Genomic DNA, 72,089 nt, shown 5'->3' with positions numbered 1-72,089 from the left:
ACACCCTGGCTGGCCCCACATCTGTTTCTGGAAAGTCGTTCCTTTCCTGTGCCCATGCTCTAAGTAGCCTGGACTGGCAAAAGACTGGTGTCAAGTTACTTTGTGTAAGTTCTGGAGTAAGCACTTGGAAATGTAAGTGGGACAGTGAATAGCTCCGTCCCACCCTTCCTGCGAACAGCTAGTGCCCCTTTGCCTCACTGTCAGGGAGAAATACACAAAAGTCAACTGCCAAGCAAGTCATGTGACTCAGGTCACAGGCGGCAGTCACCACATGGTTAGGACAAGAAAATGACTTTGAGTGGCTTAACGCTGCCTTGTAAATAAGGCGAAGCATATATCGCCACAGGACTGTCAGTAAAAGTGACTTTCCTGTGGCAATAGGGTCTTGTAAATATGCCTCATAATGTTCACATACATCCTAAAGTCATGATTAGACGTCATCATAGCATAAACCAGTACCTTGTGCAATTAGTAGTGACAGGTTTTGAGCATTTGTAAAATGATTATGAATGTTTTTCTACCTAGTCTTCCATTAACCCACCTCATTCTCGTTACGTCAGAAACAAGTAAAGGTGTTGGTCATAGTGTGGCAATAAAATGAATGTATGAAATACTAAACCAATTTATAATGTCCATAACTTATGAGGGGCTATTCACATATAGCCTTCAACTTTCCCATTTGGTTATCAGGTTCCTTTTGTGGGATCCAAATGGAACATATAATATGTGGGAGACGGAAAATTAAATCATTCAGACGAAGCTCAGTGTAGCTCTTCTAAAACCTGCAATGCTGGAAATGTATCTTTTCTGAAATGTTTAATATTTGGACCATGCACAATGGATATTTTAACCTCTGGGCTGAGGGGACATATTCAATTGTTCTTACCTGTATGTGTCTTTCGGTAAACTTGGCAAACTTTTTTTTGTAAATATATTGGTATATTTTACTTTTTGAAAGTCAGCTATAATGAGTGCACAGCCAGTGCAGGCTGTCTAACAGCCATAAATCCCAATATGACTATATTGGAAATGGCCCTTTTTGCAGGGTTATCTCCAAACGTTTTGCTTCTTCCTTCCTTGTTTACCCTGACCTGTGGTTGTCATTTTGTAAGTCAGATGTAGAAAAGAGTTTAGAATTTATTCTGAACTGCTTATTGTTAAATGATGTACCTTGTTGGTGGTTCTGCTTGCAAACAAACTGCTGATATGCATACAATACGTATTTGTGTGAGTAGCAGCTTACATTTTTTTTTGCTGAACTCTGTTAGAAAATAGGATCTATATTTCGGACGCATATAAGTAATTAAGGAAAACAACAATTAGTGGACGTGTTTTGTCTTCACTGCAAAAATGCCTTATGTAAAGTAGTTACTTTTCTGCTTTGATACATTTGAACTGGAGCTTAACTTGATTATTTCTTGTTGGCACCTCATTTCTTAACAGGAGACATGACCACTTGAACATATTCAAAATAAATTACATTGGAATGTCAATGCATTTTTTCACACAGCTTCATTTCACAGAACCGGCCTTGGAGGAACATCAGTTGTTGTGCTCCTATGTCTTCTTCAACCGTACGTAAAGCGCTCTGATACCTACTTGGGTCATGTTTGCGCTACATCAAACTTATAAATAAATAAGTCTAGAAATATCATTATTATCCTAATGATAACTGAATATGTAGCTGTTGTGCTACTGACTGTTAGTGGGGAGAGGTATTTTACTTGAACACATGGTCTGCTGCCGAAGGAGACGTTTGTGAACGTTTTGAAGCCTTGTCAACATCAGGGAAAAGGGAATAGGTCCTACCCTGGAGGATGTACATGTTCAATTTTCCATCTCTGAAGGACTAGGCTAATGTGCTCCCAATAGCTTACCCTAAAAGATACCCAGCTACATATTACAGGTCCATCTCGCCCAGAGCCTTTGAGTGCCAAAGTTACAGGCTACCATAGACTTTTTAATTAAAGTGGGCAGAGAATTTTAACATGCTTGCCTCCTAAAGTTAGTGCTGTTTTGGTGTTGCTATTTATGCATAACACATAATTTCCACTAGACTGAAGCCTTCCTGCTTGTGCCAAGCTACTAAAAGTAATCATTGAAATCCTGACACAGACCTGTTTATTTCTTGGAAAATAGTCGGATTTGAAATTAATGGGATTTGAGCCACATATATTATTAAGATAGAGACCTCCCTCTCCCAAAGTTTAACCAGCCTGTTTCTTAGAAGAATGTTTAGGGTTTTCTAGACATGTGAAGACAGATTCCACATTTGACATAACTATCAAAGTGTCTGACCCCATTCTGGCAGGGACACAAGGGAGATAACGACCACTAGGCCCCTACTGTATTAGTCAAGGCTGTTTGACATGCCCTGGGGTCTATCCTACTATAGCTCTGCAAACGGAGGCAAGCTCATTTCTTTCCACACTTGGCTCTCAGAGTAGTTGGGCTGAGCAGTCCCAGACTTTTCAGGGATGTACTGTGTGGAGGGAATGGGGGGAAGCAGGAATTCAGAACTCGGCAATCAACCAACAGACACAATAACTTGAATGTCTGGTCCAGGGCTTTTCTTTTTGTAGAAGCAGGTAATACTATACAATCCAATAGCGAAAATAGGGTTCAATCACTAGTAATGTTTTTCAGAAGGTATTACATCTTCCCACTCTAATGTCTACTCCCACAAATGGTATGGTAGGTGTTACAGTCCCAATTACTGATTGCATAGTCACAAATAACAATACCGAGAAGGGGGTGGTGATGAACAGAGTGTCTGAATTAAGCAGACCACTCTTACCCAGTCAAGAGATCAGGGCTGAATCCATCACCGTTATTTAGCTCACTGCATCGCCCCAGTTCAGAACCTGGCTATATGCAAATTAGTCTGACCCAGTGCCTCATGGGAACAGGGCAGACCAAACTACCAAGCCAATTCTTCACCGGAAAGGAGACAAGCTTCCGGGGACCGGTTTCTGGCATTTCAGCCGTCGTCGGACCGGCTTGCTTGAATCCTGGTGGTGCAGTGAGCAAGGGACTCATGTCTGAGTATACCCTGCCACACCTGTAGTGGCCAAAAACGATACAGAAAATGGGGTGGTGATGAACAGAGTGTCTGAATTAAGCAGACCACTCTTACCCAGTCAAGAGATCAGGGCTGAATCCATCACCGTTATTTAGCTCACTGCATCACTCCAGTTCAGAACCTGGCGATATGCAAATTAGTCTGACCCAGCGCCTCATGGGAACAGGGCAGACCAAACTACCAAGCCAATTCTCACCGGAAAGAAGACAAGCTTCCGGGGACCGGTTTCTGGCATTTCAGCCATCGTCGGCCCGGCTTGCTTGAATCCTGGTGGTGCAGTGAGCAAGGGACTCATGTCTGAGTATACCCTGCCACACCTGTAGTGGCCAAAAACGATACAGAAAAGGGGGTGGTGATGAACAGAGTGTCTGAATTAAGCAGACCACTCTTACCCAGCCAAGAGATCAGGGCTGAATCCATCACCGTTATTTAGCTCACTGCATCACCCCAGTTCAGAACCTGTCTATATGCAAATTAGTCTGACCCAGCGCCTCATGGGAACAGGGCAGACCAAACTACCAAGCCAATTCTTCACCGGAAAGGAGACAAGCTTCCAGGGACCGGTTTCTGGCATTTCAGCCGTCGTCGGCCCGGCTTGCTTGAATCCTGGTGGTGCAGTGAGCAAGGGACTCATGTCTGAGTATACCCTGCCACACCTGTAGTGGCCAAAAACAATACAGAAAAGGGGGTGGTGATGAACAGAGTGTCTGAATTAAGCAGACCACTCTTACCCAGTCAAGAGATCAGGGCTGAATCCATCACCGTTATTTAGCTAACTGCATCACCCCAGTTCAGAACCTGGCTATATGCAAATTAGTCTGACCCAGTGCCTCATGGGAACAGGGCAGACCAAACTACCAAGCCAATTCTTCACCAGAAAGGAGACAAGCTTCCGGGGACCGGTTTCTGGCATTTCAGCCGTCGTCGGCCCGGCTTGCTTGAATCCTGGTGGTGCAGTGAGCAAGGGACTCATGTCTGAGTATACCCTGCCACACCTGTAGTGGCCAAAAACGATACAGAAAAGGGGGTGGTGATGAACAGAGTGTCTGAATTAAGCAGACCATTCTTACCCAGTCAAGAGATCAGGGCTGAATCCATCACCGTTATTTAGCTCACTGCATCACCCCAGTTCAGAACCTGGCTATATGCAAATTAGTCTGACCCAGTGCCTCATGGGAACAGGGCAGACCAAACTACCAAGCCAATTCTTCACCGGAAAGGAGACAAGCTTCCGGGGACCGGTTTCTGGCATTTCAGCCGTCGTCAGCCCGGCTTGCTTGAATCCTGGTGGTGCAGTGAGCTGTAATGCCAGAAACTGGTCCCCGGAACCTTGTTTCCTTCCCAGTATAAGAATTGGCTTGGTAGTTTGGTCTGCCCTGTTCCCATGATGCACTGGGCCAGGGACAGACTAATTTGCATGTAGCCAGGTTCTGAGCTGGGATGGTGCAGTGAGATAAAAAAGGGTGATGGATCAAGCCCTGACCTGTTGACTGGGTATGAGTGTTCTGTTTAATTCAGATACTCTGTCCATCACCACCCCCTTTTCTGAATCGTTTTGTCCACCATAAGCGTGGAAGGGTATACTCAGATGTGAGTCCCTTGCTCATTGCACCATCAGGATTCAAGCAAGCCGGGCCGAAGACGGCTGTAATGCCAGAAACCGGTCCCCGGGAGCTTGTTTCCTTCCCAGTATAAGAATTGGCTTGGTAGTTTGGTCTGCCCTGTTCCCATGATGCACTGGGCCAGGAACAGACTAATTTGCATGTAGCCAGGTTCTGAGCTGGGATGGTGCAGTGAGCTAAAAAACGGTGATGGATCAAGCCCTGATCTGTTGACTGGGTATGAGTGTTCTGTTTAATTCAGATACTCTGTCCATCACCACCTCCTTTTCTGAATCGTTTTGTCCACCATAAGCGTGGAAGGGTATACTCAGATGTGAGTCCCTTGCTCATTGCACCATCAGGATTCAAGCAAGCCGGGCCGAAGACGGCTGTAATGCCAGAAACCGGTCCCCGGAAGCTTGTTTCCTTCCCAGTATAAGAATTGGCTTGGTAGTTTGGTCTGCCCTGTTCCCATGATGCACTGGGCCAGGGACAGAATAATTTGCATGTAGCCAGGTTCTGAGCTGGGATGGTGCAGTGAGCTAAAAAACGGTGATGGATCAAGCCCTGATCTGTTGACTGGATATGAGTGTTCTGTTTAATTCAGATACTCTGTCCATCATCACCTCCTTTTCTGAATCATAGTCACAAATAAAGCACAGGTGCAGATTAACACAGTCACTCAATGTTATGCTTGGCCTCCCTCAGGTAGCGAATTTTTAATCTTGTGACTCTTGATTCCTGATGCTCATCTTTCTCAAGTGCACCTTACATCTTAAGATCTAGCTGCAGGTGCCTCCTGATACTTGCACGCCCCCTCTCACAGCCTGGGCGGCAGGCTTGGAGCAGTCAGTATTTGCATAGTTGTTCTCTGGGGCAAGTGGGGCAGGCAGAAGGCAGCACATGTTTGGATATCACAGTAGGACCTCTCTAGCCTCTCAGGTCCTCAAGGATTTTGTGACAGTAAAGACTTCCTTGCTCATCAGGTTCACAGAGGCAAGGTGCAGTTGTAATTTCCTAGGTTGATCAGACTTACAGTGGTGAGGGGCATTGGTGGCCTCCTAGGCTTATAGTGGCATGGTATACTTACAGTCTTCCAGGAAGAGGATGGTGACAGTGGCAAGATATGGTTGCTGCTGCACAGTTTATGGGTGCAGTGGGAAGGAAATATGTCCAAACTTGGCTGGATCCAATCTTTGGAGCAGTTATTGAGCAAGAGTCACAGGTAGAAATGGGGCCCCTTCACAATATGGTTACTTTTAACTTTGCTCTGTACTGTTGTCTGCTTCTTCTGAGAGCCTCACACACCGGAGACATACTGAGCGTCTCCTTCAAAGTTTCTTCCACTGCATAGCCAGGTAGATTGCATCAGTTTTTCAGCAGCCAGGCAGATCTTCAGTCCCCTATCAGAAAAGGCACTCTTTAGATGATGTTCCCACATCTTTGGGAAATTTGAAGTCAGGCAGATGCCAACCTGGGTTACTCAACAACTATTTGAGTACTCTGTGGACCGCTCCCTACCTTGGACAAAAAGAGCTTGGGACCAGAACAAAATTGGGTGAGTTGTATAGTAATTTTATACACTTTTTTTTACTGGGGATGTGACCCAAGCTTCAGTACCGGTTGGGCGTGGTTGTCTTTCAAGTTTTTTTCTTAGGCTGCTCAGCGGACAATGTCTTTTTGAAAAGTGATGGGTACTGTGTGGTGTGGCTCTTTTTCACCTGACTGTCATCAGCTTCCTAAAAACTAACCAAGGACAGAAAAAAGCAGTCCTGAACTAGGACCTCCTTCATCTTGAACCGCACAAAATGCAGTCCCACCCTCACACATACAATCAACTAAATGACAGTTCTCAGGAAGAATTACTCAGCAGCTCCATGCCTTAAACAACTTTATGGAATTTCTAAACGCAACCCAGTTTCTATCATTCGCACTTTAGTGCAATGCTGAAAAACAGGCATCAATAAGGATCCCATTGTCTCATTCACACACAGAGTCCTACTACCACACAGTATCACAGGCTACTAACATGTATAGTCACTTAATATAAACATGTGATGCCCTGCAAGTTTTGAGGTAACACTTAACAGAGGAACAAAACACAAGAGTGTCAGGAGAACACACTCTTACTAATGCAGATTAAAAGTCTATCATAATATACAAACACTGTATGCTGCCATCAACACTTGATGACTCCACTCAGAACAAGGCCAGTAAACCTCTTTCCTAATACCAGTTGTTACCATCATGTTCTTTAACTTTGCAGTCATTCAATCACAGTAGTCACGTCAATATTATCTTCCCACTGCAGTATGTTTCATTATGAATTCTTTACTTTGCAGGTTAGAAATACTTCTGATTTCTAAAGATACTTACTAACCCATATTCTATGCATCTCCGAGACATTAAAACTGCTCTACGTTTTACCCAGTCCTGAAAATCTCTTTACTACTCTCATACATTACCCATCCCTGAACACTAAAAACTAATTACTACTCATATACACTACCGTTCCCCAAATTCGAAAAAATCTCTACTACCCCTTTACACAACCTATCCCCGAACGCTTAAATCTCCGTACTATGCCTAACAAATTCCTTTCTCCTAAATCCTAAAAATCAATTCAGATGAAAATACAACTCAACTCTAATCCCTTAAATATCAAAATTTAAATTAGGTATAAACGTATTTACAAATTATTTCATAACAGTTTATATAAATTATTTTAGTACTTGAATTAACTGAAAACGTCATGATACTTTAGCTAAATATAAAACAATAACATATATACTTTATAAAATGACTTTTAATTATTAAATATTATTTACTTACTATTAAAAATGTAGGTTAATGTTAAACCTCTATATCATTTATATTTGTATATATACATGTATTTTTCTAGATTGGCATGGATGGCACTGTGTCATTAGTAATGAAATGTGAAAATTACTGAGCACAGATTTTGAACATATGTGGCAAGGGGTTGACCACAGTGCACAACCTGTACTCCGACCCTGCACTAAACCTCCACAGATGGACAACCATCAGCTGCACACAACCTTCAGTCATGTGCAGTGGGGGCTGGCCAGACTTTGTGCCCAATCCACTGAAACCAGCAAACCCCTTGTCGTGCACAGCCTTCAACCATGCACAGCGAGTAAACTTGCTGCACTGCTTTGCGTGAACAGGAGAGACCAACACAGTGCCACATCAACTAAGCTGCCTCATTGTTCTGCTCTTTCCCATGTGCTGTCACATTTAAGAGAGCCATTCATCTATGCAGATGCTTTTGCATCATAGTGCAAAGGTGTCTCAGTTGTGTACAGCATAGTTTTTGTACTGTAAGTGATCCCTTCCAGTACAAAAACTATCCTGTAAGGCTTTCCCTACTTTGTATGTGCGCTGTACATTGCAACACAAGATTAAGGGACAATTGAGAAGAAACAAAATAACTTCTGCTTGTTAACCTGGTTTGGTCACCTAAGGGGGGGGGGTCACCTAAGGGGAGGTTTGGGTGTCTGGAAGGAGTAGTCTGTTTATAAGGGGCTTTGCACAGAGCGAAGAGCATGTTCAGCAGGGGCTTGCCCATCCAATGTTGATGGTTTCACACAGAGGCTTTGCTATCAGTGAAGGGTTTAGCACAATGCAAAGGCCAAACCCATTGGAGGCTTTGCCACCTAAGGGGTTAAGGTGTCTGGAGAGAGTGGTCTGTACAATATATGAAGGAATACATATCAGGGGCTTGCCCAGATATATGTGGTTAGTTGCCCATGGGAGGTTGGCTGTCCATGAAGGGTTCAGCACATTGAAAATGCCATATGCATAGAGTGTTTGCCCTCGTAAGAGGTGCTTGCGTTTCTGGAGGGAGTGTGCTGTCTGTCAGGGATTGTGCACAGGACAAAGACTATGCGCTACCGTGGCTTTCCACCCGTTGTCAGTTGGTTACCCATGGAGGGTTGCTGGTGCGCAAAGGGTTCAGTACAGGGTGAAAGCTGTGCACAATAGGGTTGGCCACTTAAAGGTATTTGGATGCCTGGAGGGAGTGTGCTGTCTGTGAAGGCTTGTGCACTGTGCGAAGACTTTGCGTAACAGTACCTTGCCCACGAGGAGGTTCCATGGCAAAAGATCGATTACAAAAATATAGTTGAAAAATATATTAATGTAAAAATATCGAATTCCTATACTTAAACAGGTAAGTACAATAATATCAACTCAAAAATATCGATGTAAAAAATATCAACTTTAAAAAATAACATAAATTAAAATAAATTAATTTAACAATATTAATATTATTAACAAAATAAACTAATTTTAATATAGATTTAAACTAATTATAACAAATATACTTAATTTATTCAATATAAACACAATCAAATATTTACATATACATATATTTTATTAACTATTACCTTTATTTAATTTATAAACTTTTTAAATTATATAAAAATAAAATAAATACATATATAAATAATTTAAAATAAAATATTATATATTTAATTAACATGTTAAACTATTAAAAAAATAATACATACATTTAATTACAAAATAAAAACATTAGTAGTTAAAACGTTGGATAGGGAAGGGGTAACAATTACTATTCCCACTCCAGTGATTGCAACAGTAGAAAAAGCACTGGATAGCATTTGTGTAAATTTACTATTCCCACTCCAGTGAGTGCAACAGTAGGTAAAGCGCTGGATAGCATAGGGGCAAAATGTACTATTCCCACTCCAGTGAGTGCACCAGTAGTGAAAGTGCACTATAGCGTAAGGGTAACAATTACTATTCCCACTCCAGTTAGTGCATAAGTAGGGAAAGCGCTGGATAGCAGAGGGGTAACGTGTACTATTCCCACACCAGTGAGTGCAACAGTAGGGGAAGCGCTGGATAGCAGAGGGATAAAATGTACTAGTCCCACTCCAGTGAGTGCAACAGTAGAGAAAGCACTGGATATCATAGGGGTCAAAATTACTATTCCCACTCCAGTGAGTGCAACAGTAGGTTAAGCGCTGGATAGTGGAGGGGTAAAAATTACTATTCCCCCAATGAGTGCAACAGTAGGGAAAGCGATGGATAGCGGAAGGGTAAAATGTACTATTCCCACTCCAGTGAGTGCAACAGTAGGGAAATATATCCATTTAAATATATTATTATTAACAAAGATAAAAAAACATAATTACCCAGTGTTTAACACTATAAAATCCACAACTCCGACCCACAATTAATTACACAGTTAAATGTAATAATTACTAATTAATTAATGAAAAGTAATTTATTAATATTTATAATTAATCAATAAAAAATTAATTAACTACCACCTTTCACACCATTTACACAAACTAACACCAAAACACACACCTAAAATTAATTACACAATTACAATTCGTAATTACTAATTAATTGATTGTAATTAACTTAAAAGTATTTAATAATTAATCAATAAATTAAAATGTATTAACTACCACCCTTCACAAAATTTAAACATATAAACATCACAAAACACACCTAAAATTAATTAAGCAAGTGACCTAAAATTTTAATAATTGACTAATTGAAATTAATTAACAAATAATTATTAAACTATTATTAATTAATCAATTAACACATTAATTATTCAATGCATTTTATTAAATGAAATTACTTCACACCCTATTCCCCTATAAACCCACAACCCACTACGGAACTAAAAACGCAGAATGAAACTTGAAATAAACTAATAACTAGTAAAACTCTAAAACATATAATAAAATAATAAACAATTCACATTAAAAACACTACAATACATAACATTATTAATAAATTAATATTTTTGTAAACTATATTTTTATACATTTTATTACAAAGATATTGATGTAATCGATATTACTTACCTGTCAGTCAATATTCTCGTCAACTAAATTTTTGTTCTCGATATTTCTTCTCCACAATATTTTTGCGGCGATATTTCTGTCCCACGATATTTTTGTGGCGATATTTCTACTCTGCACCCCACGAGGAGCAGTGGTACCTGTCCCCACACATGTAGTTGGTTGCCCATGGGGTGTTCACAGTCTGTGTGTCGATCAGCACAGGGTAAAGGTAGTGCACATTTGTGGTTTGGCCACCTGACAGGGGACATGATGTCCTTATATACGATTTCTAGCCTTCTTCTGCAGGATAACCCAGCCATAAAAGTTTTTGCATGTGACACCCCTGGGTGCCCACCCCTGCCATGCAAGTTTGCAGGGTTGGTGGGAGACCCAGGCCTGCATCCAAAGCATTTACCCCTCCCCCAATGAATCACCCATCTCCTGCCGTGCATGGCCTTTTGGCTGTGTATTGAAAAGGGTTAGATGTAGGGCACACCTTTGGCCACACCTTGCAGTCACCTCTCTGTGGGCATCCATCCCCACAATTACCCCCAACCTACATCTTCCACATTTTCTATCACTTTTATTGTTACTGTGGTACTCCTGCAGTACCATTGCCGTATGTCAAACCACAGATACCACTAGATTAGGCATGCTTCAGTTTGTGACACCTACATTTGTTTTGCACTGCCATTAGCCCATGGGAATCTAGCAGTGCTACACAGAGAACCATGCTGAGTCCTACGGAAATACTGCGGTACCCACGGCATATTAAAAAAAACTAGCCTTGTGGCCTTTGGGGGGGTCCCTTGGGTCACCCCTCCCCCCACAAAAATATGTGGAGGTCAGTTTAAGCCTTCACTACCAGCTTATGTGTGATTTTACTTTTAGTTCTGGATACAGGGATCAACTCACTGGGGCCTGTAATGCTGTTCATGTTGCACCCAGCCAGTCAGATTGCTCATTCCCTAAAGGGAGAAAGAGAAAAAAAGATCTCCTGATCAATCAGAATGCTTTATTTTTTAAATTTACAATACCAACCTATTATTTATTAATATATTTTGGACTTTAATTTCTCAAAAACATTTAAACTGATTTGTGCCAAAACACAAAAAGCATACAGATCACAAAAATCATAAAAAAGCACAAATCATAAAAGTAAAGATCTACTTTTCTACCCAATTTAGTGTAATTCTGTTAAGCCATTATTTTGCGTATAGCTTCCAAAAATTCTGATCGTTATTTGCATGGGAAAAACAAGTGGCAGTTGTCACTGGGGAGTTATAGTTAGGATGGCATTCCCATAGGAAATGCATTTTTTTGGTTTGCTTATATCTTTGGTGCTGTTTGACAAATCCTCACTAAACCTTCACCTGAGCTCCTTCCTGGAAAAATTCAGGGTGATCCTTTAAGCGGGGGCTGTGAAAAAGGGGGTCCAAAAACACTTTCCCCACCCATTTTTCCATAGGAACCTTAGAGACCACTATTTTCCAAACCATTGAGCAGATTTACACTACAATAGACAGAACACTAGATATTGGTCCACAAAGAGTGCTTTTGTGATTTAGTGTGAATCCGTTCAGGAGCTGACAGATCTCATGGAGAGATATGATTGGCTGCCATCACATGAACAAGGATGCAGTGGCAGCCATCTTATGACTTAGGGTGTAGAGTAGGGATATCGTGTTACCTATTACGCCTGCTGCTGGGGTTCAAGAAGGACTCCACCTGGGGCTTAAAATGTTTTTTTCAAAATATTGCCCTGAATTCTTGAAGGGTCCGCTAGTCCAAGGTAACATTTCTTTTTTAAAGTGTGGACTCCTGGGTAGGCCATGGGCAGGGAGGGTGGTACTTTATATTTAGAGAGGAGGGGGTCATGTGGCCCCACTCCCCAAGCCTCAATGATACCTCAGGATGTTATGCCCAAAGGCGTTCTGTAAAATAAGGAAAGGAGTGCACTGCCCCCTCCTGAACATTTATAGGTCACAGGGATTCCATACCCTGGGACTGAATGTTTTGCAAAAGGTGAGGGCAGCCATGCTGGGTGGGAGCAGACTTCTGTTCCTCAGCCCGTGCCCCTGCGGGCAGGGAAATACACATTGCTTCCACCCAGGGGGGCAAGCAGAAACAGTGGCACTCTCCAAGCAGGAGCAATGCCTGCTCCAGCAGAATATTAGTGGCCCTGGAGGTCCCAGTGTGGCCCCAACTAGTGAATTTTAAAATAGGCTCCAATGGATAGGCCCTGGGGCCACAAAGGCTCAAGGAGTGGGGCTGCCCAGCCCCCTTCCCATTCCTTATTGAAAAAATGGTGTCCCAGGTGGGTATGGGACACTAAACTGAATAATAAACTATAACTTGTGCCCTCACCATGCACAGTTTTTTCATCAGTAATTTCTTTGCAAATGTTGCTGTGATAATATCAGTAGTGTAATAGAAGATGTCATTAGTTATGTAATATGTGGGGTAATTAGGAGTGCATGCGAGGGAGCGAGTTATAGTTAGCTTCCTTAGGGCAAAAGTTATAGTTGCTTGAGATAACTAGAACTGATGAATTTCATTGGTTTTGTACGATAATGCAGCATCTTTCATCTGGCATTTTTACTTAACTATAAGGTCACTTTAGCCTTTGTTTGTATCAGGTAATTTTTAGTTTGATTTCAAAAATAAAGTAATATTTTAATAAGATATGCATAATCATATATACCTACATAATAGTTATAGAGCTCATTTTAACTGGTGGTGCTCTATACGTTGCTTATCACCTACATATTACATTACTCAGGACATGGGAAATAACATAATTGATGACATCAATGATGACAATTCACATGACACTGCAAACAACATCATTGGTGACATTATATAGTCATATAGTCACATACAGCATGGAGCTGCTGTGTGAACGGATCACTGAAATAATATCGACTACCAAAATATCGACTACCCAAAATATCGAGGAAAAAATATCTACAACCAAAATATCGAGTTTGTATGTACAAACAGGTAAGTACAAAAATATCGAGTACAAAATATCGTTGTAAAAAATATCGTTGTAAAAAATATAGACTTTACTAAAAACAATGTTTAATTACATTAATATAAAAAATTAATTACTAAAATATAATTAACAATACTTAAAATAACTTTTAATAATTAAATAATTAATGAAAGAAAAAAAAAATATTTTTGAATCATATTTCTTAAAACATATATATATATATAGTAACAAAATTTAATTAAATAATAGGCAATATTGTATATGTACCCCAAAAACCCAAAAATGACCCTGAACCCTAAAAATACCCCTTTACCCAGAAACTAAAAACTGACCCTGAACCCTAAAAATACCCCTTTACCCAAAAACTGAAAACTGACCCTGAACCCTAAAAATACCCCTTTACCCAAAAACTAAAAACTGACCCTGAACCCTAAAAATACCCCTTTACCCAAAAACTAAAAACTGACCCTGAACCCTAAAAATACCCCTTTACCCAAAAACTAAAAACTGACCCTGAACCCAAAAAATACCCCTTTACCCAAAAACTAAAAACTGACCCTGAACCCTAAAAATACCCCTTTACCCAAAAACTAAAAACTGACCCTGAACCCTAAAAATACCCCTTTACCCAAAAACTAAAAACTGACCCTGAACCCTAAAAATACCCCTTTACCCAAAAACTGAAAACTGACCCTAAACCCTATAAATACCCCTTCACCCAAAAACTAAAAACTGACCCTGAACCCTAAAAATACCCCTTCACCCAAAAACTAAAAACTGACCCTGAACCCTAAAAATACCCCTTTAATTTAACATAATTAGCAATTAATCAATTAAATTAAATTAATTACCAATTAAATTTTAAATGATTAACATATATTATTTAATTACCAATTAATTAATTATTACTACCAATTAATACATTTACATATTTAATTAATTATAATTAAATTACTTCCCACCCTATTCCCCTATAAACCCACAACCCGCTACAGAATAAAATTACACAATAATTAAAAAAATCATTAATTAAAAATAATTATAAAATAAAATGACACTTTTCACACATATTATAACATAAAAGCACTATAAATAATTAAATAATATTTTAAAAACTATATTTTTTACTATCTAGATTATATACTTGGATATTTTCACTGTCTATATTATTTACAGTCGATATTACTTCACTTACCTTACAAACGATATTTTGGCTGTCGATATTCTGTCTAGTCGATATTTTGTCCAAACGATATTTAAAACTCGATATTCTGTCCAAACGATATTTTGGAGTCGATATTATGTCTGTGCACCGTGTGAACATCTGTGGGTGTATTTCATGGAAATACCATAAGTTCTGGTTGGGAGGAAATGTGGACTAATGGCCAGAAGTGTCAACTTTGAAACTAGGGATTCTGATTTGTGTCCTGATGTTGTCTCACATCCTGTGATTCTAGATGAATCAAGTATACTCTCCATGCCTAAACACAAAAACAATAGAAACTGTGGTTATGCATGGTGAAAGTGCCATATGGTGCACTGTTTAGAAATAATTAAAGTTTAAGCTGCAAGTAGTACTCCAGGGAAAGGTTGAGTGCACCTGATGTGTGTTGCAGAAGTATGTTTCAAGGTCGGTTGTAGCTTAAAGCCAGAGCCTGTTCCCAAAAATGTGTGAGAATGGCAAAAGCTTCTGTTGAAAGTAGATTAGACACCATAAGTTGTCTCTTTTACTATAGGATTTACCCTCTTTTTAATAATAATAATAATAATGTAGCATTTAAAGAACACCTGGTTACTCCTACTGGTGTGTCCCCACACTAGGAAGCAATTTTGCGCTGGAGCAGAGGGAGGAATCTGACGAGGTATCGTAGAGCCAGGTTTTCAGACCTCTTTGAAAGGTGGATTCTGATTTCTCTGCTCTTAGCAGAGGTGGGGGTGTGTTCCAACTTTTGGCCTCCAGGTAGCCAAAAGAGCGTGCTCCCATCCAAGCCCTCGTTATCTTCGGTATTTTGAGCAGGTGAGCTTCTGTTGATCTTAGCTGTCGGCTAGGATTGTAGGGGTTAGACGATCGCACAGATAGCTGGGGCCTTTTCTTCGTAAACTGCGGTGGCAGAAACACATGGCCTGAAAAGGAATTATTTTGTCCACTGGCAGCCAGTGCATGGAGTCAAGGACTTTTGTCATTGAGGCACGCCCCGGTAGATTAAATACTAGGCGCGCCACTGTGTTTTGGATTTGTTGAAGGCGTTGCACGCAGCATTTTGATGCAACCAGGTACAAAACGCTCGCATGGACTATAGGTTTCCTTGCTGACACAGGGAGGATGTCTAAGGTTTTCCTTAGCATTTTGAGTGTGCCAAAGCATTTCCCTGCTACCTTTCTGGAGTGGGCTACGAAGGATAGTTTTGGACCGAGCCACACTCCAAGATTCTTTACCTCTGATTTAGGCATGGGGACCAGCCCCAGATAGGAGATTTACCAATGATCATGACCTCCGTCTTACTTCCATTCAATTTTAAGCAGTTGTTTGACATCCATGAGGCCAGATCATTAAGACAAGAAGAGAATTGTGTTGCTGTCTCACCAAATGCTTGTGCAAGGGTTACCACAAGCTGGGTGTCATTCACATATGACACCATAGGTATCTTATATTTGTCCATAATATCTGCAAACGGGCCGATGTACAGGTTAAAAAGTTTGGGGCTCAATATGGAACCTTATGGAACCCCTTGGAGAAGTGGCAGGGTTTTGGATCTGTAAGGCTTGTGTGCCACCGGGAAACTCAGGTCCTCAAGAAAGGACCGCATCCACTTAACTGCTACCCCATCTAGTCCACAGACCTAGAGACGCTGAAGGAGAAGTTTGTGGGAAACTGTATCAAAGGCGGTGTTTAGGTCCAGCAGGACCAAATATAACTAAGTATTTTGTTAGAAAGCCAGTGACCTTTGAAGGGGCAAAATGGAAAAGTAAGCTTTCTCTCTATCTCATTTCTGTCTATTTTCTTTCTCTTCCTGCGTCGACTACCCCTATCTCAGACTATGTCTCTCTCCAACCCGTGTCATTTTAAGGATTTTGAGGCAAGATAAGGCAGGATACATTTTGACAGGTTTATTTTGATATATTTTCTAAAGTTTTAACAATAATTCAATATTGTTTGCCATCATTGGGGCATGAATAATGATAGATAATGAGTAATATAATTCAAAGTTCCCAAAACATATCTTTCTCAGTGCCCTGCAAAAAATGACACTCTGTTAAGCACCCATATTTTGACATGCATACATCATCAGTCTATTTATCCATGAGGCAATTAGCCTCCGAAGAATCATGTTTTGGAATTTGGGTTTGAGAACAATATTGGGGCCAGTTCCCTAACTGCAATTTTTAGTATGTTTAGTAGTACTTGAATAGTACTACAAAAATGCTAGTCACAAGTAAGCCTGTGCAGAGTTTGCGAAGTTCCACATAAAGTGACCAAAACACTTGGCTAAGCTACATGGAGTTCTGCAAGTGGCGCAGTCCGCTTGGTCAAGCCTGGTTGCATTGATTTTCCTGAGCTGGAAAAGCAATGTGAACAGCTCACAGAATAAAAGGTGACCCACACCGAGAGAGCAATCAAACCGTGCCATTACCATCCCCTGATGGGATTCATTCCCATCAATAGCCGGAATCCAACCTACTGTGGATCAATCTTTGAAGACATCCTTCGGTATCCATTACCCTCACTCTGGCTGTCCCTGTGTTCCCTGTGTCTTGAGGAAGACCTGCCGTGACTACATATCCAATCTCACACTCTTCTGGGTCAAAACGTCAACTTGCTTGTCCAAATCCAGACCCTATGCTCTCCACTCCACATGAAAGGCAAACTAAGTCCCAGTCGGATTGGAGATTCATGTACTTAGGGGCGGATTACTTTTAAATGAGCATTTTCATAAATATTATTAATATAGCACTGTATATATGTCACTCACGTCCATCACTTTATTGCACTTTTGTCACTTATTCACCCTTGCGCCGTTTCTCAAAAAGCTTTGTTGATTTCCTGTGACAGCCTTACTGTGTCTTTACTACACCACAAAAAATGTAAAAAAGAAAAAAAGTGATTAAGCTTTCAATACATTCTTTTGATTTATTCATAATTGGTGTGTTCTTCTTTTCTTCATTGAATTCTTCATTGATTAAGCGTTTGAGTTATCGAATTTTTCTCACTAATGTTCATTATTTATTACAACTGTGTACCCAACAGAACCAACATTACTTCACACGCTCCCATGCAATCAACATGCAGGCTGTTTGCAGTGCCAGTGGCTGCTTCTCTGAAACAATAGCAGCATTTTCATCATTGACCTCTGGCAGAGATTTGGGATGTTGGTGACATATTGCTCTTTGGCAAGCAACAACAGCTCACACGGATGTATGACGTTACAACGCATACTTTTACCATGCATGCCTTTACAACGCAGTTTTTACAACGCTTACCTTTACAATGCATAGCGCATTAGGGTGCTGGATAGTGAAACGTTTAATTTACTATTCTAACTCCAGTCCCCGTGGACACTAGGGAAGGTGTTGGATAGTAAATTAAACGTATTCCCTATCCTAGAGCTCCCCCCAGCGCAATGCGTTGTAATGGTTTGCGTTGTAATGGTAGTGCGTTGTAAAAGTTTTGATGTAAAGGTTGTATACCGCTCACACCTTCAAGCTCCTCACACATGCCTACAAAGTTCTCCATGACGCAGGACAGCATATATCTGAACCACTGTCTCTCATTCAATATACCCACCAGACACCTTTGCTCCCCTATCTGGCCCTAGCCGGCATCCCACAGATCCACAAGACCAGGAACAGAGGAATGTACTTCTACCCCCTCGCTGCCAAGACCTGGAGCACCCTGCCTCTCCACCTCAGGCCCTCCCTGTCACTGACCCAATTCAGGGAGGATCTCAAGACCTGGCTCTGCGACTGAACCCCTGCTCCCAGGCGGATCAGCAACCCACTGCCCCCTCAGCATTTTTAGACCCTTATGGGTGAGTGTCCACGCTATATAGCCACCTGATTGATTGACACGTTGGCTCAACTTGCATCTGGGAAGTGGCATCTCAAAGATACTCATTAACCTAAATACAATACACCTACATTACCCTGACACTCATTGCATGTATGTGAACATATTACATTCAGAATTGAGCCCCCATTTAAGAAATGTAATATCTTTGTTGCTGGGATGCTGGGTATGCTTTTGTGTGCAGAACTGACCCTCGGATCTTTGTCCTATTCCAGCTAAATCCCTGCATTTAAGGAAGCCGCGGAGGAAAGCGATTACAACCTCGCCGGACCCGCTTCGCGGGTCCCGCAGCGCTTTGCCTGGCAGAGGCGGCTGGTCGTGTGGGAGTGTTCCTGAAGAGGCGCAGGCAGGTGAGAGCGTCGGCGGGGCTGCGAGCACACAGGCAGGGACTCCAGTGTCCAGGAGCCCCTGCGCGCCCAATTCACCACACCTGGGCTGCTCTCCCCGCTGGCCACGCCCCCGCCAAACGGATAGAAAACCAGCCTCTCTCTTCAGCTCTTGGGACCTTTTGTGTGCAGAACTGACCCTCGGATCTTTGTCCTATTCCAGCTAAATCCCTGCATTTAAGGAAGCCGCGGAGGAAAGCAATTACAACCTCGCCGGACCCGCTTCGCGGGTCCCGCAGCGCTTTGCCTGGCAGAGGCGGCTGGTCGTGTGGGAGTGTTCCTGAAGAGGGGCGGGCAGGTGAGAGCGTCGGCGGGGCTGCGAGCACACAGGCAGGGACTCCAGTGTCCAGGAGCCCCTGTGCGGCCAATTCACCACACCTGGGCTGCTCTCCCCGCTGGCCACACCCCCCTGTCCATCAGCCTATTAGCCAGCAGCGTTTGTGTTTAAAGGCGACCATTGCCACCGCTTCGCGGGAGCGCGCCGGGAGAAGCCCGGGACAAGGGCGGGACCATCTGTGGCCGTCAGGAGCCGAAGGAGGCCGGGCTGGGCCACCCCACTGACATTTACCAGACTGGTATTTAATTTTGTTGGTTGTGTTTGTAACCTAACTTGCTTCTTTTTCTTGAGGGGGTAGGAGGTTCTATAGCATGGCTTTTTCTACAAACACTCCTACTTTGTTGCCCTCTTTGAACGAGACAGGGGCTGCTATCATGGGCCACCTGGACACCTATTTTAAACGACTGCCCCAAGACATTGATAGGGAAATTGCCCTGGCAGAAAGACGTGCGGGGCGCAGGTTGTCCATTGAGCTTCTAAAAACCTCTGTTGACAAACGTCCCTCCCAAAGTTTTCCATCACTGGTAACGCCTTTATCATCTATCACACTGCCTGTTGCACAGGAAATCCCACACCTTTCTCCCCCAATTACTGAGCCATCGGTTATTTTACCCTTGGAAATAGAAACCTCTACTTTGCCTGTAACCCCTCCTAGTGTTCTTACAAATCCATTCACTGAGCAGCAACCCACAGTCCAACCCAGTGCTTTAATACATGTTGCAAAACCTAAACCTTGTTCTAAAAGGAAAAGGAGTGTAGTTCCAAAGAAATGTTATGCTCCAAAACCTCCCAAAAAATATAGGAAAGTAGGAATATGTACACGACCTCGTGATACTACTGGGAGTAATCCTAGTGGGCCACCAATGGACGAGGGAGAAGTTGTTCCATCAGGCTTAGATCCCATAGTAATAGCATCCCCCACCATCTAACTCGCCACTGTTCTCGGAGTTGGAAAAATTAATACGGTCCCTCCTGAACCCCTTTGAAGACAGACTTAAAAAGCTAGCTGACCAGCTAGACCATCTAGAGCAGGCCAGTCTAGATAATTTCTTTTCAACAAAATCATTAATTAAGTCCTATCTTAAGACGGGTGAGAGTAGGAATCCTCAGCAACTTGCTGGGCGAGATGGAAGTGCCCCCACGGTTGAATTCCATCCTCCCGTGGCTAGTATTGTAACTGGCCCACAGGGGAAGGGACAAAGCCGCAAGACTACCACCGAATCGCCAGCTATCCCAAGTAAAAACAATGGTGGGAAAACTAAGCCCCCCGATACAGTGGTTAAAGGTAGCAAGGAATGCCCAAAAAATGTCACCTCTGCAGGTAATGTTATCCAGCACCTACCAAGTACCCTGATAGCTTGTCAGGGTCCTGTGGTTGGTGATAATAGTAATTCTTGCAAAAATAGTGTTGTAACAAATAAGTCCCATGCTTCTCAAGTTCAAAACAAGGTTGGTTCTGTAACTGATGGCAATGACAGCTCTAGAAAAAATAATGCTTCCTTGGTGTCAAAAAATGTTCCCCTTTCACACCCTGTTGTCCTAGAAACAAGTCGACCAACACCCTGTGTGACAAAGCCTCCACCTAGGATACCCCCCATAAATCTTACCCCGGATTCTTATCCCTATGTGGCTGTTCTTACCAATGTTCCACCTCTATTGGTAGGCCAAAGAGAAACCTTCCAGATGTTAAAAAATAAGGTTATGCACTGGTTAAGGGTTAATAGACCATTGCCCGGGGAAGTGGATGGCTTGATTATCGGGGTAAGAAGGGTTAATTGGATAGGATGTACTCCAAAAAACCTGGGGGGAGAATGTATTATAATCAATTTTCAAGATCCAATGGTGGTAGGATTGATCACGAGGCCAGGTTGGAGCACTAGCAGTGGTGGGATTGGTATTGTGGATCTCACCTTTTTTTACCCAAGACTAATTGGTGCTCATTTTGGTGGGAATAGCGATCTAGGGAGTTCCAGCTATCCACCACCGACAGAGGCTATCCCTTTTAATGTACCTTTTCTACGACCAAACTTTTGTTATGGACAAGTTTATAATTCTTATGATGGGATGAAAAACTTGGGGTGGGGCTGTTGACGAAAGTCGGGTGATTTCCTGGAAATTGGGGGCAATATGGCTAGGGGGGATATATCCGTGAATTTTATGGCATCAACCTTGGACGCAACAGCATGTCCAAAAGAAGTGACTATTGATGGGAAGAATGTGAATTGGAGTGGGGACAGTATGGTGTGTATGGAAAGTTTGGGGGGTGAAGAATTGTCCATATTAAATACCACTGTTATCCAGGGTACTGATGTTAACTCTGTGGATATTGCTGTAGACCAGGAAGGTAATTGTGAGAGTCTGGCCAACCTTCCCCCTATGCCAGCCGTTGAGGCGGGAACCAGTGATGGCCCTAGCCCAGGGAGGTTTTTCTCGTGGAATATCGCGGGGCTAGGTTCTAGACTGTTGTCCCAAAATTGGATAGATTTTGTCAACGGGTTTGAAGTGTGTCTATTCCAGGAGACATGGGCTTGCGATCCCATCATCCTCCCAGGCTATTTAAATTTTTCTATTCCAGCGAGTAGAGGCCCTAGGGGTCGACCTATGGGAGGTTTAACAGTTTGGGTCAAGCAAAGTTTACAAATCAAAATAAAAGTGCTTGACCTGGGTTGCAAGGATATCCAACTGATAAGAATGGCATCGGACAAGGGGGGTGTAATAGATATTTACAACATTTATGCTAGGGGTACCAATACTGGGAATTCTCCCACCCTAGAGGCCCTGTCCACTTTCCTTGAATCACAGTCCCTGGGAAATAGAGTGGTAGTGGCTGGCGATCTTAATAGGACCTTCGAACCGTTGGAGAATACGGAAAATCCGATAGGGCAAGAGGAAGATGTCCAATGGGGTTTCCCGAATCTAAATCTGGCACCGGTCAAACGGTGGACGAAAGACATATTGCTATTAAATGCATTATGCTTGGAATATGGGTTGAGGGCCCTTAATGGAAGGACAAAGAGCGACCAGGGAGGCGTTTGTACATTTGACAATGGTCATAGTAAAAGTAGAATAGACTATGCCATTTGTAGCCTTAATTTATGGCATGGGATACGTGATATGGAAATAAAGGGTAGATTGGAAAGCGATCATAATCCCCTTTGTGTCACCCACACTTGGTGGACCGCCACGCCAGACAAGTCACAATCGCGTGGTGAAGTATTACCTGCTATGACCAATGACATGCGTAGAGTCAAATGGCCAAATGTGCTGGCGAATGTAGCGTCCATGGACTATATAAGTTCCGAGGTGGATACTGCAATCGCCGCCATGGAGATAGCAAATCCCGTAATTCCTGGGTCCGCTTTAACGACAGCCATACATGATAAGTTCTTTTCCCTTTTAAAACCACATTTCATGAGATTGACCAAGGCAAATAGAAAAGCCCCACTAAAAATGGCTAGGTGGTTTAATAAGCAGTGCAGGATAGCTAGATTGGAACTGGGTAGAGTATTCAGAAGTAGGGACAGGGTTTCGATTGGTGTAGCCAGGAAACACTACAAGGTTAGTATCCGCCAGGCTAAGAAAAAGTGGGACAAAGAATATTGGGACGAATTGCTGGAGGCCTCCGGGGTAAGGGATTCCAGACTTTTCTGGAAAATTGTGAAGTGGGGCCAAGGCGGTACCCCAAATAACCCAGATAACAACGTCGATGAGGCATCCTGGGTTGAGTATTTCAAACCCCAGTATGCAGAGAGCAGGGAGACCGTGGTTACAGAAAGTTTGTTTTCAAACAAAGAAGCAGAATTGGTAATTTCCTCTTTGCAAGGGGGAAGGGCACCGGGTTAAGATGGGATACCCTCCGACATATTTAAAAATGATAAGGTACGGTGGGCCAGGTATGTGACCTTACTGGGAAATGCCGTAGCTAAAGGGGCTGTAATCCCAGAAATATGGAAGGGGGCAATAATTATACCTATCTACAAGAAAGGTGATCGTCACACCCGGCCAATTACAGGCCAATAAGTTTGATTGCCACTGTCCAAAAAGTGGTGGGGAAGATGGTGGTAAACAAACTTATGGACTGGGTAGAGGAGAACAATGCTCTTTCCCCTTACCAGTCAGGTTTTAGGCGGGCGACTAGCACGGTAGATCAAATATTCCGTTTTACTATGTTGCGGTGGGGGACGGTGCTCCTTGGCGAGGGCAGTCTATATGTCGCTTTTGTAGACTTGCGGGCTGCCTTCGACCTGGTCCCAAGGAGCAAGCTATGGGCAGTTTTGAATGGGATAGGGGTCCCACCTGAGTTGCTCACTCTGATAATGCAACTCCATGAGTGTAACTTTGCCAAAGTCCAATGGGGGCCGAACGGGGAATCTACTGTTGACTTTCCTGTCGAGCGGGGAGTACGGCAGGGATGTGCAATGGCACCCCTGCTCTTCTCCCTATTCATTAATGGAATTGTGGATAGAATGTTGGACGCAAGTGTGGATGCACCTTCGCTAGCGGGCATCAGGGTCCCGATCCTGATGTTCGCTGACGACACCCTAATTGTGTCCAAAACCCCAGCTGTACTGCAGCGTGCTCTAAATATATTTGATACTTTTTGTAGGGAGCATGGCCTTGAAGTTAATGCTGGCAAAACTAAGCTGATGGTTTTCTCCCTAAAGCCCAGACCCCAACCAAGGGTATCTCTGAATAACATCGAGCTCGAGGTAGTAAATGTTTTTACCTATCTTGGGGTTGAGATATCGAGCAAGCCAGGTTGGTCTCGCCATATAGAAAAGGCGGTATTAAGACACCAGCAGATTGCAGGGGCGCTTCGGTTAGAGCAAGCAAAATCAAAAACTAGGCCTATAAAACCGGTCCTCTTGGTCTATGATGCCAAAGCTTTAGGGTCAGCCCTGTATGGGGCAGAAGTATGGGGTTTTGAGAGGTTCCCTACTCTACAAATATCAGAGAATAGGTTTCTGAGGGGAATTACGGGCCTCCCCCAGAGTGCGCCATTACTCCCGCTTGGTCTTGATCTAGGGAGGAGATCGGTTAGTGACCGAGCTCGATTAAGGCCTATCCTTTATTGGAGACGGCTTTGGACAATCCCAGACATCCGACACTATGCTGATGGGTTTTTAGCCTTAATTAAATCAGATACTTTCCATAAAATATCATGGTTGAAGACACTCAGGGTTGTTCTTGGTGAGCTTGGTCTCCCTAATCTCTGGGATAATCCCTCTGGGGAAGCATTCCCAAGCAAAAACACCATCAAGACCATCTATTGGGATTACGTAGAAGAAAGACTCTGGAGGAGTACGCAATCCGAAACAATGGGGGGTAGATTTCTGGAAATCAAAACGAGACCTGTATTAGAACAATACTGGGACAGTATTACTGTCCCGATAGACAGGAAGTTATTTTTGCAGTTAAGGTCAGGCTCCCTCCCCTTGAGATCATTGACGGGTAGGTGGAGGAGTTCGAATACCTCATGCTGCCCGGTGTGTGGTGCAATTAACGAAAGCATAGCCCATTTCTTATTTTTGTGTGAAGCCTATGCAATCCCAAGGAGAACATGGCTGGCCCCAGTTTGTAGAAATCTTGGGATATCTAGAGGTGTTGAGGGGTTGAGAATTATTTGTACCTCCACTGACATGCCCATTGTGCTGGGAACAGCAAAGTACTTGGGGTGGGCATGGTCCATTAGGCGGAGGGCTTTATCTCCCAACATGAATTGAAATTTTTATAGCAGTTTTTATTACTTTTCTTGTTAAAGCTTGCACAACTGTCCAAAATGTATTTTTATGTATGAAATATGGATTTTAACTATTATGTATTTTAAAATGTATGTTTGTGCTTTTATGAGTTTATAACTCGAATAAAGCTTTACAACAGCTTTATTTATTATTGTTTTGAACAGTGGACTTTGTCTTTGAATTAACAGTTTTTATCACAATTTTTTATGGACATGTTTTGTGAGAAACAGCTTTTACAAGGTGGATGAGACCATGGGTTCCATTACTATGCAAGCATTACCACACCCGCCTTTACCACGCATATGACTTTACCACCACATTCCTTTAATAATGATTTTCCTTGTAAAGGAGCTCTAGATTCAGAGTGAATGGGCGAGGGAATGGGAGGTGTTGGAGACTTGGAGGGACCTCCTCCAATGAATTTCTGAGTATGGAAGGAGCAGGAAGGATCAAGCTTGGCAAGTAGGGCTGGGGGCCAGGTTGTAGGGCTCAGGGTGGGGGGTTGGGGTTGTTTTTGGACTGGGGGGCAGTTTTAGGGCTCAGGAAATACAATGTATGTCATATAAAAGAAATGTTTAGTTATTTTGAAGATGCTTTCAATATCATAATGGCTTGATTAAATAAACAAAGAACAGAACATAAATAAGACTTTTCTATGCACTAACTTCAACATGAAATATTTACCACAGCTGAAAGATAGCCATAGGTAAAAAAAATGGTAAACAGTCATAATATCTATTCCAAAATATAGAATGGACATAATATCGAAGTAAAAATATAGAATGGACAAAATATCGAATGGATACAATATAGTGGTTAAGAATATCGAATTTAAGGTAAGTAATATCGATTTTCAAAATATAGAAGTCAAAATATTGAAATATACAATATAGGCATTAAATATATCGATTTTTTAATAATATCAATTTTATTAAAGTGTTTTGTGTGTTAGTATATGTGTGAAAAGTGTATATTAATTTTTGTAATGTATGTTTAATGTATTTTAAGTAATGAATTTTATGTTATTTAATTTTTGTGTAATTTAATTCTGTAGCGGGTTGTGGGTTTATAGGGGAATAGGGTGGGAAGTAATTTATTTGTAATTAATTAAATATTTTTATTTATTTATTGGTATTTATTTTTAATTTATTGTTATTTTGTAATTGGTAATTCATTTTTATTAATTGCCATTTAATTTGTATTAATTGATTAATTGTTAATTATGTTAATTTTCTAAATTTATTTTCTGTAGCGGGTTGTGGGTTTATAGGGGAATAGGGTGGGAAGTAATTTAATTGTAATAAAGTAAATTTTTTTTCATTTGTTCGTATTGATTTTAAATTTATTGTTAATTAATTTTTAATTGGTAATTAATTTCTATTAATTGGCAAGTAATTTTTATTAATTGGTAATTATTTTGTATTAATTAAATATTTGATAATTATGATAATTGTATTAATGTATTTTCTGTAGTGGGATGTGGGTTTATAGGGGAATAGGGTGGGAAGTAATGTCATTGTAATTAATTACATATTAAAAAATGTATTACATAATATTAAATTGGTTATTAATTTTAATTAATGTTTTATTGGTATTGATATTTAATGTATCTTTAATAATATATTAAATCATTACTTTCCCTACTGTTAAACTCACTGGAGTGGGAATAGTAATTTTCACCCTCCCGCTATCCAACGCTTTCCCTACTGTTGCACTCTTTGGAGTGGGAATAGTAATTTATACCCTTCCAATATCCAACGCTTTCCCTACTGTTGCACTCTCTGGAGTGGGAATAGTATTTTTCACCCCTACGCTATCCAACGCTTTCCCTACTGTTGCACTCTCTGGAGTGGGAATAGTAATTTTTACCCCTACGCTATCCAAAGCTTTCCCTACTGTTGCACTATCTGGAGTGGGAATAGTAATTTTCACACTCCTGCTATCCAACGCTTTCCCTACTGTTGCACTCTCTGGAGTGGGAATAGTAATTTTTACCCCTACGCTATCCAATGCTTTCCCTACTGTTGTACTCTCTGAAGTGGAAATAGTAATTTATATCCTTCCAATATCCAACGCTTTCCCTACTGTTGCACTCTCTGGAGTGGGAATAGTAATTCTTACCCCTACGCTATCCAACGCTTTCCCTACTGTTGCACGCTCTGGAGTTGGAATAGTAATTTTTACCCCCCCGCTATCCAACATTTTCCCTACTGTTGCACTCTCTGGAGTGAGAATAGTAATTTTTACCCTTATGCTATCCAACGCTTTCCCTACTGTTGCACTCTCTGGAGTGGGAAAAGTAATTTTTACCCCTATGCTATCCAACGCCTTCCCTACTGTTGCACTCTCTGGAGTGGGAATAGTATTTTTTACCCTCCCGCTATCCAACGCTTTCCCTACTGTTGCACTCTCTGGAGTGGGAATAGTAATTTTTACCCTTTCGCTATCCAACGCTTTCCCTACTGTTGCACTCACTGGAGTGGGAATAGTATTTTTTACCCTTACGCTATCCAACGCTTTCCCTACTGTTGCACTCACTGGAGTGGTAATATGAAATGTTACCCTCCTGCTATCCTACGGTAAAATATTGTACAGTTTTTATTAACTTAAATTAATTATATCTTAATTTTAAGGTTATTTGAGTATTTTTAAGTATGTTTTAGTTAATTATATTTATTATTTCATTAATTTTAAATTAGTTTTAAGATATTTTAAAAAATTCGATATTTTGACTGACTATATTTTTTACAGACTATATTTTGGATTCGATATTTTTGTACTTACCTCTTTGTAGATAGGAATTCGATATTTTGGCATTCTATATTTTGGTGACTATATTTTGGTAAGTCTATATTTTGTCATTCTATATTATGTCAGTGGTCCACAAAAAATACATCCAGTAGTTGTTTCAATAAGTGCATTAGTGAAAGAGTAGTGAAATTAACTGGAAACAAGTTATTTTGAGGAGTTTTACCCTACTACTCTGTCTACACAAAACTGGTGTTGAGATTGGCTGACAGTGTGCTTGTCTTGTGGATGATTTAGTTAATGGTGGGTGAGTTGTTTTTTGTGCAGGTAGAGGTGGTGGAGGTGTTGCAGGCCGAAATGGTACAAGTGGAGGCTATGCAGTTGGTTGCAGCAGAAATGGTAGCTTGGAAGGTGTTGTGCTCCTTATAGGTTGAGTAACTCTGTAGTATCTTGCACATATTTTTGCTGGAATAATGACAATGGCAATTTTGCCTATTGCCTGTATTATCTTAATGGCCAAAGCATCTTGCCTTCCACTCTTCCCTCATACTGTAATTATGTTCTGGGTGCATCTTTTCATGTCCTGGCAATATCTTGCACTGTTCTACAAGGCACGGCCTTCCTGTCAATCATCTTAGAGAGTCTCAACGTAGATAACTATCTCATGAAGCAACAATTACATGAATACTCTACAACACATTTGACTATTGTTGGAAAAAAAATGTTCCTCCCATGGATGTGGATTAGACCATGCCAGCCCCACCTCCAGCATGATTAACCATTTGACATAGTCAGCAGGTAGACCATCATGGTGTGGGGCGCGATCTGGGTAGTTGTGTGGTAGAATGATGAATATTGAATAGTTATTTCTCACCAAGTGTGTTCTCTTCCTCAGATGAATGAGAGAAAAACAAAGATGCATCTTAATGGGAGGACTGTTTCGGAGACTGTGCAGAGTTACCTATTTGTTGAAGGCTGAATCTTGCATAGGCAGAACAAGTATCTATGCCTGCTTAACTAAAGGATGAGGACTGGAAATCTTCAGAACTGATTTCGAGGAAGAATCTGCCAGCCATAACATTATTTTCTTGGAGATGTTCTGTGTGGAGGCATCATTGTCCTTCTCTTTGTCCGTAGTTTTTTACCACGAAGTTTGCTACAAGTGCCCTCTCCTCCTCAGTGAAGTTTCTCCTCTTTAAAATTGTGTTCCACGTTATTGCAGAAGAATGTAGCTTTTGCAGAATATGAAAATATGTAATGTTTCCTCATTACGTCTATTAAATATCAGCCTTCAGGTCCTTCTGTTCTCATTGTCTAAGGGCTTGTGATTCAAATAAATAAAGAAAAAACTCACTAATTTGTCTCCCAACAACAATCCAGAGAGATGAAGATATTTTGAAGAATGCTCCGAGAAATTTCAGTTTCTGAAAGCACTGTTTTGTGTCATCTAATCACTAAATATATTCCTTTTACTAAACTGTCACATTGTCGGGGGAAAACATGTCAATCCAGGACTGTAGCTAGCAATTTATGGAAATAACGCATGCATTAACAGAGTAAAAGTGATTGCACACAAAATGGTGTTTTTATTTACCTTTGTGTTTCTACTCTCCATTTTTGCTGTTAAGCGCAGGGCAGAAAACATCACTATCATTTGACAATTTGGAGTGTCATTACCCAGCACAAATTTCAATCCATATTCTATTGTTTCTGTGTATATATTTATTTCAGCTTTCATGTAGAACTACGGTAAGTGTCAATTTCTCACGCTGGCTCTTTTCAAATAGCTTTGAAATCCACCCTGCCATCCTCTTTATAGTACAGCACAGTTAAGGAAGGAATTTTTATCTATGTGCTTGTGGGCTTGTGTATGATTATGGATTGGCACTGAAAATAAATTTAGGTCAACACGTTATTCCAACTAAGAATATTAACAACCCCACGTTCATTACCATTTTGTATTGGCTACCATTAATGTTTTTGCCATAGTACATGTAACTGAGATGAGAAAAGCTGGTCATTGTCTTGCAGATTGCATGGTACATAGGAAAGCAACTTTGCTAATCGTTAGGATACCCCTTAATTGTGATTGTATCTTAGTTCATGAAGTCATGCCTGTTATCCTGGTTCTGTTTACATATCTTTGTTTATAACTACGACATGTACCATATCAGCATTGCATGAACCTCATATGCTGATCCACAGTGGGAAATCTGATATTTATTGAGGGAATAGTGGGGCTGTATGACCCACTCTGGATTTCGCATCTCTTGAGTCATAGCCCAAATCACTCTCAACAAAACAAGCAGCTACCACAATACGCTCTGTGTATTAGCACATATAATATTGATTCCTTAAACAAACTAAAGATAATGTTGACTAATATGTTAACAGTGTCTTTTTCACAAAAACAAAATAATAATGACTGCTTATACACAAACATGTGAGTACATGCAAGACCTGGTTGAGCATGTGGGACAGCTTTTAGTAAGGGGATCTCTTGTTGGCAGAGGTTTGCACCCTGTTCAAGGAAATACCACTACTCTAGTCAGGGTGAGTCAGATACACACCCTAAATCAACCTGTGCTCATCCTCTCATTGCTTGGAACGGAGCAGTCATGCTTAAGAGACAATTTGTAAAGTATTTGTGCAACACTTAAATTATAGTAATTCAATGAAAACCCCACAAAAAGACTATACATAGGTTCAGAAAAATAGGAAATATTTACCTGATTAAAAAAAGCCCTTAACAACAAAAATCCAATTAGTAAAAGTCGAGAAGTGCATTGTTAAAGATTAAATGTGAAAACAGTGCTTAGAAGTAACTACTGGTCAAAAGGTTAATTGAGGTCGCAAGCCGCCATTGCAAAGTCAAAGAAATACCTTGGATAGAGCTTTGGTAGAAGTCAAAGACTCATGGTGAGCAGATGAGGAGGCATTACGTCGTCATTGATCCATTGCCAGAGGTGAGCGTCTGCACCCATACATGCTGTCGATGGAAGTTTCATGTTGAGGCTCTTGGTGATGCAGCTGCTTGGTCAATGTCATGCTTCACTGTTCATCAGTGTTGAGCTGGCCCGGCTGTAGAATGGTTGTCGGTGACCGTGAACGCCTCCTGCGTTGGCGCCAAAGGGCAATACATTGATTTCGACCGGCTCAAGGTCACTGCTGAATTAATGTCGATTGTGAAATAATTACAGAAACCGACTTCTGGGGCCCTGGACTGGGGTACCTCAGGCAAGGGAAGGACTCACAGAATGGAGAGTCCAGCAGCACCAGAAGGATTTTGTGTCCCTGTGACTTCAGAAAACCGGAAGCAAGACAGCAAGACAGCAAGTACTTGGACTCACTCTGGGTTCAACTGAGAGGGTCCAGTCATTATCCTCAGCAAGGAAGATATCAGTAGGCAGCAGAGAATCAGTTCCTCAGAGTAGCCAGTCACAGCCAAATGGCAATCCTGTCATGTGCATTGAATGCTTGGGGGGTTTGTCCTAATTTTAATCGCCGCACTGCTTTGAGACCCGTTTCTGGCCTCAGCTAGGGGAGACTCACTTCCGGTTAGCGGTCTAGTGGCTGCAGAAGGCACACTATTTAGCACGCACGATGCCAAAGGCAAGCCCGTCTGCTCCCGTCCGCGCTCTGGCCGGGCGCAGGGCCCGTCCCCCTGGATGTTGCATGGCAGGTGGCATACATTATTCCAGTAGGGATTTACACAAACTCAATCCTAGTGGCAGGCAACAGCAGTGTCCCTGGTTGTCCCTAGATAGCTATAGTAACAACATAGGGGTTCTCGGTGCATCTGCTGTCAGTTGCCTTATACAACCCTTCTCAACTGGTGTATTAACACTATTACCAGAGGTACATGGTAATAGGGGTACGTTGAAATGTATTATGTTCAATGCCAGATCGCTAGTGAAGCATAGCTTGGAATGCGCGCTCTTAATGGAGGATTATAATGTCAAACTGGCTTTTATTACCGAGACTTGGTTTGACAGTAGCCCTGGCCCTGATCTGGTGAAAGCAACACCGCCGGGATTTTATTGCCAACTTGGCGTGTGAGGCTTTAGCTTTTGACATTTACTCTGGCTCTCATAGACCCTTTAAAGGGATGGTCATATACCGTACCCCGGGCTCCAAATGTGTTTTCTGGAGTCCTTGGGTACGCTGTTGGAAGAATGACTGTGTTTAGAGTCCTTCTCAGTGTTGGGGGATTTCAACTTTTATCTTGAAATTCCAATGACGCTGACCTTTCTATGCTGAACCAAATCATGGTTGTGGGAGGCCTGGAACAAATGGTGAGTGTGCCGTGGTCTTATCACTGTGAGATCAAGTTCGAACTAAAGTGTTTTTTGACTCATTTCTTAGGTCAGAAACAGATTCAAGAGATCAGAACTAGATCTTGGGGCAATCTGTATGTGGAGAGGCTGGGAAATGTCCTGGAAAACTCAATGTACCAGCTTCCGTTGGATGTGGAGGAGGCTACGGTAACTTATAATAAGTGGCTTTCGGATGCCTGTGATCAGCTTGTTCCCGATAAAAAATGGATTCCCAAACGGGACTCTCCAACTGCTCCATGGTATTCAGAGGAGATCAAGGCCAAGAAATTGGTTTGTAAACATACAGAGAGGAATTGGCGGAAACTTTATGCCGAAGTCGAGAAGGAAAATGATAAAACTTGTATTTCCAGTTACAAACAAGCAATATTTGAAGGTAAAAAAGAGTACTTCTCATTACAAAAAACATTGGCTGAATCCAACTCTAAAGAATTGTTCAAAACTATCTCCAAACTAGCTAACCCTACCACTCCTAAGAAACAGGGTGATGCAGAATTTTGAAATAAAACAGCAGGCTTTTTTAAAACTAAAATAGAAACGATCTTTACTACACTCATTGGTCGGATCAATGGTAATCAGATTGTTTTCAATCTAATGGAATCAGGAAACTCAGGTGCCCCGGCAGAATTATTTCACCCCGATTAAGAAAGCTGATTTGGTCAAACTGCTGTATACTATAAAATTGGGTGCCCCTAGTGATCGGTGTCCTGCTGGAATTGTTAAGCAAATTCCGGAAATGATTGGAACGGCACTCACCCCCCTGCTCAATGCAGTTTTACGGTCCAGAATCTTTCCTAAAAATTGGTAAAAAGGCTTCCGTGCTCCCTCTACTAAAGAAGCAATCCTTGGACACTAAGGACCCGAATAATTATCGTCCTATTTCCAGGCTCCCACTACCTGCCAAATTACTGGAAAAAGAAATAAACAGCCAACTCAGCAACTTCATCTCTGCTAATAACTCCTTGGACCCATTGCAATATGGGTTTAGAGCTTTTTACCGTACGGAGCTGGCTTTAATAAAAATCAACCAAGGAAATCAGAGAGGCCGTGGATAGAGGAGGAAATTCCATCTTAATCTTCCTGGACCTGAAGGGTTCAGCATGGAAACTGCTACATTCTTTTCTGTTCAGACAGTAGACCTAGATGGCAAACCCTCTGAATCCTTCTCTCTTCCCTGTGGGGTGCCACAGGGCTCGGCTTTGAGCCCTACGCTCTTTAATATTTATGTGGCACCCCTGGCCAGTGTCATTCGGTCGTTTGGTTTCCAGCTCACCTCCTACGCTGATGATACACAAATAGTGCTATTGCTGACAGAGGGAGCAGAAAGGGAGGCGGGGGATTGGTTCCACAACAGTATGAGCTCTATTTCCACCTGGGTGTCTACCAACTGTTTCAAACTCTACTCAGCTAAAACTGAGGTGCTAAAATTTGGCAATAATCCCGGGTTTGGCCACCAGACTGGTGGCCGGAGGATCTGGGATCTTGCCCAATACCATCCAGGAAATCCAAGAATTTGGGAGTCATGGTGGATAACAAACTCACCATGGGGAACCAAGTGAATCAGGTAACTTCAGCAGGCTTTATGGTCCTCAGAATAATTAAAAAAATTATGTTCTTCCTGTCGGCGAGCAACCTAAGGACGGTCGTCACTGCACTCATTATGTCCCGTCTAGACTATTGCAACAGTCTCTATCTCAATGTTCAAAAACAACATATGAACAAGTTGTAACTGGTCCAGAATATGGCAGTGAGAATGCTGACGGGAACACCTAGGTTTGCTTTGGTCAAAGGAGAACTTAAGAAATTGCATTGGCTCCCAGTTCCACTCAGATCACGCTTCAAGGCACTTTGTGGCGTCTTCAAGGCGGTCAATGGGATTGGCCCGGAGTTTCTAAAAAACAGACTTACATGGTACATCCCAAGCAAACTCTGCGTTCTTCCAGCTTCAAATTAGTCCAAACCTCTATCTTTAAAAAACTAATTGGGGAGGCAGAAGCTTTTTCCACTGTGCCTCCAAAGCATGGAAGGAACTCCCGTTCCATCTCAGAAATGCTCCAGACCTCATCTCTTTTTGCAAGGGTTTAAAAACATGGTTTTTCTCTCACTAAACAGATCGATGCTCCCCAGGTCACCAGTACTCAGCGTCAGGACACCCCCAGGGTAGCAGTGCACTTTAACCCTTTCCATGCTCATGACGAGCTCAGCTCGTCATGATGCACGGTTGAGCTGTGCTGATGACGAGCTGAGCTCGTCATGATTTATGGACTTTAGCAATTTCCAGCATAGGAAGGGAAAACTGCTAGCAGCCAAGGTGTTAAAAGTCAAATAACAGAACAGCAGTCTTAACTCCAGCAGAGTTCTTCCCAGGTCCAGTAGTATACTGATTTGATAGGTGTAGGGAGATACTTCAGATGAGTTCTCTGAAGTGCACAGAGGTTCCTTTTAGCCCAACCCTGGCTCCAGACTACCAGTAAGGGTTAAATCAGCCCTTTGTGTCAGGGCAGGACACAACCTATTCAGATGTAAGTGTGAGCTACCTCTCCCACTCCCTACCCAGGAAGCCTACCAGTATTCAAATGAATGCAGATGTATCCCCTGCCTTCCTGTGTTGTGAGTGTCTAGAAAGTATGCACAAAGTGTAGCTGCCATCCATCCCAGACATGTATTGGAGGCAGGCTGCAGGCACACAGGGCAAAGTTAAGAGCATAGAAATGTCTACTTTTTAAAAGTGACATTTCTTAAATGGTAATGCTATATCCAATTTAACACTAAATACAATTTATCACCTCCATTCCAAAGGTATTAAACATGCAGCAGCTACACAGGAATTACAGCTTAAAAGGCAGGTATTGGGAGTCCCCAATAGTAGCCCATGGATGGAGTAGGCCTCACAGCAGTGAAAAATGTATTTAGCTGTTTGTCCCTCCCAGGGCATGTAGAACTTAAAAGTGCATGTCCTGCCTTTATTAAATTATTAAATAGACCCATCTGGATTTACGCTGACTTGTTGTAGTCCTTGTAATGTGAGTGGACATGCCTACAGTGAGTCACTAGTCCTTTGCAGAAAAGGGTGTTTGTTCACTACATTATAGTTTATGGACACAATATGTACCGTTTTGTCATACTTAGGTCTAGAGATACAGGTCAGGTATTAAACTAAGGGTATACACACACTTTTGTAATAGCTGTACTCATTTTGGTACTTTAAGAATTGTCATATTTGCCTACCAGAGCCATATTCAGATATCAGACCTGTGTCCTTGCTGCTGGGTAAAAATAATTAGCCTGCTAGCCAAGAGGAGGATTAAAGGCCTCCCCAAACAATCAAGGCATTTAATAGTGATTAGCCCTATTACTAGGAAAGCACAGTGTAGTTAGGCAATTTGTATGTGGTAATTACCTCCTCACATTGACATGGCCTGGGCAAGCTCAAGACCACAGAAACAAAGAAGGAAGGTCAGACCTCTGGAGCCAAAGACAGGAGGAGCTCATCTTTAATGTTTTAGTGTAAAAAGTTCTGGCAGCTGTGTCAGTGTTGGGGCGGAGGCTCTCAGGGAAAGCAATTGTAGTTTCCAACTTTAATTTTCACAGAATGCTCTGCAGAAGGGTTGCAGAACGGGTGGAGTGCTGATTGGGCAGAGTCACCTACCTTCCAGACCTTTCCCTCCAATATTGAAAACTCATGCACAAAGGAGAAACATTTGAGAAGACACTGGACCTGGAGCTTGGAAACTGGAGTAATACACAGCTAATAGGAAGAAAATGCCTCAGCCCCTGCAACAATGGATTTTAGGACTTTGAAAATTCAGCTGACAGCCTGGACCTAGATGGGTCTCTTCATGATCAGTTGCACTCCACCCATAGTGTCCTCCAAGGAACAATATGGGGAATGGACCTATTGAAGAACCCTGGAGGTTTTCTCTGGGTTTTCTGCAGAGTAGCACTGACTCTGCTGACCCAAAGTTGTCATGTAAATAGCCAGGAGGCCATGGGACATGGGGAGTGCTACAGAGAGGGTGTTCTAGTTGTTGGCTGTGAGGGGGCCGTGAAAAATTCCACATAAGAAGTCTCCAGGTGGAGGGCAGGTCTGGTAAAGGGAGCAACAAAAATCTCCACAACGAAAGTACCCTTTAAAGACCAGGAGGCCTCAAGAAAATGTTCATAGGGCTCTGCCCCGGGAGCAAAATTATACCAAAATCAGGAGAAGTCTGCTGGTGTCCCACAAGAACCAGGTTTGAAAATGAGAGACTAGTGCCCGCCCCATTTCTAAGTGTTGTGAGGTTTGCGCAATCCTAATTTGATTGTGTTAGATGTTGAGAGAGTGTGCGTTGTTCTTCCTCCCCAGATCTACTTTCGCCTCTGGTGACCCCATCCTGAAGGGACCCACCACATCAGGAAGTGTCCCGGGGTACTCCATCCTGAGCGACCTAGGTGAAATGCGCAAGATATCCTTCACTAATGCCCATGTCTGGAGGGGAGTGCCCACACCCTCCAGCCATTCCTACCCATGATCCATGAAATGCTGACTCCATCATCAGCCCCAGCTATACCTGCTACATGTGAAGCAGGCTGGGCATAACAGGAGTTGGCTCTCCATGCTACCCAAACATTAAATACACATCTAGTGCCCCATTCAAAAGCGTAGAGACACATGACCGTTCACAGTGAAATGTTGCAGAGCAAGGCGGCTTGGCAGAATAAAGATAAAGAACAGTGGCAAAGACGCTAATAAAATATGCACACAAGCTTGCCCCATATGGCCCTAATGGCAGACCCAAGAATGTTCCAGTAATTATTTCTGGTGATACAAGAGAGGGCAGGGGCACCACAAATGTTTTCAAACATCTTTTTGGGCCTGCAAGAGTGCAGCAGTCCCCAACAAGAGACCTTTTGAAAGTCACTATAAGTATCCGAGGGGATTATATTTATGACCCTGGGAGAAGTATTGTGCCATTTGAAGAACTTCTGGAGCTAGTACTTTGCATACTGACTTTGGAGATAGGGGACCTCTCTTGGTTGGTCTAAAGCTTCAGTGGCAGCAGATATCTAGTGCAAACTCTCTCCCACATTGAATTGTTTTGAACCTGCCAATGATATTGGTGACAGTGAAATGAATATGTTTTAATGATGACTAATTTGAGATGATACCATCAAGTGTAGATACAATAATACTATATTGGTTTATTATACCATATTGATATTTTTATCAATGTGGTGACCACCTGAGAAATCACAAACAATAAACTCTCCCACGTTACTGAGAGCGGAAGTAGCCTATTTGTGAAACCTAATGTATACATTAAAAAAATAAAAATATAATTTTCAATGCTGCATATTACTGTGAAGAAAACCTACATAGACCTAAATCCATTATATGCCATTTATTGGAAAAAAAGTATATATAAACCACATATAAATATAAATGTTTATAGGACAAAAATCATCTTCAGAAATGTTTTTAAAAAACATTGTCAGTCTTTAAAACAATTTCACCCCACTGAGTGTGTCACTGTCAAATATTAATGTATATTTCATCTTAGACTTGTGTAGTGTAAGGCTGATTGTAGGCCATCTAAAATATTGTCAACACGTTTTGGTGGGGCATATTGATCACTCCACTATCTTCCTTATGGACTCGTCCACAAGCCTATATGATTCTTGTGGCTTGAAATTGCAAGACTCTTTTATTTAAGAAACTCAGTAGTGTCATCATGTACATCAAATCTACATCATAAAATGCAATCTTCCTTAAATTGTAAAATATTTTGCAAATAAAAAAATAACATTGATTGAAATATTGAATAAATATAGCCACATATAATCTCATTTGACTATTTGAAAAACCTTTATATGTTACTCATATCTTAGTTCATTGATCCCAAAATAACAGAATATATAGTTTTAAGGAAACTTTTTCTGTGCTCCGGTAAGATTACTATTAATTCATACCGTTAATGCACATCAGAAATATTTTGGTGGTAGAATATTGAAGTTGGTTTGTGACCTGATTATGCAAAAAGGAATACAAGGTTACCTTTTTTCTAAGTGTATAGGAATTTTTCATGATTAAACAGTTTGGGGAATGATTAAGGAAACCCAGGAAAAATCTTATGTTTAGAACTATGCATTTGTATTGGGCATGAAAAGAGAGTGTTTTAATTTTCTCTAGGTCTAGATAGTTATGGTTCAGCAGGCAGATAAATAGGGAATACCTAGCTCATAAGCATACGACCGCTGTACATTGCATAGGGAAATGGGAGATGATTTACAAGATAGTGTACATCTAGTTGAGGTTACCAAATATAGTTTGCACATTACATTTTTAGGTCGAGACTGGATCATTCTTATTATCGACACTGCACAGGAGATGATCATTTTAGAACAGAACGAGATTGAAGAATTGGAGAAATTCCTTAAATAAAGCACAGCATTGGAAGCTGCTATAAAAAGGCTAGAGGAACTCAAAGTAGAGGTGAACGGCTATAGAGAATATCTAATTAATAAAAAACTATTAAACTTAAGAAAGATGTGAACAAATTTAGCCTTGAATTAATATATCCGTACACCAGGAAGGACTACTTTCAACAAAGTAGTGAACAGAGGAGTGAAGGGCAATATGAACCCAGACCCATATACTCTAGAGGGGGAAGAAAGGGAGTTACATTTTCGGACACTTCGGGGTCCAGTGGTGAGGAAGATGATCCTCCTTTAAATCATCAAGAGACTCATACTAATCATATTAACAATAATAACTATGGGGATTTTTTAGAACCACGCAACAGGAGAGGGACAAGGATACACCAAGGGAACGGGAGGGGACAATTTCAACGAAATCCCCCCCAGGACTATCAGAGAGTACCTCCCCAAGAATATCAGCTGCTCCCTCCACAGGAGTACCTGAAAACTCGCAATTCACGATACTGGCTCCAGAAGACGAGATAAATAATACAATCCCAATTGTTAATTTATCAGATAGACAGCTAACTAGGGAAGAGATACATGTACTAGGCAGAGGCTACTCCTTTGCAGCGACAACTATGGTTACCAAATTTAGTTTAGAGAAGGACTTAAAAGCATTCTTCAGAAAAATAAGACTCACTAGATTTTTGGAAAATAAGGAATATACAGCACCCACTAATATCTCAGGACTATGAGGGAAGTCAACCTTTGTTCGCCCTATTGGATCAGTATGTAAAAATGTGGATATTTTTGAACTTGTTATTGAAACTAAGGTTAAAGAAATAATTAGAAATGCACGCCCAGACAAAAACAACATGTCAGAAGATTTGAGAAATGCCCTTAAGGATCTGAAGGATGATGTTAACATCACTGTGAAACCTGCAGACAAGGGTGGGGGAGTGGTCCTATTCAATACATGCGATTATGAACAACACATGATGGACCTGTTGGGAGTTGCTGATCACTATTCAAAAGTTCCCCATTCTAGACTAGATTGCCTTAAAATAAGGTTAGTGAAATTTTAGGCAACACAGAAAGTAATAATTGGGTCAGTGAGGCAGAACTCAAACTTCTTAGGAATGACAATGCTTTAACACCAGCAATTTATGGTCTCCCCAAGATTCATAAGAACATACATCCACCACCGATGTGACCTATAGTAAGTGGAATAGGGTCGCTGCTGGAACCTTTTAGTCAATATATAGATACCTTTTTTAAACCACTAGTTCTTAAACAAAAATCCTATGTGAGGGATTCTGCTCATATAATCTCTATGGTCGAGGGCACCACCTTCTGTGAACACACACAATGGTTGGTGACCCTCGACATAGAATCATTATATACAAACATCCTGCAAGATACAACTATTAAAGTTATTAGTGACCTGCTTGTGCCAGAAGTCACAAGAGGCGCAGATAAAGAGTTTATCATTAAGTGTATGTCATTGGTTTTAAAGAACAATCTGTTTCTGTTTAAAAGGAGTTATATTTGCAGTGTAAGGGCACCAGCATGGGCGCAACCTGTGTGCCGAGTCTAACATGCCTCTATGTGGGTAGCTTTGAGGACAAACATATTCACAATGAAGCGGTGCCCTTCTATGAAAACATCTTGATGTGGTGTCGCTTCATTGATGATATTTTTTTCATTTGGGAAAGTGATGTTGATACCCTTAACCCCTTCCATGCTGATGACGAACCCCAGCCGTCATGCACTACAGTGCTCGTATGCTGATGACGGCTGGGGTTCGTCACGGCCCACCCCTGTTCTTTCTGTTTACAGCACACCAGGGGAATCATGGCCGCATGGAAGGGGTTAAGGAAACCTGGGAGATCCAAATCTAAAATTTACGGCTCAATATGACAACTCAGCAGTTAACTTTTTAGACATCACCATAAAAAACACGTCTGGAGTATTGTCCGTTGAACTTTAAACAATACCCTGTTGCACTACAGGAGTTATCATCCCTATGCACAGAGGGATAATATCCCATTCGGGCAATTTTTCCGCTTGCAGAGGAATTGTACCAATCTTGAGAATTTCTATAGGCACTCAAATATATTAAAGAGAAAGTTAGAGGCCGCGGTTACCCGAAAAAGCTAATCAAGCATGCATTTAAACGTGCAAGATTCTATGACCAAGAAAGCATGTTAAATCGGAATCCAGAAAATAAAAATAATAAAAGTATCACATCTGACAAACGCCTAGTATTTGTCACACAATACTCAAATGTGAGCAACAAACTTAAACATGTGGTTAATTCAAACTGGAATCTCCAAATTGAGGGCCAAGAAGTAAAATTAGCGAAACCATTATTCGCTTTCAAGAAAAATGACAACATAAGAAAAGGTCTAGTTAACACCTACAGACCAAATAAGCCCCTCACACAAGCAAGCCTACAGATGAATAAACTTGTGGGACATTTCAAATGTGGCACATGTAGTGTTTGTGAACACTGCATGGTCACTAAACAGATATCACATAATGACTTCACTATGACCTCAAAAGTTCACAACAATTGCAGGAGCAGTAATGAAGTGTATCTATTACGCTGCCCGTGCAAGATGATATATGTAGGAGAAACAGGGAGAGTACTTAGACTTCATGTACTTGACCATCGATCTGCTATAAAAATGAAAAAGATCAACGCCTCGTTAGTGGAGCATTATTTAGCTGCAGGTCACAAACATATGGAGATAGAATGGTTCATTATTGAAAAGATCACTGGAAATATAAGGGGTGGCAATACAGAGATTAAGAGAAAGAACAGAGAAATGTGGCATATCTCCATTCTAAATACTATATCACAGGGGTTAATCTCGAAAGAGGACTGGATGAGATGAACTGTCTGAACAAACTTAGCATGCAGCAGAAGCCCGGTATAATATGAATCTCATTCAGAGACGTAACCATAATTGCCTCACAAAAATAATTTTAAACATGGGGCGCTCTATATAGTATTCCCTTTCTATATATAATTGAACTATAGGGGGTAATGTTCTAACTGTAAGAGTGGAAGATGGATTGAGTAATCTAACGAGGAAACATGATGAGGCTAACTGTCTGAACAAACTTAGCATGTAGTAGAGCTCGCTATAATATGAATTCCATTCAGAGATAACCATATTTGCCTTATAAAAATAATGTTATATAAGGGGTGCTAAACGAGGAAACATGATGAGGTTAACTGTCTGAACAAATTTAGCATACAGTATAGCTCGCTATAATATGATTTCGATTCAGAGATAACCATAAATGCTATATAAAAATAATGTCATATATGGGGTGCTAAATGTAGTTTCCCCGTTTATATATAATTGAACTATATAGGGTTACGTTTTAACTATAAGAGTGGAAGCAGGGTTGAGTAATCTTACGAGGAAAGAGCCAGAAGGGTAGCTTTTCCCTTTAAAATAAGTCTGAGGATGGAAAAAGGGTTGGTTCCCTTTAAGAAGCACCCGGAAGAATAGAAGCGTCGCACTACACTGACGCGCAGAAATAACACGCACAAGATGTAGGAGTCCTTTTAACAATCCGGATACACGAACGCGAAAGGCGGCCCGGCGGAGACTCGGTGGGGATTTCTTAACAGGAGCCATACGGGTAGGTGTTAGTTTAGCTGAGGGGAGTGCGCTGGCGAATGCGTACGCAGCTCCTATATATCGCCAGGGGTATGATATGTGGCATAGCTTGTGAATGTAAATATGACTGGTATTGCATATGTACTATAGCTGAGCAAATAACGGCTGCATCTTTTTTGATAATTAAATGTATCTTAGTGAATACATATATTAGCGAGTAATGTGTAAATATTTAAATATCTGTATCTGTGTCTCACTTTGTGTATAAGTGGCTGCATGGGTTGGTGAGTAGCTACATGAGTGTGTATATGGGTTATTAGTTTTTTTTTTGAGTATCAGTATCAGTGTCTCTATGGTTCGGTGGGGGATATTACTTAGAGCACAGATGCATGAATGAGTGACTCACTATTTGTATGTATTTTGAAGACAGCATGTGTGCAAGACTGTATGGGTGGATGATTGTGTGTATGGGTGGGTTAGTGATTATGTGTTTTTATAATTGATTGTTTAAGAGAGTAAATATGTTTCCGTTTCTGTAGAAGTATGTGTAGTGGTGTGTATACAGCAGTATAATCAAGTAAATGGTTTTTTGATAGTTTATTTGCATGTGTGAATTTATGTGTGAGTAACTATATGGATGAGTATTACTGTGTAACAGGATGTATAAGTATATGAGTACATATGATGAGTAAATACATGCATGAGTGACTATATAGATCTGTTGGTGAATGAGTGGATGTGTATGTAGATGTTGGAATTACCTAATAAGTTGTTGTAATTGGTATTGGTTTCTCCTTTTTTAGAAAATGTTAGTTTCTATTTTTGAATGCGTGTGTCAAAGGTTATTTTATGCTGATAGGAGGTCTGCCACTTTGTCACAAGGATGTTGTCATCAGTGATGTCATTTGAGATGTCATCAGTGATGTCATGAGTGATGTCACTGACCATGTCATGAGTGATGTAATATGTGACGTCATCAGCAGTGCATAGCACGCGCAAGTTATAGTGAGTCCAACTAACTATAACGTGGGAATTTCAATGGTTTTATGCGAGTAAAATTTCTACCTAACTATAACTGGTGTGAAACCTATGTTTTTTTCAGTGAATATATATATATATATATATATATATACATATCTATATATATATATATATCTATATGTATATATCTATATATATATATATATATACATACATATATACAGATATATGTATATATATATATATATACATATATAGCAGCTTCCACAACACCAGCCTGCCGCACTCTCGAGCGGGTGCAAACGTAACGGAGGTGTGCCCGTTTCAAGTATTCTGCTCACCACATCCACAGGTTCTCGTCCTGTATAAAGATCGCAGCACTCACGGGGGTGGTTCCACAAACAAGTTTATTATGAAACCTCACAGCATAGTAAGACGTGTTTCGGCGTCGGCCTTCGTCAATTGTTACACAAAGATGCGAGGTGGCCATTGTTACTTTATAACCATTGCCTATTCACATTTCAACAACACAAACAAGGGACACAAGCATATTGTATAGGTGCGGCCATCTTGTAACGTGCAAATACCTCTTAACTTAGTAAATATCCTAAGTTGACAATCAGGCTTTGAAACTTGTGAATCTCAGTAATCATTACTCAATAGGAGTTCTGTGAGATCAAGTGTGAATTTTAAGTATGATTTTAAATACCCGCCCTGAATGGGCATAGCCCGTAAAGCGCCCTTGTAATTGACTCGTTGTTAAATCTTGACCTGGATGGGCTTAAACAATGGTTATACATCTTACTATCTTCATTTTCTTAGTATTTTTAGAAACAATTTTCTGTAACTCAGACATCATTACTTTTAAATCAATCTCAGCAGCTTCACAAAGTTCATTTTAGGCCAGCCGGCCATAAAACATTCTGGAAAACACATTCATAGTCCTAATCAAATAGATGCAACTGGATATCTAAATTCATGCCTGGTCAACTGATCCCAGTTGCATGTCAGACATATCAAACATATCAAAATTGTATCAAAGTACTGTGTCAAAAACATATCAAAAGACTATATCAAGAAGCATTGATGATCAAAAAAGCATTTTATCCCAAATGTACCGATAATTCCTCCTGCATATTGAGTCCCTTCGGCATTTTGCTATGGAGATCTATAATATAGCGAGATTCCAATCGCCTTAGTTTCTGTAAACGATCTCCCCCTCTCACATTTGTCGTAACGCTATCTAAGCAGATGTACGACAACAGGTCCCTGTTACGCTTGTGTTCCTTGTCAAAATACCTGGCTACAGGGTAGGACTCATCGTTATTCTTGATGGCCCGCATGTGCTTTAAAATTCGCAACTTCACCGGATGAGTGGTGCTCCCAATGTATCTGAGCCCACAGGGACAGATCAAACAATAAATCGCATAAGGGGGGAAGTATGTTAGAAATTTCTGTATACACTTCGGTGTGGTCAACCCTGGTACCTTCTGCGCCTCTGGCCTGGTTGCCACCCTCCTAGCCTCTGCCTACCAGTTATTCCGCCGCCGCCCCAGCCGCCGCAGGGCCGCCCACCAAGCCGGACTTCATTTTTCCCGCCGCTGCCAGCCCGCGGCCCCGCCCCCCCGCCAGCCGATTGATCGGCCCGCTCCCGCCTCCCCGCAGACCCTCCCTACCGGCGCGCCAAAGGTAAGCCCGCCTGCGCCCGTCCGCGCCTGGACCGCGCCCAGTGCCAGGACCCCTGGGCCTCGCAGACACCAGCCCACCCGCCGGACCTACGACGCCGCCACCCTCAACGCACTCAACACCGGCCGAATCCCGGGATGCTACCGAGCCACCCCGAGACGAACCCACGGACCCTTCAGCTGCCACGCCTGCAAGTTCACCTGCATCCGGACCTGTCCCGCACTAACACCCGCCAAGCCGAACACCAGCAGCAACCACCTGAAGTGCATCCTCCTCAACACCCGCTCCGTCCACAGACACGCCATCGAACTCTGGAACCTCCTCGAAACCACAGCCCCTGACGTCGCCTTCCTCACGGAAACCTGGATGAACGACTCCTCAGTGCCCGACATCGCCATCGCCATCCCAGAGGGTTACAAGATCACCCGAAGAGACCGCGACATCCAGACTGGAGGAGGCCTCGCCATCATCTACAGGGACACCATCCGCATCAAGACCAACACCGGCGACACCCTGACAACCGCCGAACACCTGCACTTCCAGATCCACACGGACCCCAAAACCACCCTCAGAGGCACCCTGATCTACCGACCCCCGGGTCCACGCACACAATTCAGCGAGGACATCGCCGACTTCATCAGCCCGCATGCCCTCCCCTCCGCCGACTACATCCTCCTGGGGGACATCAACTTCCACCTGGAGAACAACAACAACCGCAACACCATCACCCTGCTCAACAACCTCGCCAACCTCGGTCTCAAGCAGCTGGTGTCCACCCCCACCCACCTCGCCGGACACACACTCAACGCCGTCTTCTCATCCAGCAAAGACATCACCTTCAGCCACACCACCGGACTCCACTGGACGGACCACAGCTGCGTCCACTTCACCTTCAAAAGAACGACGATCCACCACCACCAGCAACAGGTTGCTCGAAGAAGCTGGAACAAGATCACAGCCGACCAGCTCGCCGCTTCCCTGAGCCAGCACCCTCCCGCCAGCTCAGCGAACCCCAGCCAGGCCGCCGACAACCTCACGAAGTGGATCAGCAACTGCGCGGACAAACTCGCCCCACTGAGGACCCCGGCCAGCAGACCCGGCAGCAAGAAGGCCCCATGGTTCACCGATGAACTCATGAGCTCCAAGAAGAACTGCCGAGCCCTTGAGAAAGCCTGGAGAAGGGAACCAACTCCGGACAACATGACCACCCTCAAGCTGGCCACCCGGAAGCACCACCAACTGATCCGCGCCACCAAGAAAACTGCATTCAAGGACCGGCTGGACAACAACGCACACAACTGCAAGGAACTCTTCAACATCATGAAAGAGCTCTCCAACCCCAACACCGGAAACAACGACATCACCCCATCGCAAGACCTCTGCAACTCCCTCGCTTCCTACTTCCACAACAAGATCGCGGACATACACAACAGCTTCAGCACTCAACCGGCGCACGCCACGACCGAACCACCACCCCCCACCACCACCCTCCGCGCCTGGACTCCGATCAGCACCGAAGACACCGTCCGCATGATGAACTCCATCCACTCTGGATCTCCAACCGACCCCTGCCCTCACCACGTCTTCAACAAGGCAGACGCTGTCATCGCACCCCACCTGCGGGACATCATCAACACCTCCTTCGACACCGCCACCTTCCCGGAGAGCTGGAAGCACGCCGAACTCAGCGCCCTACTCAAGAAACCTACAGCGGACCCCACCGAACTCAAGAATTACCGCCCCATCTCGCTCCTCCCGTTTCCAGCCAAAGTCATTGAGAAGACTGTCAACAAACAGCTGGCCGCCTTCCTCGAGACGAATGGATCCCTCGACCCCTCACAGTCTGGCTTCCGAGCCAACCACAGCACCGAGACCGCCCTCATCGCTGCCACCGATGACATCCGAGCCTTGATGGACAACGGAGAAACAGCGGCCCTTATCCTCCTAGACCTCTCCGCGGCATTCGACACTGTCTGCCACCGCACCCTAGTGCAGCGCCTCAGCTACGTCGGAATCCAGGAGAAGGCACTGGAATGGATCATCTCCTTCCTCGACGGAAGAACACAGAGAGTCCGTCTACCACCGTACATGTCAGAGGCCACCGAAGTCATCTGCGGCGTCCCTCAAGGATCCTCGCTGAGCCCCACCCTCTTCAACGTCTACATGAGCCCCCTCGCGGCCATCGCACGCCAACACAACCTCAACATCATCTCCTACGCTGACGACACACAGCTGATCCTCTCCCTGACCAACGACCCCGCCGCCGCCAGAGCCGACCTTCACGAAGGGATGAAAGACGTAGCCGAGTGGATGACAACCAGCCGCCTGAAACTGAACTCAGACAAGACGGAAGTCCTCATCCTGGGCTCCTCGCCCTCCGCCTGGGACGACTCCTGGTGGCCCCCCGCCCTGGGTACCGCACCCAAACCGACAGACCACGCACGCAACCTGGGCTTCATCCTGGACTCCTCCCTCTCCATGACCAGACAAGTCAACGCCGTCTCCGCGTCCTGTTTTAACATCCTGCGCATGCTACGGAAGATCTTCAGGTGGATCCCCACTGAGACCAGGAAGATGGTCACCCAGGCCCTCGTCACCAGCCGACTGGACTACGGCAACGCCCTCTACGCCGGAACCACCACCAAGCTCCAGAAGAGACTCCAGCGAATCCAGAACGCCTCAGCCAGACTCATCCTCGACATCCCCCGACGCAGCCACATCTCCGGATATCTAAGAGACCTGCACTGGCTCCCCGTCAACAAGAGAATCACCTTCCGTCTCCTCACCCACGCACACAAAGCCCTGCACGACCAAGGCCCGAGCTACCTCAACAACCGCCTCAACTTCTACGCTCCCAAACGCCACCTCCGATCGACCAACCACGCCCTCGCCGCCGTCCCCCGCATCCGAAGAGCGACAACAGGAGGAAGGTCCTTCTCCTACCTGGCCGCCAAGACCTGGAACTCCCTCCCGTCCGACCTGCGCCTGACCCAAGACCACCTCTCCTTCAGGAAGAAGCTCAAGACCTGGCTGTTCGAGCAGTAGCAGCACCCCCCCCCCCCCAAGCGCCTTGAGACCCTCCGGGTAAGTAGTGCGCTCTATAAATGTCTTTGATTGATTGATTGATTGATTACCTTGTATGTTAATGTGCGTTTACTATATTTGCAGGCCTTGCAACGGCTGCAAGGATAGAAACCATTTAAAGGTGGCAGTTTGGGTTGTATTGTATGTCCCACATGGTGGCTTTTCACTAGATGGTTCTTAAGGGATCTAGCCTTTCTGAAAGTGACCAAAGGATTGGTAGGCAAATCTTCCCTAATAATCAGGTCAGTGAGTAAGATGTTCCAATTCTTATGTAATATTCTCTTACTATCACCTGCATTATCAGAGAAGGTAGTTATTACTCTGAAGGCCCCATTCTATTTCCCTTTCTTCTGGGACTGCAAAAGATCTTTGCGATGAATTTTGCTAACCTTACTAAGGGCATGTGTGAGAACAGCCTCACTATAACCCCTTTTTCTGAATCGTTGTAGACTCCAATTTGCTGCTTTGTGGAATTCTACGTCATTAGAGTTATTCCTTCTAATTCGCAATAGCTCACCATATGGTATGCTTTCAATCAGCTTTTTAGGATGACTACTCGTGGCATATAGTGTCGAATTGCCCGCCGTAGCCTATCTATAAAGTTTGGTGTGCATTTTGCCTCTTTCATCAATGTATACTGTAAGATCCAAATAATTAATTGAAGTTTTACTGATTTCTCCCGAAAACCTCAAGGTAACATCATTTCGATTCAGTATTTTTATGTAGGTTGCTGCTAGTTAGTTCAGTGGGACAATCCATTATAATAAAAAGATCGTGGATATAACGATACCAACCTACAATTCTGCTGTTCCACTTTTGATTGACATCGGCCCAGGCCATCTGCTCCTCCCACCAGCCCACGAACAAGTTGGTGAAACTGGGGGCGGAGCAGGTTCCCATGGCCACCCGACATTTGCTTATATAGCTGTTTACCAAATAAGAACATATTATTGTTCAAGCAAAACATATGGAACTCAGATAACATTTTGTTATGTTCATAAAATCTTACAGGACGTTTGTCTAAGAAACTCTGCACGGCCCTAAGACCATCATTGTGTGCAATGCACGTGTATAAGCTAGTAATATCCAATACCATCATGCAATAACTGTCTTTCCAATCAATGTTTTCAATGCAGTTCAAAAAATGTTTAGAGTCTTTCAAGTATAACCTTAAAGAAGTTACTAGAAGAGAAAGAAAGGGGTCAATATAGATCGATAAATGTTCCGTTAAACTCCCATTGGAGGCCACAATAGGTCTCCCCGGTGGATTGTTCTTATCTTTGTGAACTTTGGGGAGGTAATAAAAGGTCGGGATGATGGGACATAGACACCTCAGGAATAGATATTCGTCAGTGTTCAGCATATTGGCATTGTACCATTTAGAAATCATATCATGGTAGTCTTTAATACTGTTGTTATACACCCCTTCACTCATTTTTAAGTACGTGTAGGTATCCCCCAATTGTCGCAGTGCTTCAGTTTTGTACTGAGTGTGTGTTAACAGTACGATATTTCCTCCCTTGTCTGAGGGCTTATAAACCAAGGAAGTATCATCACACAGCTTCTTCAGTGCTTGTTGTTGCTTAAGGGTAAAATTACCCCTTTTAGTCGTATGTTTATTTTTATTTCTTAAACGTACTAGATCTCTCACAACTGCATCAGAAAAGGTGTCAATGGCATCCATTCCGGTGATGGGCATGAAGCTGGAGGCAGGTTTAAAGGTACTCGCTCCTCCTTTTTGTTGCACTTCCATTTCCATCAATAATTGGGTACTGCCAATATTCCCATCTGTATCTTCATCAATTTCTTGACGTAATCCTTCCATAGTTCTCACACTCACCAAGTCTCTGCATTGTAAACCGTCCTCACCAATATCTCTTGTTCCCAGAGGTTTAATTAGAGGCGGTTTCAATTTAAAGTGCTGCGATCTTTATACAGGACGAGAACCTGTGGATGTGGTGAGCAGAATATATATATATATGTATATATATATATATATATATATGTATATATATTTATATATCTTTTGTTAGAGAATGAACATTGAAGATAAGGTGGAAGGAACTTATGATCTGTCCTGAAGATGTTGGGAGTAAACATTTAGCCCCGCTGAAACGCGTTAATGCCAATACAAATTGTTAAATCTTGGACAGGACAATTAACATAGCAACTGATTGGTGTTCCATGTTATGTCACTAGTCAGTTACAGCTTAACGTGTGAAAGGCATATGGTTGTTGCCTAGTAATAGCTTTTCCTTCTGTCCGACATAGCATCTCAGCTTATTGTTTTTAACATTGCTTGATTTCTTTTAAATATGTGACTCTTGTTTTAGAATGAGTTTATGTTTTTATTTTATATGATTTTTTTTTATAAAGTAAACTTTTGTACAATCTATACAGAATACCTTTTTGGAGTTGTTCCAGAGTATGAATGATGAGTGTTTGGAATAAGTAGCTGATTCATCTCCTAGTCCAGAGGGTAAAATATTTTTACCATTACATTTCTAGTCACAGGGATATTAAATGATTTCGATAGAATCACACAATGTTGAGCCAATTGAACCAAGGTTTTGATTCGAACCTGGGTCCCTAAGTTCTAAAGTCAGTAGTTCTAGCCACTAGACAATGCTTCCTTCTGGTGAGATAATTCAGATGCTTACACCATTTTTCCTAGAGACCCCTGCAGATCAACATTTGATACTCTCTCTCTCAGAGTTGGAGAGAGAATTGACGAAGTGTAAGTAGTGCTGTTTCTGGAGGTAAGGTGAGTGTTCTTCCTTTTTAAGTTAACTTTTTAAGTTAGTCAGTTAAGTATAATTAACTTGTGCAGCAATAAAAACATGGGGCATTCACAGAGGTTCCATGAGAAAGTTCTGTGCACAAGCCTATCATAATTACTACTAGGACTCATTCTACCGGACCGAGTGGTCTGACAATCAGTCCTGAGTCCACAGCGTGAACCGCGTTTTGTATTCTAGTGTGTGAAGCACAATGATGTATCTGGAGAATTAAATGAGCATACCAAATGGAGCTCCTGTGGTGGGGGCTCCTATTGCCTTCATCTGCCATACCAGATTCCACTCTAATAGGGCCCGATTCACAAAAGTAATCTGAAACAAAATCCTAACTTTACGACTTCTAGTATTCACAAAAGGCATTTAGGAGTAGTAAAGTTATGATTCCTAACTTTTCTACTCCTAAATGCCTTTTGTGAATACCGAAAGTCGTAAAGCTAGGATTTTGTATCAGTTTAGGAGTAGTAAAGTTTGGAATCCTAACTTTACTACTGCTAAAAGCCTTTTGTGAATACAGAAAGTCGTAAAGTTAGGATTTTGTCTCAGATTACTTTTGTGACTTAGGCCCGTTGTTGGGTAGAAGTCACATTGTCCAGGTAGCTTGTTCTCAAGGAAGTTTTAAAGCTGGTTTGTGATAATGGATATCAGTGGTTTAAAAGAGCGAGGCAACTACAGTAAGACATTCAACACAATATTTGGATCCAGAGAGCCCTTTCTTCTGATCCAATATTGTTTTACTCTTTCTAGAACAAGGCTGTCATCTAGATTCTCATAATGAGGTATACAGCTTTAAATATTGTCTTTGAGTAAGCTGGGAGAGAACTTGTCAGGTAGAAAGCATGGATGGTGTGTTTTTGTAATGACTCAAGCAAAGGCAGATAGTGAATAAAAGGTGAGCCAGTGAAGAAGGCATACCATTATCAGGCTTAGTAGAAATTGAATGTCATGTGGAGGCACAGTTTAAAAGGCATCCGACATATGTGCAAGCCAAGACATCTCACACTAAGGGCCTTATTGCGACTTTGATGGTCTTCCAATGACATCATCACCGTGGCTGTAGCAGGCAGACTTCCAAGGCCTTTGTGAGTCCACCCCCCAGTTTATGATTTTAATCCAGGGTGGTGGTGCGGCTGTGGTCAGGGCAGCAGCTGTGTTAGGTTCATTGGAGAGCCCTGAGAGTGCCTGCAGCACATTTCTTTGCGGTGAGTCATGCACTATGCCTTGCATGCCACACTACAGAAATGAGGGTGTAATTCCAGGGGGGATCAACATGTGCCTTCCACCGCATGCCCACCCCGCAAAGATTCAGCTGTGGGTCTTGTTAGGGCCCCCTAACCTGCATGACCACCACCTTTTCATGCCGAGGTAAAAACCATGAAAAGGATGGTGGATATGCAGGTTGCAATATCCTCTCCATTGCCGGCGCCAGCATACTCAGACCATTTAAAGACCACCACCAGAGCGGGATCCTTGATCTTGGTGGAGGCAGCGGACTCCTGGTGGTCCCATGCCACACTCATAATACGGCAGGCAGACCCAGGACTGCTGCACTCCTAATATGGCCCTAAAACTACAGATCCTCTTTAGCCTCTTTGGGTCCTCACGCTGCACTGGTCTAAAATCTTGAAAGGCTATAGTTTGTTTCCCCTCCTCAGTTTGCCTTGCATAGTGTTACCTATTTGATCCCCCAGATTGGGGTTAATTCTCTAACCTATGGTTGTTCTTTCAGCAGTTTGTTACTGCATTTCCTGTGTGTTGGAGTAATTCCTTGTTGCTCCTGTTCTCTTCAATGCTGTTGTTCTGGAGAACAGTGTAAATACTCAGACATACATACTACTATAATCACCTTACTTTAATACAATGACCTAAAATGGTTGAGAAAATAATTTAATATAAAATCTAGAAATTCTGATCATAGATTAGCAGGTGAGTTTCTTCCATTTTGATCATTGCTTTGGTTACAGTAGCATAGGCTGGGAGCTGCATATGCCATTTTTCCTATTCCTTTGCTGTGCTATAAAAGGTTTGGGATAACAATACAATGAAAAACTTTCAAAAAGAGTAGAGTTGTGTAAATTCCAAGCCGCATTTACTGAATATATGATGTTACAGTGCGGTGTTTACACTGCAATACCTTTTCAACGCAGACATTACAACGCAAGTCGTTACAATGACTTGCGTTGGAGGGCGCTGGACTTAAGAAGAGTATGATTTACTATTCCAACTCCAGTCTACGTTCAGTAGAGAAGGTGTTGAAATAGTAAATCATACTATTTCTTAGGTTAGAGCGCCATCTACTGCAAGTCATTGTAATGACTTTCGTTGCAATACCCGCGTTGTAAAGGTATTGCAGTGTAAAAACCGCAATGTAACCAAGGTTTGCCCATTTACTGGTAGCCACAGATCTGCTGGGGAATCCATTTTGTGGGATGATTCTTTGTGTTCTCCGGGCCTGATTATGATTTTGGCAGACAGGGTTACTCCGTCACAAACATGACGTCTATCCCGTCCCCCGTATTACAAGTTATAATGGAATTGTAATACGGCAGACAAGATATCCGTCACAATTGTGATGGAGTATCCCTGTCCACCTAGATTGTAATGAGGCCCTTTGTTTTTTATTTTAAATCAGCATAATCCGGATGCAGCCTTTGAAAGTGATGGAGGATGCAAAATAATGGAAGTTGCTTTTTTTCTCTGGGCATTATGTAACTGAATTTATCAGAGTATGGTGCATGGTGATTTGCTTTGCATTGCCTGTTAAAGTTGTACATTATTGTTACCACATTGGTGCTGAGTGTGAAAATAATAAAGTACAAATTATAGTATTTCATTTTGTTGTCATGTTTGTTGCAATGCTGAATGTTGCAATTACACGTATGGCTTGTTTCTTCTCATTCTATGTTTTTATATATATATCCAAATTCATAATGTTCTTGCATGCTTTCAGCGTATGCACACCTGCAAATAACATGTGCAACGTAACATCAGAGGAGAATTACCTGTGCTGAAAAGACAGATCCTGTACCAAAAAGAAAGAAAAAAATGAGTGAGGTGAGTACTTTTATGTTTTGTTATTTGTGGTGATTGAGTAGTTTTCTTAAATCCTTTTAAATGTGTATGATTTCTCTATAAAGTCCGTCGTGCAGTAGCAGTGTGGGAGCTGAACCCCAATATTGAAATTGAGCCCAATATTTCATTTACCCCAAATTGTTCATTAGAACATTTGGTTCTGGTCCTTTTTTTTGATCTTGTGGTAAGAGACTACACTCCACATCCAAGAAACATTAATTTAGCAGATCAGATCAAGGGTCATATTTATCAAGGGTTTTGAACTGCCCTTGTGTCACGCAAGGGTGAGCAGGGCAACGCAAAACTTATAATGAGATTTACCAAGGCATGCATGGGTAACTTGCGTTGCTTGGTAAATCTGGTGTAATGCCAGGCAGTGCAAGTCACTGCCTTGTGTTACTCTGCCCAAAGGAGGCCTTCCATGGGTGGAGCATGGGTGTTCCCATGCATCTACCTATAGATTCTAAAGCATTCCCAGATTTACCAATACTGTGGAGGCATAAAGAGGAGAAATATCTTTATTTCTCCTGTTTTTTTCCTCTTTCTGCATGTTCTGCATTCTGAAAGAGGAAAAAGCCTTAGAATATTGTTTTTTTAGCAGTAAAGTGTCACGTCCTGCACAAAAGCAATCCTGCCTGTAACACAGGCACCCTCGTATTGTGGCGCAAGGGTGACTACCTTGGCACTGGGCAGCAGATTGTGTGTCAGTGCAGTCAGAGAGCAGGAATGTGCCATTTGTTGATAGATATAGCATATCCCCATCCTCTCCCTTTCACGCAGCACCACACAGCAAGGTGTCTTGCCGTGTTGAGTTACATAAAATAATAATAAATATATATAAATAATAAAAATGTCCCTTAAAGTCAAAGGGAAACTTTCTAAATAACTCAGTTACCGATCGGAATAGGGTAAAAAAGAATTATTGCAGAATTATTAGTGGGAACAATATAAAGGAAGGCATACATCTGCCATGAAGGATCAAAGGTTCAAATATAGAAAATACAGATTCACAAAGCATAACAAAATAACTGTTTAGACAAATAAATCTAAAGAAATTCTAAATGTCAATCTCATGAAGAGTTCTGACAGCATCATTAGAGAGGAAAAAGTCTCAAAATAGTTGGACAGAGCCTCGGGAGGAAAAAGGAAATTTACAATTGAACGCTCAAAACCAGGGCTTTTTAAACACAATGTATGCATACTAATAAAACTGCAAATTGAGCATGGCAGGATCATTTTAAGGTCGCATTGTTAAATCAAAAATAATTACATAAATGACAACGTTCCTAACGCTAACCCATTTCTTAAGTAAGAGAAATCTTTCGTTTGCTTCCTCAGCAAATACACTTCGGACATGTGCAACATAATGTAAACAATTTCCAAAACATTAGCTCATAGAATTATGTTCTGTTGCTTGCCTTCATCAGAACTTCCAGAGGAACTCCTTCAAAATTATACATTATGTACAGGATGGAAAGCTTTATTCAAAATACATACTGTCTATTCAATTGCCCTCTGTGGATCACAACATTTCTATACTCCACAGAATCAGTGGGGAGAGATGATTTTCAGCAGGTCACTGATGGAAAGGGGCGACCATTCGGTCCCCCCGAACGTATGGTGGAGTACCACGATCCCCCCGGGAAGCCATCTTGGGCGGGAGGCGAGTCTCGGCTGGTATGCCCGAAGCGGCGTAGCCGGGGCGCGCCTTTTTCCCGCCCTAGAATGGGCTGTCCTAGACACCGACGCGGCCGGCCACGCCCTCGGAGGCAGGCGGGGGCGGGTTTACGCCCGCCCTGAAGACGGATAAAAGGAGCGGAAGCCAAGAAAGCATCCTCTTGTTCCTGTGCTCTGAAGCTGCACCTCCCGCTGCACGTGAGCTCGAGACGGAACGAAGAGCCAATTTTGAGCGTTGTAATCTTTCTTTTGTCTTACAGATATCCCGTCTGAGAATGCCCAAGAAAGTCGGAAAGCGGGTCGGTACCGAGCAGATGCTCCGCATGCTCATGAAGGAGATAGCCGATTTGAAGAAAAAGGTGGAATCTAAGGACGGGGAGGGAGGACCGAAACGGCCTTTGCAGGGAGCAGTCCCCGGTGGAAGAAGCAAGAGGCCCAGAAGGGGGGCACTTGGGGGGGACACCCCGGTTCCCGATACCCCACGTGAGGAGCCAATCCCGGTGCCGAAAGAGGGGAATCCAATCCCTGTGGTGGTCACCCCCGTGAACAGGGAGGATATGCCCCCCGAGTTAGCGGCACAATTGGCAGCGTGGTTGGGAAAAGATAGCGAGGGCGCCACGGCTGACGACGCCCGGGCAGTAATGAGGCAACTGCGGGAATCTAGGGAGGCTGCGAAGGCAACATCTTCTGTTCCCCCACAGGTTCCGGCGGCTGAAAGTACAGCAGGCCCAAGTTCGGCGACAAGCGCAGGGTCTACTTCAGGTAAGCGGCCATTGCCGATTGCGGGGGAGGGGTCTGTACCTTCTCGAAGGGAGAAGATTGCCCAGCATGTCCCGCTAGAAATTAAGGAATTGATTTGGGCGGATAAGTATGTAAACATGTTTTCATTGCTTACCGACCATTACGAGATAGAGCATGTGAAGAGCCAAAAGGAGCTCATGCATCCGAGTGTTTGGCGCGCAAAAATGGCCGCCTTTAAGGTTGACGAGAACATTGGTACTTGGGGCAGAGCGTGGGGCATATTTACCTCCATCATGGGCGAGCGGTGGCCCGAGTTGCTGACCGAGTTACCTATTTATCAGTCACGTATTATGGAGTATTCTGTGGCATATGGGGGCAATCAGTGGTTCTGCTATGACAATCTTTTTAGAAAAGCTAAGGAACACGACCCATTGTTGACTTGGGATTGTTACGACTCCGTGTCATGGCAAAAAATGGAGAGTACAGGAATGTTGAAGGTACCATTGGTAGGGAGTAACGGAGGGGAATCTTCCCGCCAAAACTCTGGGACACCCTTTCGGACGGGTGCAGGTAACGAGTACCACTCGAAGCCGAGTGGCAACACAGGGAAAAGGGGGATCTGTTGGAATTTTAACAGAGGGAAATGTACGAGGCCCCAGGGGTCATGCAAATTCAGGCATGAGTGTGGGGGGTGTGGGCAGCCATCCCATCCCGAGTCCTTGTGCAGAGCCAAAACGGGTGATAACGGTGGTAAGGGAGGCACCAAACAGGTCTGATATAGTCCGAGGGGCGCCTTTACCTACCCCGATTGATACCACGGCAATGATTCCTTGGCTCAACGAATACCCAGATCATGCTTCCGCTGGGGTGTTGCGAAACGGGTTCTCATATGGTTTCCGCATCCCAGTGGGGGATTTTCAGGGTGTAGCAAACTGTAAGAATCAACTGTCGGTCTTGCAGCACGCGGCGGTGGTACAGGAAAAAATTGGGAAGGAGGTGACTCGAGGTCGTGTTGCCGGTCCATTCGATTTGCCACCGGTTGCTAACTTTGTTTGTTCCCCTCTAGGGGTGGTCCCCAAGAAGGACCCGGGTGAGTTTCGGCTGATACATAACTTGTCAGCCCCACGTGGTCTTTCCGTGAATGACGCGATAGACCCGGAAGTGTGTTCAGTGCGGTACGCATCTTTCGATGAGGCCGTAGCCATGTTGAATCGCCTGGGGCCCGGGGCACTGATGGCAAAATCAGACATCGAGTCAGCGTTCCGGTTGCTCCCGGTACACCCAGACGATCAACGTCTTCTTGGTTTCATGTTTCAGGGTCGCTATTACATGGATAGATGTATGCCAATGGGGTGCTCGATTTCATGTGCCTATTTCGAGAAGTTCAGTTGTTTTCTGCAGTGGGTATTCACAAGGAAGACAGGTTTTCAGCATGTTATGCACTATCTCGATGACTTTCTGTTTTTGGGGGCAGCCGGGGATCCTGAGTGTGGACAGGCTTTACATGAATTTTGTGTCTTAATGAATCGATTTGGTGTGCCATTGGCGCCAGGTAAGACTGTGGGTCCCTCGACCTTGATCGAGTTTCTGGGGATCGAGCTCGACTCGGTAGAAGGTTGTTTTCGATTACCCAAGGAAAAAGTGTTGAAATTCAGATTATCCCTTGAGACATGTGTTCGTGCAACAAAAGTAAACCTGCATCAATTACAACAGGTGGTGGGTCAGTTGAATTTTGCCCTAAGAGTGATACCAATGGCGCGACCCTTTTCCCGCTCGATTGCACAAACCATGGTCGGCCTGAAGGAAGGACATCACCGCACGAGACTCTCGGCAGAGGTTCGCCAGGACATGCGCATTTGGTTGGCATTTCTGGCGGATTTCAATGGTCGAATTGTCTGGAACAAACCAGCGGTGTCCTCCGAGGAGCTGGGGCTTTGGACAGATTCGGCGGGGAGTATGGGTTTTGGTGCCATATTTGGTACACAATGGTCGGCTCAAAAATGGCCGTCATGGTGGCATGAGTGCGGGTTGACGAGTAACATTGCTTTTCTCGAACTTTTTCCTATTTTGGTGGCCCTGAAAACGTGGCCCGGGGGTTTCCGTGATCACTCTGTGGTGTTCTGGTCTGATAACATGACCGTGGTTGAGTGTATCAATAGTCAGGCAGCGCAATGCATATTGATTCTGAGACTGCTCAAGGAAATTGTGTTGTTATGCATGCAACTGAATGTACTGTTTAGGGCAAGACATGTGCCGGGGGTGATGAACCAAGCGGCTGATGCGCTTTCTCGTTTCCGTATGCAGGCCTTCTGGGGTTTTCTGCCCACAGCGGACCCGGTGGCGGCACCCTTTCCCGAAGCTCTCTGGTCTCTCGGTGCCCCGAACTACAAAACCTCGTGGGAGAGAGTTTAGCACCCAGGACGAGGAAGGCATATGAAGGGGCGTTCCGTTCCTATTGGGCCTTTTTGGGTACTGCTAGGGGAGAGCTTTGGGGTCAGGAAGAGTTTGTAGTGAAATTTCTGCTCTCTTTACATCAGGCAGGCAAATCAGTAGCTACGGCCCAGAGGCATCGGGCCGCCATTTCCTTTATGGCAAAGGCTCATGGGATCCAGGACCCGACAGCGTCTTTCGTTGTACAGAAAGCGCTACGTGGGTGGCAACGCCTTGAGGGTCACAGAGTAGATGAGAGGCACCCGATAGGTTTGGACAGGCTGACCCGGTTATTGTCTGTGCTCCCGGCAACGTGTTCATCCCAGTATGAAGCAGTGTTGTCCCGAGCCGCATTTGCACTAGCATTCCATGGGGCTATGCGGGTAAGCGAATTAGTGGCAAAGAACAAGCGGGATACGATGGGGGGATTGTGCCGGGAGCACATTCAGGTCAGGGGGGAGACGATGACGGTCTCATTTGTTAGGTCCAAATCTGATCAAGGAGCAATCGGGGACTGCGTAATCATTCGGAGGATCCCCGGGTCTTCCATGTGCCCTGTGGTATGCGTAGAGGAATATTTGGCACAGAGGGTTGCAGCATGGGGGGGGACCTTCTTGAGACACGCTGACGCCACCCCACTGACGAGGTTTCAGTTCCAGAGGGTGCTTGCGATGTCGATTTCGGCCGCGGGCTTGAACCCCGGCGAGTTCGGGACCCATTCCTTTCGGATAGGGGCTGCTACTGAGGCTACAGCCAGGGTTCTGAGTGTGGAACAAGTAAAACGTGTGGGGCGTTGGTCCTCTAACTGTTATAAAAGGTATGTGCGGTTGCACATGTTGCGAAGCTGTAATGATATACTCACGCTTCTTGTCTCTGTTTGATTTTCAGTTACGCAAGCTTACGAAGCGGGGCGGACTGTACAGTCGACCCGACTCCTGGGGACCAGCGGTCAGAAATCACCGTCTGCGAATAAGGAGGTGTGGGTCGTGGGCCACTCTTATGTGAGGCGTGCCGCGGACGTATTCAAAGCAGGTGATATGATTCACATGGCTGGGGAATACGGGTACAGGGTGTCCTTCTACGGAAAGGGCGGGCTCTGTATTGACCAGTTTCAATTCTTTTTTGAGGGTTTGTTAGAGCGGACAAGGTCACCGCCGTCTATAATCATAGTCCATCTTGGGGGTAACGATCTGGTGGCCACTGGTAGACGACTTCTTCTTGAGGCAATGCTTTCCACAGTAAGTTGGTTGGCAAGAAGAGTTCCAGGGTGCACAATTGCATGGTCCCATATGATCCCACGGAAAGTGTGGCGGGGGGCTATTTCGGTTACTGCTCTGAATCATTCAGTAAGGAAGATAAATAACAAAGTGAGTAGATTGTTTCGTTCAAATACACTGCATTCTGTTTCGTATGGTTGTATCAAAGGGGACGGTATGTATTTGGGGGACGGGGTTCATTTGTCCCGGGTGGGGAACGAGTTACTCATAGGAGACTTCATAGCCTGGTTAAGGAGTTTACAGCATGACCTTTAGGTAGGAGTTTTTTGTGGGGGGTCCGGATAGCCGGTCAACTATCCGGCCTGTGGCGGTAAGGTCATGATCGGTGAGCAGTAATTCGAAGATCCCTATGAGGGGGCGTCACCCATTACGGATGGGAGCGCTCGGGGGAGGTGGCCAATTGGCCCCTCAACGGGGAGGCGGTCCTGTCTAAGGAGAGGCCGCCGGAAGGAAAGGAAAGGTGGTCAAGGCCCCTTCCTGGATAGGAGGGGCTACGGCCCCTCCTGGGGAATTTCCCGGGGTCAGGACATCTGCGACGGCAGATGGGTAAGTTGTGTGGGGTGCGGGAGGGGGTTTACACTACGTTTTAGACACCTCACACGAGTCCTCGAACGACCGTTAAATGGCGTCGAGTTTATTGGGGCCCCCGTCAAGTACAAAGGGAAATTGGTAGATGCACTTGAGGTACGCCTCTGTGCGGTCGCTCCTCTCACAAGTGAGGGGGGTATTTCTGGTTTAGGGATCTGACACCGGTTACGACCTTGCCGTTGGCCCTTAACGTTAGGATGTACAATTTCAAGTCAAATGTTTTGTAGGATGTTAGTTCGGCTAGGAGAACCTTTGTATTAGAGATCTGTTAAGGTTAGCCAAACATCGTAATGTGGAAATGAAATTGTACATAATATGAAACTGTTATTTTAATGTTTTATTTTGTTTCATATTTTAATAAATACGGCCGGGAAGGGTAACTCCCTTCCCGCCTTCCAAAAGTTCAAGAACTGTTTCCGGTTTCCCAATTCTTGGGGATTGTGTTGAGAGGGGGTGGCGGGTATCTCAGCCATATGGAAAGGGGCGACCATTCGGTCCCCCCGAACGTATGGTGGAGTACCACGATCCCCCCGGGAAGCCATCTTGGGCGGGAGGCGAGTCTCGGCTGGTATGCCCGAAGCGGCGTAGCCGGGGCGCGCCTTTTTCCCGCCCTAGAATGGGCTGTCCTAGACACCGACGCGGCCGGCCACGCCCTCGGAGGCAGGCGGGGGCGGGTTTACGCCCGCCCTGAAGACGGATAAAAGGAGCGGAAGCCAAGAAAGCATCCTCTTGTTCCTGTGCTCTGAAGCTGCACCTCCCCGCTGCACGTGAGCTCGAGACGGAACGAAGAGCCAATTTTGACCCACCCACCAGCCCCTGAGGACAGCGAGTCGTTGTGAATACAGTTTTGATATAGTATCTCTTTTGTTTTTCTCTGTTTTCTTACAGGTTGTGATGATTGTCGTGAAATTTTTTAAGATGCAATAAAGAATGGTTATTTTCAGTATGTTTTGCAAATAAAGTAATTTGGAACGAGGATTGATCAGTATTTACGCCTGGTAATAAGTGATGTTTGCTTTGTAATCTTAGTAACTTAGGTAGAATTGTCGTATTTATTTTGGTCGGGCGGTAAGGTCATGATCGGTGAGCAGTAATTCGAAGATCCCTATGAGGGGGCGTCACCCATTACGGATGGGAGCGCTCGGGGGAGGTGGCCAATTGGCCCCTCAACGGGGAGGCGGTCCTGTCTAAGGAGAGGCCGCCGGAAGGAAAGGAAAGGTGGTCAAGGCCCCTTCCTGGATAGGAGGGGCTACGGCCCCTCATGGGGAATTTCCCGGGGCCAGGACATCTGCGACGGCAGATGGGTAAGTTGTGTGGGGTGCGGGAGGGGGTTTACGCTACCTTTTAGACACCTCACACGAGTCCTCGAACGACCGTTAAATGGCGTTGAGTTTATTGGGGCCCCCGTCAAGTACAAAGGGAAATTGGTAGATGCACTTGAGGTACGCCTCTGTGCGGTCGCTCCTCTCACAAGTGAGGGGGGTATTTCTGGTTTAGGGATCTGACACCGGTTACGACCTTGCCGTTGGCCCTTAACGTTAGGATGTACAATTTCAAGTCAAATGTTTTGTAGGATGTTAGTTCGGCTAGGAGAACCTTTGTATTAGAGATCTGTTAAGGTTAGCCAAACATCGTAATGTGAAAATGAAATTGTACATATTATGAAACTGTTATTTTAATGTTTTATTTTGTTTCATATTTTAATAAATACGGCCGGGAAGGGTAACTCCCTTCCCGCCTTCCAAAAGTTCAAGAACTGTTTCCGGTTTCCCAATTCTTGGGGATTGTGTTGAGAGGGGGTGGCGGGTATCTCAGCCATATTGAGAGGGGGAAGAGATAGTAGCTGCTCGTTTCCTGGCAGAGTGGCGGGCGGAGGTGCCAAAACATCATATGCGCTGACATCTGTGCCTGCCCACCACTTCTTCTCCATGACCGCCCCAATTAAGCCATCCCCAAGACTTAGCTATTTTAATAAAAATAAAACAATAATAAACACTTTTATTATTGTTTTGAGGCTGATGGGGGGTGCCGCTGCTGGAAAGAGACAGGAGCAAGAGGAGCTAACACCAGAAACTGCATCCATTTTCAAATAAGTGGTCTCTCTCACTTGTATTCCGAATAATCATATTGTTTCATGTGCATTCATCGTTTATGACTTAATGCATCACAAAAATAATTATTTCACACAAGTAAAATGTCATCCAAAATTGCACATTATAAAAACAGCCACATTATCATATCCAGTGGAATTCATAACACTTCCCTCCATGTGCATTTCTTAATTTCAAACATGGCTATATTTCGGCTACACAAGAAGTGTGTCTATAAAATTACCTTGTATGCATTTGTAGGGTGTGAATCATATGGGCAAGTGTGCAGCAAGTCCTTCTTGTCCATCTTTCCTGATCCAGTCCTTTTGTGCGAGATCTCCTCTGTATCCTGCAAAACTGTTTCCTACAATACCTGAAAATCTTGCCAACATGGCTGCCACTACCCAGCCATTAGAATAAAAGGAAGGAACACTTACATCACTTCCTGTCATTTACAAGTTCTCGAAAGAGAAACCAACCTACATACAATCAATCCCAATACCAAAAATCAGGACAGTATCGAGGAAGACTTGGACTCGGCATAATGAAGATTATCAGTACCTAACTGGGGCATTACCCCCTCGTCCATCTTCCCCGATTGAGTTCTTATCTGCGAGAGAATACCCACACACCTCGTAAATGCAAAATATCATGGCCCTAATTTACAAGTGCAAAAAATGGGGTTCGCGGAGAGCACTCCTATTTATCCTTGAATTGATCCTTGTATTCTACTGGTGCTGAGACTGATAAGGGGTGTCACTCAAATTTACAAGGAGATGCAGGTGGGCAAACTCATTAGTTTTTGTTGGCCTGTGTCGGAATATACGTGCACCGGAATTGGTTGCAGCACACAGAAATTGATATTTGTAAGGTAGGTGTTCCCACCTAAAATCCATGAACGTTGTTTAGGGATAGTCAAGGGTCACAGCTGTGACCTCTAGCTTGCTCCCTGCTACCCTTGGCACTTCTCTTGCAATCCCTGGCCTCAGATAAGGCAAACATGTTGCCTCCTCTGAGGCCAGGAGTAGCATAGGCAGTGCCAGGAGTAGCAGACAGCAAGCTTGAGGTCGCAGCTGCGACACCTGATTACCCCCAATTGACATCCATACTAAAATCAGCTGTAAAACTGATGCTGTGATATTTATGAGTTTCCCATAGAATGATGTATCATCCCCAAGTGGTGTAACCGAGGCATAGGACATTACATATTTACTGTTGTATATGAATACAAGGCACTCAAAGCAGTCTGGCGAGCTCAACTATACCATGGAGGTGCTCATTTTGCAGCTGCGATTTGCAAGGAAACAACCACACCCCTCCACACCCCACATCCCACCACCTCCACCCACACTACTACCCACGTAGGCAGACTAGGGGAGGGAGCACATTTATCAGATGCAGACTTCCATTATTGATCTTGGGAAAGATTAAGTGATCATCTATTACCGGGCCAGGAGGGAGTCCATCATCCAATTGTTACACCAGGTAGTGCCAACGCTACAGCCACCAACCTCCAGGTCTTCCAACATCACTCCACAGGTCAAGCTCTTGGCTGTTCTCCACATGCTGACATCTGTTAAATTCCAGATTACAATAGTCAGATCGGCTGTAATCTCTCAGCCAGTTTCCTTAGACTTCCTATACTCTGTCCTGGATACCATTACTCACCTAAAACCGAATTTCTCAACACACAACATCAGCAGCTGGAGAAAAAGCAAGATTTCTATGACATTGCTGGCTTTCCCCATGACTTGGAGGCTATGGATTGCACACATTTACAACTGGGGCCTCCTGCTGCAACTTCACACCTGTACCGCAATAGGAAGAATATATACTCTATCAACATACGGACAATTGTGGATCATCTGGCTATTTTTACAAAAGTTCTGGCCCTTGGAGTGCTCATAATGCCTGCATCTTCAGGCACTCTATCATCAATGAGTCCCTCCAGAATGAGAGATATGGGAACGGCCTACTGGGTGGTAGGTACATCTGATGTACATGACAGACCTAATAACAGTGAATAATGTATGACAAAATGGACATATCTCTCTGTGCTACCTGAGACAGTGCATATGTAGAAGGGGTGGGCTTTATACTTGCAGCATACATCATGGCACATGTACAATGCAAACCCGCAAGTCATGCATGCTAGCACATGCTAAGCAACTGGGTGTGCCTACCACTATTGGGAAGAACCTGTGCAATGCAACATTGAGAAAAAAGCTGTATTGCAATATGATGTGCAAGTAAGTTATTCCATAGCTGTTTTCTGTGTGTACTTGTGTAACTTCCATGGTTCATGAGGCATGTCATGTATCCCACACCAGGGAAACTGTGAAAACTTTCAAAACAATTGCCCTCCCCTGGTCACATGCGCCACCAAATATTTACTTACGTTATCCAACACACTCTAGACACATATGTTTGGTGCAGTTTGTGGCACACAGACATGGGCAATCAAGCCTCCAAGTGATCTGCGGTGCAGAAACATGGCCCCTCATGCACAAAGTAAATCACACATGAAATGAAGCCACACAATCCTCATGTTGCAATTGTGCCTGGCACTGTGCTATGTAGAACATTGTGTGCCAGTGCTGCATCAAACTTCACGACTTTGCGTTATGGCTTTGAATATGCTCTACACTGTCCTTTCTCATTGAGGCAGTGCGGTGCAGATTATTAACTTGCGGCACCGTGCAGTGCCAGATTTCAATATATCTGGGATATCTAGGCCTTTGTCTCCTGTCCACACAGCTGGCCCAATGCACTGCAATGTGTAGACAATGATGTTCCACATTGAAATCCCACCACTAATCTATCAATGATGGTACCTACTGAACATCAGCGACTACTATTGTTAGATTTCAATCTGTTTGAATGAATGGAACCCTCTGCCCAGGGTAATGGATATAAGTTAAAATATGCTGTAGTGCAGAAAAGCCAATATGAGTTTTTAAGGCTGGTCGGAAAATTATTTCCAAAAATTTAGCAAGTGTGTCACATATTCCAGTGTGCATGTATGTGTATTGAAGTGTCAGGATTAATAATGTTGAAAGGTCATGCGTGCCATCTGATGTCAGTGTAGGCCCCAACATGGGTAAATGTTTATACAGGTTTGCAAAGTGACATCAACAGAACCAAAACGACATATCTCTCTGACAGTACACATACAGACATTCACTCGGGTACAAAGCAATAATGAGATTTAAAAAATGTATTGATACACCTGTTCTTGTGGTAAATTGACTTAAGGAAAACCATATGAGATGTGCAATGTGCAACTCACAGACAATGAAACAGAGTAGCCACATAAGGTATTCAACAATCATTGACATAGACTGTAATCCAACCTGGACAAGGCACCACACTGTAATCAGGAGGATATCAATTTCAACATTCTTTTGACACAGCAATGATGACATAACCGTGCATATAGGCACATTATCCACATCGATTTACAGTACAACACATATGTGTGAAGACCAATGTATTGTGTACAGGTCTGAGGTAGACAGGGATGGGTTACAACATCTATGTGCCCAACCTAGAGATACCTCACATTGCATACTCATGTATCAATCCCAGTGCACCTTGACATATTGGCTGATGAAAAGCTGCAGCTGAAGGCTAACAATAAATCAGACAACTATCCAGAGAACCTGTGTAGAATGTGCCACACGTACCCATCAGATTTCACTTTCTAAGAAAAGTTAACAAACCAAAGGCTCCGTCATTGGCGGGTAGTGCAGCAAAAACATCATTGGTTCCACCGTGAGTGTAAAAAGGTTAGAGCTGGTAAAGCACAGGCTTTACCTATGGATGACAACAAACCCCAATTTGTAACAATATACTGTCACGTACAGTGGCAATGGGCCTACAAAACACCTATCACACTAAGCTACTTTCCAAATGTGTTTGCCCTACTGTGGCACTGTCAAAAGTAGCAGGCCTTGAACATGTCACAATATGACACACAGAACAGGAATAGACGTGGAATTAAATATGCTGATGTAAATGTAATCAATAATGTTCAGCACCGGTAGAAATATGTATGAGTCAGTCAGGACAAATAACAGAAGTACTTGAAAGTAGATGGTCCAATCACCAGGATTTGAGTGACGTCTCATTCTTTTTCTTTTCAGCTAACCACGGGTATGGTCTGCTGCAATGGGTCATGATCTTATTTGCACATCTCCAGACTGAGGCAGGGCGCACCTACAACAATGAACTGGGCAAGACCAGGGGTATTGTGGAGCGGGTCTTCGGAGCACTGAAATCATGCTTCTGCTGCTTGGACATGTTTGGGGTGAACTTTCTATACTTACACCCCGTGGTCTGAAAATAATCACCTAAAGGAACAAACATGCTCATCAGATAGTCAGGTTAGGGGCTCTAAAGTGCCCCATAAGCCACTGCAAGGCACTTAATTTGCATATTTCTTGTATATGTGATGCCCCAAGAATGTTCAGGTGCACCACCAACAAAGTTAATAGGATTTTGTGAGAGCTGCATCGAGTGCAGCAACGCCCTATCTCTCCCACTGGGCTGTATTTATGCCCATGGGAGAGATTTTGCTACTTTACAAAACTCTCCTGGAGCTTGGACCTTTGCCTATAGGATCATGAGGGTGGTGACTACCCTTGGTGAGTCCTAGAGTGGCAGGCCCTTAGAATATGGTAGAGTGTGTACCCAGGACCTGGAACTTAAATGTCACAAATTGGCAGCAAAACAAAAGGGGATGATGGACAGAGCAAATCAAACACTCACCCCCAGTCAACTGATCTGGGTTTAATCCATCACCACTCTTTAGCTCACTCAGCCATCCCAGTTCAGACATGGCCATATGCAAATCAGCCTGACCCTGTGCCTCATGTGAACAGTCCAGCCCGAACTGCCAAGCCATGTCTTCCCTGGACCGGAAACAAGCATCCTCGGACCGGTTTCGGATTCATAATCCTCATCAGCCAGGCTATCTTGAATCCAGTGGCCAAGTGAGCAAGGGACTCACGTCTGAGCATACCCTGCCAACTTAGGGCGAACAATGCGAAACAAAAAGGGGATGATGGACGGAGCGTTTGAGCAAATCAAACACTCACCCCCAGTCAACTGATCTGGGTTTAACCCATCACCATTCTTTAGCTGGTTGTGACATTTTCATAATTTCAGTGTAATTATGAGTCACATTTAAACGACTATGAGTGACACTTTCTCGTAATCAACAATGAAGAGGAGGGAAACATATAAATATTAGAAATTACACCCATTTGAGCAACTAAAAACTCTACGAAAGTCACTCAACTAAAGTGCGCTAACAGCAGGCTACTGAAAACTGAGCAGAGTCAGACTGTGACAATGTCACCCATTATTACAGTTAAATTATGAAAATGTTATGTAATGTTAAGGAAATTTGTATAGCGCAACGGTTACCCTAAGGTGTTCTGGCACTTGCTACAATCCTCCGAGGAAGTATCAAATAAAGAGACCATGGTGAGCAATTAGTCAAAAAGGCACAATTTTAAGGCCTTCCTAAATGCCAGTAGATCCAAACTATTCCTTAGGCGGAAAAAAATGTTATTCCAAGCCTTAGCCGCACAGACACTGAAAGTTTTTACCTTCCCACCTGGCTTTTTTTATAGGTGGTACTATCACAATTTCAGAGCGCAGGGTTCTATTGGGCACATACCACTGGAATCGGCCCTTCAAATGATCTGGTACTGTGCCTTTTAGAGTCTTAAAAACCATGCAGAGTGATAATATCGAGGGACAAAATATCGACTTGCCAAAATATCGTGGACAAAATATCGACAGTCAAAATATCGAGTTTGTATCTACAAACAGGTAAGTACAAAAATATCGAGTACAAAATATCGTTAACAATAATATAGATGTAAAAAATATCGACTTTATTAAAAACAGTGTTAAATTAAATTAATATTAAATTTTAATTACTAAAATATACTTAAAAATACTTAAATTAAATTATAATAATTAAATAATAAATGAAAATAATAAAAATAATTTTTTACAATCTTATTTGTTGACCCTGAACCCTAAAAATACCCCTTTACCCAAAAACCCAAAACTGACCCTGAACCCTAAAAATACCCCTTTACCCAAAAACTGAAAACTGACCCTGAACCCTAAAAATGCCCCTTTACCCAAAAACTGAAAACTGACCCTGAACCCTAAAAATACCCCTTTACCCAAGAACTGAAAACTGACCCTGAACCCTAAAAATAGCCCTTTACCCATGAACTGAAAACTGACCCTGAACCCTAAAAATACCCCTTTACCCATGAACTGAAAACTGACCCTGAACCCTAAAAATACCCCTTTACCCTAAAACTGAAAACTGACCCTGAACCCTAAAAATGCCCCTTTACCCAAAAACTGAAAACTGACCCTGAACCCCAAAAATACCCCTTTACCCTAAAACTGAAAACTGACCCTGAACCCTAAAAATGCTCCTTTACCCAAAATGTATCAATATTTTTAATTACCAATTAATTATTAATTAACAATAACAATAAAGTAAATATATTAGCACATTAGCTGTAATTATTTTAATAATTAATATTATTTTTCCCCAATTAATTACTTAAAAATAACACAAAATAATAAAAATAAAAAATTTACTCTAATTAATGTAATTAACTAATTACAATTAATTAATTACCAATTAATTACTAATACAAAATATGTTCAAAGTTATATTAATTAATTAACTAATTAATATTAATTAATTATCAATTATTTATTAATTAAAAATATTAACAAACATATATTAATTAATTAATTATTATTAAATTACTTCCCACCCTATTCCCCTATAAACCCACAACCCGCTACAGAATTACATTACGCAAATATTATAAAAACAAAATTCATTTAATAAAATATTTTATAACATTAAGACACACTTTTCACACATATTATTACATAAAAATGCACTATAAAATATTATATATTATTAAAAGTTCGATATTTTTGCTATCTATATTTTATACAGTCGACATTACTTCACTTACCTGAAAAACGATATTTTTGTAGTCGATATTATGTCCAGTCGATATTTTGTCCAGTCTATATTTAAAACTCGATATTATGTCCAGTCGATATTTTGGAGTCGATATTTTGTCTGTACACCGTGATTTAAACCACACTCTGTTTTTGACAAGTACCAGTGGAGTCTACGAAGTTTGCTGGCGACAGATGCAAATTTGGGTATATCTGAGAGCAATCTGGCTGCCGCGTTCTGCAAAAGTTGGAGTTCATGCAAAAATACGCTCCTGAATATTGAGAAATAGACTGTTGCAGTAGTCTAGCCTTGACGTGATCAGTGATGGAATTACCAAACAATGACTGTCCCTTGGCAAAAGAGGCAGTATTTTCTTGCATGACCTTAGGACGTATGATGTGGCTAAAGCTACTGCATTAACTTGGGGCCCAAAGTTGAGTCTGTTATCTATTAAAACTCCCAGGTTTTTTACTTTCCCCATGGGAGCGGGGGGAGCACCCATGCAGTCTGGCCGGATATATGATGTTATAACGCGTACTTTTAGCACGCATACCATTACCACGGATTTTTTACAACGCAGGTCATGTTACAACGGATACCTTTACAACGCAATACACTACAACGCAGATACTATTACAACGCATACCATTACAACTTAAGTATATAATATTAGTATATATTAGTATATATAGTAAATAATTATTTTTGTAATATTTAATTTAATTATTAATTATTAAAATAATTAAATAATTATATTAATGAAATTAAATTAATTTTAATTTTATTATTTGTAAATATATATTAAAAATACCCCTCTACCCCATAACCCCAAACCCAGCCCTAAAACCTAACAATACCCCTGTACCCCATAACCCAAACCCAGCCCTTAAACCTAAAAATACCCCTGTACCACAAAACCCAAACCCAGCCCTAAAACCTAAAAATACCCCTGTACCCCAAAACCCAAACCCAGCCCTAAAACCTAAAAATACCTCTGTACCCCAAAACTCAAACCCAGCCCTAAAACCTAAAAATACCCCTGTACCCCAAAACCCAAACCCAGCCCTAAAACCTAAAAATACCCCTGTACCCCAAAACCCAAACCCAACCCTAAAACCTAAAAATACCCCTGTACCCCAAAACCCAAACCCAACCCTAAAACCTAAAAATACCCCTGTACCCCAAAACCCAAACCCAGCCCTAAAACCTAAAAATACCCCTGTACCCCAAAACCAAAACCCAGCCCTAAAACCTAAAAATACCCCTGTACCCCAAAACCCAAACCCAGCCCTAAAACCTAAAAATACCCCTGTACCCCAAAACCCAAACCCAGCCCTAAAACCTAAAAATACCCCTGTACCCCAAAACCCAAACCCAGCCCTAAAACCTAAAAATACCCCTGTACCCCAAAACTCAAACCCAGCCCTAAAACCTAAAAATACCCCTGTACCCCAAAACTCAAACCCAGCCCTAAAACCTAAAAATACCCCTGTACCCCAAAACCCAAACCCAGCCCTAAAACCTAAAAATACCCCTGTACCCCAAAACCCAAACCCAACCCTAAAACCTAAAAATACCCCTGTACCCCAAAACCCAAACCCAACCCTAAAACCTAAAAATACCCCTGTACCCCAAAACCCAAACCCAGCCCTAAAACCTAAAAATACCCCTGTACCCCAAAACCCAAACCCAGCCCTAAAACCTAAAAATACCCCTGTACCCCAAAACCCAAACCCAGCCCTAAAACCTAAAAATACCCCTGTACCCCAAAACTCAAACCCAGCCCTAAAACCTAAAAATACCCCTGTACTCCAAAACTCAAACCCAGCCCATAAACCTAAAAATACCCCGGTACCCCAAAACCCAAACCCAACCCTAAAACCTAAAAATACCCCTGTACCCCAAAACCCAAACCCAGCCCTAAAACCTAAAAATACCCCTGTACCCCAAAACCCAAACCCAGCCCTAAAACCTAAAAATACCCCTGTACCCCAAAACCCAAACCCAGCCCTAAAACCTACTAATACCCCTGTACCCCATAACCCAAACCCAACCCTAAAACCTAAAAATACCCCTGTACCCCATAACCAAATACCACTAAAAAATGTTAAACTTACCTATAATAATACTTACGATGTAATGGTATGCGTTGTAATAGTATGTGCGTTGTAGTGTATTGCGATGTAAAGGTATGCGTTGTAAAATGACCAGCGTTGTAAATGTATGCGTGGTAACGGTATGCGTGCTAAAAAATCCGTGGTAACAGTTACATACCAGTCTGGCCACCAACCTGGGTTCCAAAAACTGGGATCATTGCCAAACAAGGCAACCTCTGTCTTGCTTGAGTTAAGCTTAAGACAATTTTGGGACATCCACTTCTCCATTCATTTATACAAACTTGTAACCGTTTTCCAGTTCCCTTCTCCTGCCTGGGCAGCAGTGACACCACTATTTGTGTGTTGTCGGCGT

The sequence above is a fragment of the Lissotriton vulgaris genome, chromosome 7 (genome assembly GCF_964263255.1).
Source record: "Lissotriton vulgaris chromosome 7, aLisVul1.2, whole genome shotgun sequence".
NCBI lineage: Eukaryota > Metazoa > Chordata > Amphibia > Caudata > Salamandridae > Lissotriton > Lissotriton vulgaris.
The sequence above is the reverse complement of the archived record's forward strand: the minus strand, read 5'-3'. Positions refer to the sequence as shown.